Source organism: Arachis stenosperma, chromosome 2 (assembly GCF_014773155.1).
Source record: "Arachis stenosperma cultivar V10309 chromosome 2, arast.V10309.gnm1.PFL2, whole genome shotgun sequence".
Lineage (NCBI taxonomy): Eukaryota > Viridiplantae > Streptophyta > Magnoliopsida > Fabales > Fabaceae > Arachis > Arachis stenosperma.
The window spans coordinates 31,292,581-31,347,534 of NC_080378.1; the positions used below are offsets into that span (position 1 = coordinate 31,292,581).

Genomic DNA, 54,954 nt, shown 5'->3' on the forward strand with positions numbered 1-54,954 from the left:
GAGGGACATTTTTCTGATTAATTGTTTGTATCTTTCCCAGCTTCATAGAGGGATTCTCCATCCTTCTGTCTGAAGGTTGGACTTCCACTCTAAGCTTACTCCATTTTTGAGGTGGAAAGAACTTTGCCAAGAAGGCATTGACTAGCTTTTCCCAAGAGTCCAGGCTATCTTTAGGTTGTGAGTCCAACCATATTCGAGCTCTGTCTCTTACAGCAAAAGGGAACAGCATAAGTCTATAGACCTCAGGGTCTACCCCATTAGTCTTGACAGTGTCACAGATTTGCAAGAACTCAGCTAAAACTGATGAGGATCTTCCATTGGAAGTCCATGGAACTTGCAATTCTGTTGCATTAGAGAAACTAATTGAGGCTTAGCTCAATGTTGTTTGCTCCAATGCAGGGATAGAGATGCTTCTCCCATAGAAGTCGGGAGTAGGTGCAGTAAAGTCACCCAGCACCTTCCTTGCATTGTTGGCATTGTTGTTGTTTTCGCTGCCATGTGTTTTCTCTTTGAAGAATTCGGTAGGTCCTCTAAAGAGAGTGTGCTTTGGCTTCTCTTAGCTTTCTCTTCAAGGTCCTTTCAGTTTAGGATCAGCTCAACAAGAATGCTTTTGTCTTTTGCTCCTGCTCATAAGAAAGAAGGAACAAGAAATGTGGAATCCTCTATGTCACAGTATAGAGATTCCTTGAGGTGTCAGAGGAACAGAAGAGTAGAAGACAGAAGTAGAAAAATTCAAACTTATCAAAGAGATGATTTCGAATTTTGCATTAAGGGATAGTGTTAGTCCATAAATAGAAGGATGTGAGGAGAAGGGAAGTAATTTTCGAAAATTAAGTGAGAGATTTTGAAAATAATTTTGAAAAACATTACTTAATTTTCGAAAATGAGAGTGGGAAAGAAATAAGATGATTTTTGAAAAAGATTTTGAAATTAGAAATCAAAGAGATTTGATTGAAAACTATTTTGAAAAAGATGAGGTTAAGGAGATATGATTGATTTTAAAAATATGTGATTGAAAAGATATGATTTGAAAACAATTTTAAAAAGATTTGATTTTTTTTTTTTAAAAAAAATTAGTAACTTGGCTATCAAGAAAAGATATGATTCAAACATTAAACCTTTCTCAACAGAAAAGGCAACATACTTGAAATGTTCAATCAAATCATTAATTGATAGTAAGTATCTTTGAAAAAAGGAAAGAAATTGATTTTGAAAACATTTGATTGAAAAGATATGATTTGCAAAAGATTTGATTTTGAAAAACTTTGAAAACTTGAAAAAAAAATTGATTTGAAAACAAAATCTTCCCCCTTTGCCATCCTGGCGTTAAACGCCCAAAATGGTATCCATTCTGGCGTTTAACGCCCAAAATGCACCTTTTTTGGGCGTTAAACGCCCAACCAGGTACCCTGGCTGGCGTTTAAACGCCAGTCTGTCCTTCTTCACTGGGCGTTTTGAACGCCCAGCTTTTTCTGTATAATTCCTCTGCAGCATGTTCTGAATCTTCAATTCTTTGTATTTATTGACTTGAAAAGACACAAATTAAAAATATTTTTGGATTTTTAATGATAAAGAAGAATCAAAATGCAACTAAAATCAAATAACAATGCATGCAAGACACCAAACTTAGCAGTTTGTATACCACTGACACTAACAATATGAGAATGCATATGAGACACACAAAATACTTCAAGTCAATAGAATTCAAAGATTAGAGCAAGTAAATCATCAAGAACATCTTGAATATCACTAAGACACATGAATGAATGCATGCAATTGACACCAAACTTAAGATAAGACTAGACTCAAACAAGAAAAAGAAGAAAATTGAAAAATATTTTATGTTTCTTGTTTCTTGAAAAAATTTTTTTTTTGGTTTTTATGATTTTGTAAATTTTTTTTTTGTGCTTTTTCGAAAATTAAGTGGAAAAAGGTATCAAAATTCTTAATGAGAATTTCAGGAATCAGTGCAATGCTAGTCTAAGACTCCGGTCCAGGAATTAGACATGGCTTCACAGCCAGCCAAGCTTTCAAAGAAAGCTTCGGTCCAAAACACTAGACATGGCCAAAGGCCAGCCAAGCCTTAGCAGATCACTGCTCCAAAAGCACGATTGAAAAAAAAATCAACAAGCTTCTGTGATGATAAGTTGAAACCTCGGTCCAATGAGATTAGACATGGCTTCTCAGCCAGCCAGATTTCAACAAATCATCATGAAACTCTAGAACTCATCTTCAAGAATTTCGAAAAAAATAAATACCTAATCTAAGCAACAAGATGAACCGTCAGTTGTCCATACACAAAACAATCCCCGGCAACGGCGCCAAAAACTTGGTGCTGTTGCCGGATTTTGGCACTGATGTTACCGGACCAAAAGCTTGCTCAAAACTCGAACAATCCCCGGCAACGGCGCCAAAAACTTGGTGCGCGAAATTGTGAACAATACTTTTCACAACTCTCATAATCCCCGGTCATGAACTCCAAAAACTTGGTAGCTCAATCCCACGGCATTACACAACTTCGCACAACTAACCAGCAAGTGCACTGGGTCGTCCAAGTAATACCTTACGTGAGTAAGGGTCGATCCCACGGAGATTGTTGGTATGAAGCAAGCTATGGTCATCTTGTAAATCTCAGTCAGGCAGACTCAAATGTATAATGGTGATGAACGAAAATAACATCAAAGATAAAGATAGAGATACTTATGTAATTCATTGGTAGGAACTTCAGATAAGCGCATGAAGATGCCTTCCCTTCCGTCTCTCTGCTTTCTACTGTCTTCATCCAATCCTTCTTACTCCTTTCCATGGCAAGCTTATGCAAGGGTTTCACCGTTGTCAGTGGCTACCTCCCATCCTCTCATTGGAATGTTCAACGCACCTGTCACGGCACGGCTATCCATCTGTCGGTTCTCAATCAGGCCGGAATAGAATCCAGTGATTCTTTTGCGTCTGTCACTAACGCCCCGCCCTCAGGAGTTTGAAGCACGTCACAGTCACTCAATCATTGAATCCTACTCAGAATACCACAGACAAGGTTAGACCTTCCGGATTCTCTTGAATGCCGCCATCAGTTCTCGCCTATACCACGAAGACTCTGATCTCACGGAATGGCTGGCTCGTTTGTCAGGCGAGCACTCGGTTGTCAGGCGATCAACCATGCATCGTGTTATCAGGAATCCAAGAGATATTCACTAGAGCCTTGGTTGCTTGTAGAACAAGAGTGGTTGTCAGTCACCTTGTTCATGAGTGAGAATGATGATGAGTGTCACGGATCATCACATTCATCAAGTTGAAGAACAAGTGATATCTTGGACAAAGAACAAGCGGAATTGAATAGGAGAACAATAGTAATTGCATTATTACTCGAGGTACAGCAGAGCTCCACACCTTAATCTATGGTGTGTAGAAACTCCACCGTTGAAAATACATAAGAACAAGGTCTAGGCATGGCCGAATGGCCAGCCTCCCAAATTGAGTTCAATCATAAAACATGATCAAAAGCTCTCTAATACAATAATAAAAGGTCCTATATATAGAGAACTAGTAGCCTAGGGTGTACAGAGATGAGTAAATGACATAAAAATCACTTCCGGCCCACTTGGTGTGTGCTTGGGCTGAGCAATGAAGCAATTTCGTGTAGAGACCCTTCTTGGAGTTAAACGCCAGCTTTTATGCCAGTTTGGGCGTTTAACTCCCATTTAGGTGCCAGTTCCGGCGTTTAACGCTGGAATTTCTTGAGGTGACTTTGAACGCCGGTTTGGGCCATCAAATCTTGGGCAAAGTATGGACTATCATATATTGCTGGAAAGCCCAGGATGTCTACTTTCCAACGCCGTTGAGAGCGCCCCAATTGGGCTTCTGTAGCTTCAGAAAATCCACTTCGAGTGCAGGAAGGTCAGAATCCAACAGCATCTGCAGTCCTTTTGAGTCTCTGGATCAGATTTTTGCTCAGATCCCTCAATTTCAGCCAGAAAATACCTGAAATCACAGAAAAACACACAAACTCATAGTAAAGTCCAGAAAAGTGATTTTTAACTAAAAACTAATAAAAATATACTAGAAACTAACTAGATCATACCAAAAACATACTAAAAACAATGCCAAAAAGTGTATAAATTATCCGCTCATCACCTCCCAACACCAAACTTAGAGTTTGAATGTGGGGGTTCAACACCAAACTTAGAATTTGATTGTGGCCTCCCAACACCAAACTTAGAGTTTGGCTGTGGGGGCTCTGTTTGACACTGTTTTGAGAGAAGCTCTTCATGCTTCCTCTCCATGGTTACAGAGGGATATCCTTGAGCCTTAAACACAAAGGATTCTTCATTCACTTGAATGATCAATTCTCCTCTGTCAACATCAATCACAGCCTTTGCTGTGGCTAGGAAGGGTCTGCCAAGGATGATGGATTCATCCATGCACTTCCCAATCTCTAGGACTATGAAATCAGCAGGGATGTAATGGTCTTCAATTTTTACCAGAACATCCTCTACAAGTCCATAAGCTTGTTTTCTTGAATTGTCTACCATCTCTAGTGAGATTTTTGTAGCTTGCACCTCAAAGATCCCTAGCTTCTCCATTACAGAGAGAGGCATGAGGTTTACACTTGACCCTAGGTCACACAAGACCTTCTTGAAGGTCATGGTGCCTATGGCGCAAGGTATTGAGAACTTTCCAGGATCTTGTCTCTTTTGAGGTAATTTCTGCCTAGATAAGTCATCCAGTTCTTTGGTGAGCAAAGGAGGTTCGTTCTCCCAAGTCTCATTACCAAATAACTTGTCATGTAGCTTCATGATTGCTCCAAGGTACTTGGCAACTTGCTCTTCAGTGACATACTCATCCTCTTCAGAGGAAGAATACTCATCAGAGCTCATGAAAGGCAGAAGTAAATCCAATGAAATCTCTATGGTCTCAGTGTGAGCCTCAGATTCCCATGGTTCCTCATTAGGGAACTCATTGGAGGCCAATGGACGTCCATTGAGGTCTTCCTCAGTAGCATTCACTGCCTCTTCCTCCTCTCCAAATTCGGTCATGTTGATGGCCTTACACTCTCCTTTTGGATTTTTTTCTGTATTGCTTGGAAGAGTACTAGGAGGGAGTTCAGTAATTTTCTTGCTCAGCTGTCCTACTTGTGCCTCCAAGTTTCTAATGGAGGACCTTGTTTCAGTCATGAAACTTTGAGTGGTTTTGATTAGATCAAAGACCATGGTTGCTAAGTCAGAGTGGCTCTGCTTAGAATTCTCTGTCTGTTGCTGAGAAGATGATGGAAAAGGCTTGCCATTGCTAAACCTGTTTCTTCCACCATTATTGTTGTTGAAACCTTATTGAGGTCTCTGTTGATCCTTCCATGAGAGATTTGGATGATTTCTCCATGAAGAATTATAGGTGTTTCCATAGGGTTCTCCCATGTAATTTACTTCTTCCATTGAAGGGTTCTCAGGATCATAAGCTTCTTCTTCAGATGAAGCATCCTTAGTACTGCCTGGTGCAGCTTGCATTCCAGACAGACTTTGAGAAATTATATTGACTTGTTGAGTCAATATTTTGTTCTGAGCCAATATGGCATTCAGAGTATCAATCTCAAGAACTTCTTTCTTCTGATTCGTCCCATTGTTCACAGGATTCCTTTCAGAAGTGTACATGAATTGGTTATTTGCAACCATTTCAATTAGTTCTTGAGCTTCTGTAGGCGTCTTCTTCAGATGAAGAGATCCTCCAGCAGAGCTATCCAATGACATCTTGGACAGTTCAAACAGACCATCATAGAAAATACCTATGATGCTCCATTCAGAAAGCATGTCAGAGGGACACTTTCTAATCAATTGTTTGTATCTTGGACAGTTCAGGCTTTCTTTAGGTTGTGAGTCCAACCATATCCTAGCTCTGTCTTTTACAGCAAAAGGGAATAGCATAAGTCTGTAGACCTCAGGGTTAACCCCATTAGTCTTGACAGTGTCACGGATTTGCAAGAATTCAACTAAAAACTGATGAGGATCTTCCAATGGAAGTCCATGGAACTTGCAATTCTGTTGCATTAGAGAAACTAATTGAGGCTTAAGCTCAAAGTTGTTTGCTCCAATGGCAGGGATAGAGATGCTTCTCCCATAGAAGTCGGGAGTAGGTGCAGTAAAGTCACCCAGCACCTTCCTTGCATTATTGGCATTGTTGTTATTTTCGGCTGCCATGGGTTCTTCTTCTTTGAAGATTTCTGTTAGGTCCTCTACAGAGAGTTGTGCCTTAGCTTCTCTTAGCTTTCGCTTCAAGGTCCTTTCAGGTTCATGGTCAGCCTCAACAAGAATGCTTTTTTCTTTGCTCCTGCTCATATGAAAGAGAAGAGAACAAGAAAATATGGAATCCTCTATGTCACAGTATAGAGATTCCTTGAGGTGTCAGAGGAAAAGAAAAATAGAAGGAAGAGGTAGAAGAATTCTAACTTATCAAGAAAGATGGAGTTTGAATTGTGCATTGAAGAGGAGTGTTAGTCCATACATAGAAGGATGTGAGAAGAGGGGAAGAATTTGTCAAAAATAAATTAAAAAGATTTTAAAAACATTTTGAAAAATACTAATTGATTTTCGAAAACTAAGAGTGGAAAAGAAATCAAGTGATTTTTGAAAAAGATTTTGAAATTAGAAATCAAAAAGATATGATTGAAAAATTTTGAAAAAGATGTGAGAAAAAGATATGATTGAAAAGATATAGTTTTAAAAAGATATGATTGAGAAGATATGATTTGAAAAACAATTTTAAAAAAAAAGATTTGATTTTAAAAATTAATGACTTGGCTAACAAGAAAAGATATGATTCAGACATTAAACCTTTCTCAACAGAAAAGGTAACATACTTGAATTGTTGAATCAAATCATTAATTGATAGCAAGTATTTTTGAAAATGGAAAGAAATTGATTTTGAAAAAGATTTGATTGAAAAGATTTAATTTTGAAAAGATTTTGAAAACTTGAAAAAAATTTGAATTGAAAACAGAATCTTCCCTCTTGTGCCATCCTGGCGTTAAACGCCCAGAATGGTGCACATTCTGGCGTTTAACGCCCAAATCTCTACCCTTTTGGGCGTTAAACGCCTAACCAGGCACCCTGGCTGGCGTTTAAACGCCAGTTTTCCTTCTTCACTGGGCGTTTTGAACGTCCAGCTTTTTCTGTATGTTCTAAATCTTCAATGCTCTGTATTATTGACTTGAAAAGACACAGATTAAAAATATTTTTGGATTTTTAATAATGAGGAATAATAAATGTAACTAAAATCAAATAACAATGCATGCAAGACACCAAACTGAGCAGTTTGTATACTACTGACACTAACAAAATGAGAATGCATATAACAAAACACTCAAGTCAAGAGAATTCAAAGATCAGAGCAAGGAAATCATCAAGAACATCTTGAAGATCACTTAAGACACATGAATGAATGCAAGAAGAACAAAAACATGCAATTGACACCGAACTTAACATGAGACACTAGACTTAACAAGAAACATAAAATATTTTTGGTTTTTATGATTTTGTAATTTTTTTTTTGGACTTTTTTCGAAAATTAAGTGGAAAAGAAAATAAAAGTATCAAAATTCTTAATGAGAATTCCAGGAATCATGCAATGTTAGTCTAAAGCTTTAGTCTAAAGAAATTAGACATGGCTAGCCAAGCTTTAGCAGGACATTACATTCAAGAGCTAAATTGATGATAATCAATCAGCTTTGGTGATGATAAGAACATCACCTTAAAACACTAGAATTCATTCTTAAGAACTCTGAAGAAAAATACCTAATCTAAGCAACAAGATGAACCGTCAGTTGTCCAAACTCAACAATACCCGGCAACGGCGCCAAAAACTTGGTGCACGAAATTGTGATTCATTCTTTTCACAGCTCAAACAGTCCCCGGTAATGGCTCCAAAAACTTGGTGCTCAATACCATGGTCTAAACATAATTTCACAACTTCGCACAACTAACCAGCAAGTGTGATGAGCGGATAATTTGTACGCTTTTTGGCATTGTTTTTAGTATGTTTTTAGTATATTTGGTTGAGTTTTTAGTATATTTTTATTAGTTTTTAGTTAAAATTCACTTTTTTGGACTTTACTATGAGTTTGTGTGTTTTTCTGTGATTTCAGGTATTTTCTGGCTGAAATTGAGGGACCTGAGCAAAAATCTGATTCAGAGACTGAAAAGGACTGCAGATGCTGTTGGATTCTGACCTCCCTGCACTCGAAGTGAATTTTCTGGAGCTACAGAAGCCCAATTGGCGCGCTCTCAACGGCATTGGAAAGTAGACATCCTGGGCTTTCCAGCAATTTATGATAGTCCATACTTTGCCCAAGATTTGATGGCCCAAACCGGCGTTCAAAGTCACCGTCAGAATTCCCAGCGTTAAACGCCGGAACTGGCACCTAAGTGGGAGTTAAACGCCCAAACTGGCACAAAGGCTGGCGTTTAACTCCAAGAAGAGTCTCTACACGAAAATGCTTCAATGCTCAGCCCAAGCACACACCAAGTGGGCCCGGAAGTGGATTTTTATGTCATTTACTCATCTCTGTACACCCTAGGCTACTAGTTCTCTATATATAGGACCTTTTACTATTGTATTTTCATCTTCTGATCTTTGGAATCGTTTGATCTTTAGATCTTTTGATCACTTTGGGAGGCTGGCCATTCGGCCATGCCTAGACCTTGTTCTTATGTATTTTTAACGGTGGAGTTTCTACACACCATAGATTAAGGTGTGGAGCTCTGCTGTACCTCGAGTATTAATGCAATTACTATTGTTCTTCTATTCAATTCCGCTTGTTCTTGTTCCAAGATATCACTTGTTCTTCAACTTGATGAATGTGATGATCCGTGACACTCATCATCATTCTCACCTATGAACGTGTGACTGACAACCACCTCCGTTCTACCTTAGATTGGGTGAATATCTCTTGGATTCCTGATACACGATGCATGGTTGATCGCCTGACAACCGAGCGCTCGCCTGACAAACGAGCCAGCCATTCCGTGAGATCAGAGTCTTCGTGGTAAAGGCAAGAACTGATGGCGGCATTCAAGAGAATCCGGAAGGTCTAACCTTGTCGGTGGTATTCTGAGTAGGATTCAATGATTGAATGACTGTGACGTGCTTCAAACTCCTGAGGGCGGGGCGTTAGTGACAGACGCAAAAGAATCACTGGATTCTATTCCGGCCTGATTGAGAATCGACAGATGGATAGCCGTGCCGTGATAGGGTACGTTGAACATTTCCACTGAGAGGATGGGAGGTAGCCACTGACAACGGTGAAACCCTTGCATAAGCTTGCCATGGAAAGGAGTAAGAAGGATTGGATGAAGACAGTAGGAAAGCAGAGAGACGGAAGGGACAAAGCATCTTCATACGCTTATCTGAAGCTCTCACCAATGATATACATAAGTATCTCTATCTTTATCTTTATGTTTCATTCATCATCTATACCCATTTGAGTCTGCCTGACTAAGATTTACAAGGTGACCATAGCTTGCTTCATACCAACAATCTCTATGGGATCGACCCTTACTCGCGTAAGGTTTATTACTTGGATGACCCAGTACACTTGCTGGTTAGTTGTGCGAAGTTGTAGTGATCACAATTTCGTGCACCAAGTTTTTGGCGCCGTTGCCGGGGATTGTTTCGTGTATGGACAACTGACGGTTCATCTTGTTGCTTAGATTAGGTATTTTTCTTCAGAGTTCTTAAGAATGAATTCTAGTGTTTCATGATGATCTGTTGAAGTCTGGCTGGCTGTAAAGCCATGTCTAATTTTATTGGACCGAGGTTTCAACTTATCATCACAAGAGCTTGTTGATTTCTATCAATCTTGCTGTTGGAGCAGTGATCTGCTAAGGCTTGGCTGGCCATTGGCCATGTCTAGTGTTTTGGACCGAAGCTTTCTTTGAAAGCTTGGCTGGCTGTGAAGCCATGTCTAATTCCTGGACCGGAGTCTTAGACTAGCATTGCAATGATTCCTGGAATCCAAATTAAGAATTCTGAAACCTTTATTTTCTATTTCCATATAATTTTCGAAAAATCCAAAAAAATTTCAAAATCATAAAAACCAAAAATATTTTATGTTTCTTGTTTGAGTCTAGTGTCTAATTTTAAGTTTGGTGTCTTGCATGCATTGTTTATTTGATCTTGGTCCTATTTTCAAGTCAATAGTACAGGGAACTGAAGATTCAGAGCATGCAGCAGAGGAATTACACAGAAAAAGCTGGGCGTTCAAAACGCCCAGTGAAGAAGGACAGACTGGCGTTTAAACGCCAGTCAGGGTGCCTGGTTGGGCGTTTAACGCCCAAAAAGGTAGTGCATTGGGCGTTAAACGCTAGAATGTGCACCATTCTGGGCGTTTAACGCCAGGATGGCACAAGAGGGAAGATTTTGTTTTCAAATCAATTTTTTTTCAAGTTTTCAAAGTTTTTCAAAATCAAATCTTTTTCAAATCATATCTTCTCAATCAAATCTTTTTCAAAATCAATTTCTTTTCTTTTTCAAAGATACTTGCTAACAATTAATGATTTGATTGAACATTTCAAGTATGTTGCCTTTTCTGTTGAGAAAGGTTTAATGTTTGAATCATATCTTTTCTTGTTAGGCAAGTCATTAATTTTTAAAAATCAAATCTTTTTAAATTGTTTTCAAATCATATCTTTTCAATCATATCTTTTTTAAAAGCATAATTTTTCAAACATATCTTTTTAATCACATCTTTTTCAAAAATAGTTTTCAATCATATTTTTTTTCAAAATCTTTTTCAAAAATCACTTGATTTCTTTCCCACTTTTAGTTTTCGAAAATTATCAATCAATTTTTCAAAATGTTTTTAAAATCTTTTTAACTTAATTTTCGAAAAAAATCTCTTCCTCTCTTCTCACATCCTTCTATTTATGGAGTACCACTCCTTCTCAATGCACAATTCGAACTCTATCTGATTAAGTTCGAATTCTTCTACCTCTTCCTTCTAATTTTCTTCTTCTCTGACACCTCAAGGAATCTCTATACTGTGACATAGAGGATTCCATACTTTCTTGTTCTCTTCTCTTTCATATGAGCAGGAACAAAGACAAAGGCATTCTTGTTAAAGCTGACCCTGAACCTGAAAGGACCTTAAAGCGAAAGCTAAGAGAAGCTAAGGCACAACTCTCTGTAGAGGACCTAACAGAAATCTTCAAAGAAGAAGACATGGCAGCCGAAAACAACAACAATGCAAACAATGCAAGGAAGGTGCTGGGTGACTTTACTGCACCTACTCCCGACTTCTATGGGAGAAGCATCTCTATCCCTGCCATTGGAGCAAACAACTTTGAGCTTAAGCCTCAATTAGTTTCTCTAATGCAACAGAATTGCAAGTTCCATGGACTTCCATTGGAAGATCCTCATCAGTTCTTAGCTGAATTCTTGCAAATCTGTGACACTGTCAAGACTAATGGGGTTGACCCTGAGGTCTACAGACTTATGCTATTCCCTTTTGCTGTAAGAGACAGAGCTAGGACATGGTTGGACTCACAACCTAAAGAAAGCCTGGACTCATGGGAAAAGCTAGTCAATGCCTTCTTGGCAAAGTTCTTTCCACCTCAAAAATTGAGTAAGCTTAGAGTGGAAGTCCAAACCTTCAGACAGAAGGATGGAGAATCCCTCTATGAAGCTTGGGAAAGATACAAACAATTGATCAGAAAATGTCCTTCTGACATGCTTTCTGAATGGAGCATCATAGGTATTTTCTATGATGGTCTCTCTGAACTATCCAAGATGTCTTTGGATAGCTCTGCTGGAGGATCTCTTCATTTGAAGAAGACGCCTACAGAAGCTCAAGAACTAATTGAAATGGTTGCAAATAACCAATTCATGTACACTTCTGAAAGGAATCCTTTGAACAATGGGACAAGTCAGAAGAAAGGAGTTCTTGAGATTGATACTCTGAATGCCATTCTGGCTCAGAACAAGATATTGACTCAACAAGTCAATTTGATTTCTCAAAGTCTGTCTGGAATGCAAAATGCACCAAGCAGTACTAAGGATGCTTCATCTGAAGAAGAAGCTTATGATCCTGAGAACACTTCAATGGAAGAGGTGAATTACATGGGAGAACCCTATGGAAACACCTATAATTCTTCATAGAGAAATCATCCAAATCTCTCATGGAAGGATCAAGAGAGACCTCAACAAGGTTTCAATAACAATAATGATGGAAGAAACAGGTTTAGCAATGGCAAGCCTTTTCCATCATCTTCTCAGCAACAGACAGAGAATTCTAAGCAGAACCACTCTGACTTAGCAACCATGGTCTCTGATCTAATCAAAACCACTCAAAGTTTCATGACTGAAACAAGGTCCTCCATTAGGAATTTGGAGGCACAAGTGGGACAGCTGAGCAAGAAAGTTACTGAACTCCCTCCTAGTACTCTTCCAAGCAATACAGAAGAAAATCCAAAGGAGAGTGCAAGGCCATCAACATGGCCGAATCTGGAGAGGAAGGAGAGGCAGTGAACGCCACTGAGGAAGACCTCAATGGACGTCCACTAGCCTCCACTGAGTTTCCCAATGAGGAACCATGGGAATCTGAGGCTCAAAATGAGACCATAGAGATTCCACTGGACTTACTTCTGCCTTTCATGAGCTCTGATGAGTATTCCTCCTCTGAAGAGGATGAGTATGTCACTGAAGAGCAAGTTGCTAAATACCTTGGAGCAATCATGAAGCTAAATGACAAGTTATTTGGAAATGAGACTTGGGAGGATGAACCCCCTTTGCTCACCAAAGAACTGGATGACTTGTCTAGGCAGAAATTACCTCAAAAGAGACAAGATCCTGGGAAGTTTTCAATACCTTGTACCATAGGCACCATGACCTTCAAGAAGGCCTTGTGTGACCTGGGGTCAAGTGTAAACCTCATGCCTCTCTCTGTAATGGAGAAGCTAGGGATCTTTGAGGTACAAGCTGCAAGAATCTCACTAGAGATGGCAGACAACTCAAGAAAACAAGCTTATGGACTTGTAGAGGATGTTCTGGTAAAAGTTGAAGACCATTACATCCCTGCTGATTTCATAGTCCTAGAGACTGGGAAGTGCATGGATGAATCCATCATCCTTGGCAGACCCTTCCTAGCCACAGCAAAAGCTGTGATTGATGTGGACAGAGGTGAATTGATCATTCAAGTGAATGAAGAATCCTTTGTGTTTAAGACTCAAGGATATCCCTCTGTCACCATGGAGAGGAAGCATGAAGAGCTTCTCTCAAAGCAGAGTCAAACAGAGCCCCCACAGTCAAACTCTAAGTTTGGTGTTGAACCCCCACATTCAAACTCTAAGTTTGGTGTTGGGAGGTTCCAACATTGCTCTGAGCATTTGTGAGGCTCCATGAGAGCCCTCTGTCAAGCTACTGACATTAAAGAAGCGCTTGTTGGGAGGCAACCCAATGTTATATTTTATCTATTTTCCTTTGTTATTTTATGTTTTCTGTAGGTTGATGATCATGAGAAGTCACAAAAACAATTGAAAAAGCAAAAACAGAATGAAAAACAGGAAGAAAAACAGCACACCCTGGAGGAAGAACCTACTGGCGTTTAAACGCCAGTAAGGCTAGCAGATGGGCGTTTAACGCCCAGTCTGGCACCATTCTGGGCGTTTAACGCCAGAAAGGTGCACCAGACTGGCGTTAAACGCCAGGAAAGGGCAAGAACCTGGCGTTAAACGCCAGAAATGGGCACCAGTCCGGCGTTAAACGCCAGAAATGGGCACCAGCCCGGCGTTTAACGCCAGAATTGGCTCAAAACGCATTTTTGCATGCCATTTGGTGCAGGGATGACTTTTCCTTGACACCTCAGGATCTGTGGACCCCACAGGATCCCCACCAACCCCACCACCCTCTTTCTTCTTCACCCATTCACCAATCACCTCAATACCTCTTTCCCAAAAACCCTTCACCTATCAAATCCCATCTTTCTCTTCACCACTCACATCCATCCTTCATAAAACCCGACCTACCTCACCCTTCAAATTCAAACCACTTTCCCTCCCAAACCCACCCATACATGACCGAACCATGAGCCCCCCTCTCCTATATAAACCCTTCTTCACTCCTTCATTTTCACACAACCTAAACACCACTTCTCCCCCTCTTTGGCCGAACACAAAGCCATTCCCTTCTTCCTCATTTCTTCTTCTTCTACTCTCTTCTTTCTTCTTTTGCTCGAGGACGAGCAAACCTTTTAAGTTTGGTGTGGTAAAAGCATTGCTTTTTGTTTTTCCATAACCATTTATGGCATCCAAGGCCGGAGAAACCTCTAGAAAGAGGAAAGGGAAGGCAAAAGCTTCCACCTCTGAGTCATGGGAGATGGAGAGATTCATCTCAAGGGTGCATCAAGACCACTTCTATGAAGTTGTGGCCTTGAAGAAGGTGATCCCCGAGGTCCCTTTTTCACTCAAAAAGAGTGAATATCCAGAGATCCGACATGAGATTCGAAGAAGAGGTTGGGAAGTTCTCACCAACCCCATTCAACAAGTCGGAATCTTGATGGTTCAAGAGTTCTATGCCAATGCATGGATCACCAAGAGCCATGATCAAAGTGTGAACCCGAACCCAAAGAATTGGCTTACAATGGTTCGGGGGAAATACTTAGATTTTAGTCCGGAAAATGTGAGGTTGGCATTCAACTTGCCCATGATGCAAGGAGATGAACATCCTTACACAAGAAGGGTCAACTTTGATCAAAGGTTGGACCAAGTCCTCACTGACATTTGTGAAGAGGGCGCCCAATGGAAGAGAGATTCAAGAGGAAAGCTGGTTCAACTAAGAAGGCATGACCTCAAGCCCGTGGCTAGAGGATGGTTGGAGTTTATCCAACGCTCAATCATTCCCACTAGCAACCGGTCCGAAGTTACTCTAGACCGGGCCATCATGATTCATAGCATCATGATTGGAGAAGAAGTAGAAGTTCATGAGGTTATAGCCCAAGAACTCTATAAGGTGGCGGACAAGTCCTCTACCTTGGCAAGGTTAGCCTTTCCTCATCTCATTTGTCACCTCTGTTATTCAGTAGGAGTTGACATAGAGGGAGACATCCTCATTGATGAGGACAAGCCCATCACTAAGAAAAGGATGGAGCAAACAAGAGACCCCTCTCATCATGAGATCCCTGAGATGCCTCAAGGGATGCACTTTCCTCCACAAGACTATTGGGAGCAAATTAACACCTCCCTAGGAGAATTGAGTTCCAACATGGGACAACTAAGGGTGGAGCACCAAGAACATTCCATCCTCCTCCATGAAATTAGAGAAGATCAAAGAATCATGAGAGAGGAGCAACAAAGACAAGGAAGAGACATTGAGGAGCTCAAGCACTCCATGAGACCTTCAAGAGGAAGAACAAGCCGCCATCACTAAGGTGGACCCGTTCTTTAATCTCCTTGTTCTCTATTTTCCTGTTTTTCGAATTTTAGTGCTTATGTTTATCTATGTTTGTGTCTTGTGATCATTAGTGTCTATGCCTAAAAGTTATGAATATCCTATGAATCCATCACCTCTCTTAAATGAAAAATGTTCTTAATTGAAAAAGATAGGAATTGCATGAATTTTGAATTTTATAACAGTTTAATTATATTGATGTGGTGGCAATACTTTTGTTTTCTGAATGTATGCTTAAACAGTGCATATGTATTTTGAATTTGTGGTTCATGAATGTTGGCTCTTGAAAGAATGATGAAAAAGGAGACATGTTACTGAGGATCTGAAAAATCATTAAAATGATTCTTGAAGCAAGAAAAAGTAGTGATTCAAAAAAAAAACGAAAAAAAAAGAAAGGAAAAAAGAAAGAAAAAGAAAGGAATAAAGTTGTGATCCAAGGAAAAAAGAGTGTGCTTAAGAACCCTGGACACCTCTAGTTGGGGACTCTAGCAAAGTTGAGTCACAATCTAAAAAGGTTCACCCAATTATGTGTCTGTGGCATGTATGTATCCGGTGGTAATACTGGAAGACAGAGTGCTTTGGGCCACAGCCAAGACTCAATAAGTAGCTGTGTTCAAGAATCATCATACTTAGCTAGGAGAATCAATAACACTATCTGGATTCTGAGTTCCTAAAGAAGCCAATCATTCTGAATTTCAAAGGATAGAGTGAGATGCCAAAACTATTCAGAGGCAAAAAGCTAAAAACCCCGCTCATCTAATTAATACTGATCTTCATAGATGTTTTTGGAATTCATTGCATATTCTCTTCTTTTTTATCTTATTTGATTTTCAGTTGCTTGAGGACAAGCAACAATTTAAGTTTGGTGTTGTGATGAGCGGATAATTTGTACGCTTTTTGGCATTGTTTTTAGTATGTTTTTAGTATATTTGGTTGAGTTTTTAGTATATTTTTATTAGTTTTTAGTTAAAATTCACTTTTTTGGACTTTACTATGAGTTTGTGTTTTTTTCTGTGATTTCAGGTATTTTCTGGCTGAAATTGAGGGACCTGAGCAAAAATCTGATTCAGAGACTGAAAAGGACTGCAGATGCTGTTGGATTCTGACCTCCCTGCACTCGAAGTGGATTTTCTGGAGCTACAGAAGCCCAATTGGCGCGCTCTCAACGGCGTTGGAAAGTAGACATCCTGGGCTTTCCAGCAATATATGATAGTCCATACTTTGCCCAAGATTTGATGGCCCAAACCGGCGTTCAAAGTCACCCTCAGAATTCCCAGCGTTAAACGCCGGAACTGGCACCTAAGTGGGAGTTAAACGCCCAAACTGGCACAAAAGCTGGCGTTTAACTCCAAGAAGAGTCTCTACACGAAAATGCTTCAATGCTCAGCCCAAGCACACACCAAGTGGGCCCGGAAGTGGATTTTTATGTCATTTACTCATCTCTGTACACCCTAGGCTACTAGTTCTCTATATATAGGACCTTTTACTATTGTATTTTCATCTTCTGATCTTTGGAATCGTTTGATCTTTAGATCTTTTGATCACTTTGGGAGGCTGGCCATTCGGCCATGCCTAGACCTTGTTCTTATGTATTTTTAACGGTGGAGTTTCTACACACCATAGATTAAGGTGTGGAGCTCTGCTGTACCTCGAGTATTAATGCAATTACTATTGTTCTTCTATTCAATTCCGCTTGTTCTCGTTCCAAGATATCACTTGTTCTTCAACTTGATGAATGTGATGATCCGTGACACTCATCATCATTCTCACCTATGAACGTGTGACTGACAACCACCTCCGTTCTACCTTAGATTGGGTGAATATCTCTTGGATTCCTGATACACGATGCATGGTTGATCGCCTGACAACCGAGCGCTCGCCTGACAAACGAGCCAGCCATTCCGTGAGATCAGAGTCTTCGTGGTATAGGCAAGAACTGATGGCGGCATTCAAGAGAATCCGGAAGGTCTAACCTTGTCTGTGGTATTCTGAGTAGGATTCAATGATTGAATGACTGTGACGTGCTTCAAACTCCTGAGGGCGGGGCGTTAGTGACAGACGCAAAAGAATCACTGGATTCTATTCCGGCCTAATTGAGAACCGACAGATGGATAGTCGTGCCGTGACAGGGTGCGTTGAACATTTCCACTGAGAGGATGGGAGGTAGCCACTGACAACGGTGAAACCCTTGCATAAGCTTGCCATGGAAAGGAGTAAGAAGGATTGGATGAAGACAGTAGGAAAGCAGAGAGACGGAAGGGACAAAGCATCTTCATACGCTTATCTGAAGCTCTCACCAATGATATACATAAGTATCTCTATCTTTATCTTTATGTTTCATTCATCATCTATACCCATTTGAGTCTGCCTGACTAAGATTTACAAGGTGACCATAGCTTGCTTCATACCAACAATCTCTGTGGGATCGACCCTTACTCGCGTAAGGTTTATTACTTGGACGACCCAGTACACTTTCTGGTTAGTTGCGCGAAGTTGTAGTGATCACAATTTCGTGCACCAAAGTGCATTGGGTCGTCCAAGTAATAAACCTTACGCGAGTAAGGGTCGATCCCATGGAGATTGTTGGTATGAAGCAAGCTATGGTCACCTTGTAAATCTCAGTCAGGAAAATTCAAATGGTCATGAATGATATATGAATAAAGCATAAAGATAGAGATACTTATGTAATTCATTGGTGAGAACTTCAGATAAGCGTATGGAGATGCTTTGTCCCTTCCGTCTCTTTGCTTTCCTACTGTCTTCATCCAATCTTTCTTACTCCTTTCCATGGCAAGCTGTATGTTGGGCATCACCGTTGTCAGTGGCTACAGTCCCGTCCTCTCAGTGAAAATGTTCAACGCACCCTGTCACGGCACGGCTAATCATCTGTCGGTTCTCAATCAGGTTGGAATAGAATCCATTGATTCTTTTGCGTCTGTCACTAACGCCCAGCCTTCAGGAGTTTGAAGCTCGTCACAATCATTCAATCATTGAATCCTACTCAGAATACCACAGACAAGGTTTAGACCTTTCGGATTCTCTTGAATGCCGCCATCAATTCTAGCTTATACCACGAAGATCCCGATTAAAGAATCCAAGAGATATCCACTCAATCTAAGGTAGAACGGAGGTGGTTGTCAGGCACACGTTCATAGGTGAGAATGATGATGAGTGTCACAGATCATCACATTCATCAAGTTGAGTAACAAGTGATATCTTAGAACAAGAACAAGCTGAATTGAATAGAAGAACAATAGTAATTGCATTAATACTCGAGGTACAGCAGAGCTCCACACCTTAATCTATGGTGTGTAGAAACTCCACCGTTGAAAATACATAAGAACAAGGTCTAGGCATGGCCATGAGGCCAGCCTCCCAATGATTTAAGAACTAGACGTCCAAAGATGAAAATACAATAGCAAAAGGTTCTATTTGTAGATAACTAGTAGCCTAGGGTTTACAGAAATGAGTAAATGACATAAAAATCTACTTCCGGGCCCACTTGGTGTGTGCTTGGGTTGAGAATTGAAGCATTTTCATGTAGAGACTTCTCTTGGAGTTAAACGCCAACTTTTGTGCCAGTTTGGGCGTTTAACTCCCATTCTTGTGCCAGTTCCGGCGTTTAACGCCGGGCATTCTTGAGCTGATTTGGAACGCCGGTTTGGGCCATCAAATCTCGGGCAAAGTATGGACTATTATACATTGCTGGAAAGCCCAGAATGTCTACTTTCCAACGCCGTTGAGAGCACGTCAATTGGGCTTCTGTAGCTCCAGAAAATCCACTTTGAGTGCAGGGAGGTCAGAATCCAACAGCATCTGCAGTCCTTTTCAGTCTCTGAATAAGATTTTTGCTCAGGTCCTTCAATTTCAGCCAGAAAATACCTGAAATCACAGAAAAACACACAAACTCATAGTAAAGTCCAGAAAAGTGAATTTTAACTAAAAACTAATAAAAATATACTAAAAACTAACTAAAACATACTAAAAACATACTAAAAATAATGTCAAAAAGCGTATAAATTATCCACTCATCAGAGCTCGTCGCAGAAAAAAAGAGACTAGTGCCAGCACTATTTTTCCTGGTAAGAACTCGCAACTACTGCTGCTCTTGCTCTGTGCTGCTCTCTTTTGCTCTCTGTTTTGTGGCTATTTATGGTGACTTTCTGTCCTCTAAAGCTGCTGTCGTTGAAGTCTAAGCCAACCTCTCCCTGCCCGCAATCCGTTCTACCTAGCATCCACGACCATTGTTTTCACTTTGTCAGGAGTCCAATTCCTACTAATTACGTCAAAAGTAAGGTAATGAATTTATTTTAAAAAATTACAGTTTCTAATATATGAATGTTCAAAAAGTGCATGAGTTGGTTGTGGCTGTGGTTTTGCAACGTTATTTGACATAGGGTCAAGTATCGATGCTTGTATGTTGTGTTTGAGGTCATTGTTGTTGCCTCAGAAATGGTGCGAAGCTGTGGTTGTAGTGAGCCGTGAGGAAAAAGGGGCGTTGACGCGTTTAGTTATGGGTTCGACTATTCGAGGTAGGAGAGTTTTTTTAAATTCATTTTACTTTCAAAAGTTGTTACAAGTCGATACTAATGCAAAAAGTATATTTTTGTGATTGAAAAAAATTTCATGCCCTAAGCTGTTCAAGCTGTGATGTTGATGGTTTGATGAACCAAAAGGGATTAAGAGAGGAAGAAAAATAAGTTCTTCTCATTTTAAAAAGAATGAAAAATTCTTTAAAAAATATTTGTTGAGTTATTACACTTTATATACTATGTACTCCCACTAAAGAAACACAAGAAGTAAGCCTACATCTACTATTGATAAAAAAATAATCTAGGTAATTCCGTCACACAAGCTAGAATTGTATAAATCTTACAATCCTAGCTTGGAAACATTAGTAAGAAAAGGACTCGATGGCAGAGCTTTAGTAAGAAAATTAGCAAGTTGGTCTTTAGAACGAACTGACATAAGATGAATGAGATTAGACAAATACTTTTTACGAATAATGTGACAGTCCACTTCAATGTGTTTAGTTCTTTCATGAAAGATGGGATTATTGGCAATGTGAATGGCTGACTGGTTGTCACAGAATAAAGTGATAGACTTTTGAAGCGGCAAACTAATAAAATTCATTAAGAAAGATAACCAACTAGCTTCACAAGTGGCAATAGCAAAAGACCTATAGTAAGCTTCTACAAAGGACTTAGCAACGGTGGTTTCCTTCTTACTCTTCCAGCTAATGAGAGAGTTCCCTAGCACGAAGAAATAATCGGAAATGGAATGACGAGTATCGGCACAGGTAGCCCAATCAGCATCGGCAAATCCGGTGAGATACAAATTAGAAGGAAAGGACAAGAATAGACTAGTTGCAGGCCTGCCTTTTAAATATCGGAGTATGCAGAAAGCAGCCTGTAGGTGAGAATTTGTCATCCAAAAATTGCTTGATGGAATTGATTTTGCCAATGTCATTCCTAGTTAAAATCAAGTAATCAACATATATTAGAATGACAGTGAAGTTTTTGGATTGTTTCTTGATGAAGAGGGAATGATTATAAAAAAACTGCTTATAACCAGCATCAACAAGAGTCTGAGTGAGCTTAATGTTCCATTGTCTGCTTGTTTGCTTAAGCCCATATAGAGACTTTTGCAATTTACAAACCAAACCTGGTTGTGACACAGCCAAACCGGGTAGTATCTTCATATAAACTTCCTTGTCCCAATTTCCATGAAGGAAGGTAGTATTGACATCTAGCTGTTTCAAATGCCATTTCTTTGCAGCTGCTGTTACTTATTATAAATTAATTTGCATCATTAGAATCTTCATGAAGAGTGTCAAAGTTAAAATGGTCAAAGAGTTAAAAAAGCAAAGTTTGAGTTGAATACAATAATCATCAATTTGCTAGATTTTGCTAGAAGCCAACATATTGGAAGTTTGAAGTTTTTTCAAGAATATTCAAGAGAATAGCACAACTACAACATGCTACAACATTGAAAAAATTCAAAATAAAATTGAATTGAAATAAGAAACCAAGCAACCTAAATTAGAAGATTATGGAAACTATATGAATGCAAGTTGTGTTTTTAACACAAGTTGAAGGAAGATTCATGAAGCCAACTCATGAAATGATAGTCATTACAAAATTGATTTGTGGTTCATAAATTATTATTTTAGTAGGAAGTATTGTCTATATAAAGGCACATATGCCTTGTGTATTGTGTGTATTCCATAAATGAAATGAATATATTTCTTTGAAATATTAGAAATTCTCTCTTTTTTTATGAGTGTTGGTGAGTTTGATAGATTGAAAATATGATAGTGTTAGTTATGAGAATGAGTGATCTTGGGACCAATTAAGTGTGTGTATTATACTTATATTTAGTATCAGAGCTGGTTAATCCAGCACCTGGTGTTTAAAAGTTTGTGAAGTGTGGAAGAGTTATCACATAGCTGTTGATTCATAGAGTCGGTATGACAAACACTTTTAATATTGTGTGGTCCGGCCCAAGTAAGATGGGAAACTTGATTATATTTATTGGGAGACTTTGATGTCTACCCATTTGAAGGTGCAGAACCTGTGAAATTTCATTGAACTGGGTTTGCAAGAAGGAGTGATGCTACCCAACAGAGGAGAGATCAATTGGCGCTATCTCAAATTCATCAAGATGTAGATTATACTGTGTTTGAAAAAATAGCAAATGCCAAAAGTGCAAAAGAAACATGGAACACATTGAAGCTGTCATATAAAGGCGTAGACAAATCTCAGAAAGCAAAGTTACAGTCTTTGGGAAGAGAATATGAAAGGTACGAGATGTCTAGCTCAGAAACTGTTGAGCAATATTTTACTCGTGTTACAGATCTTGTCAATAAGATGAGAGTCTGTGGAGAAGATATGACCGATAGCAAAGTGGTGGAGAAAATTCCTCGCACCATACCGATGAAGTATGACCATGTGGTGACTACGATACTAGAGTCCCACGATATGGACACCATGACGATTGCAGAGTTGCAGGGAACCATGGAAAGCCACATCAGCAGAATACTAGAGAAGTAAAAAAAATCAACCGAGGAAGCCCTGAAAAGTCGAGTGAATTTAAACAATGTTGTAGAATCAAGCCGTACACAAGAAAAACGAGGTCGTGGTTTTAATTTTCAAAGTAGAGGCAGAGAAAGTTTCATAGGAAGAGGTCGTGGCAATTACTACTAAGGAAGTTACAATAATTTTATACCACCTAATCAAGAAAGAGGTGGAACGAATTTCAGGCCTGTCAACCGAGGAAGAGGTCACGGCAATTTTTATCAAGAAAGAACCAATTTCAAATGCTTTGATTATGGAAAGTATAGACACAAAGCAGCAGATTGTAGATTCAAAATGGTGAATAACAATCAAGCACACGTTGTAGAAAATCAGCATCAAAATACTAATGATAATTCAGATACTTAAACTTTATTTTTTACAAGTAATTCATGTGCTGAAGATGAAAATATATGGTACTTGGATAATGCTTGTAGTAATCATATGTCTGGTAGAAAGGAGTTATTTTCTTCATTAAATAATTCAGTCAAACTATTATTGAAGTTTGGTAATAGTGCAAAGATCCCTATTGAAGAAAAATGGCACATACCAATTAGAATGAAGGATGGTTCTATGAGTTATATTTCTGATGTTTTCTATGCTCCTGAACATGATTACAATTTACTACGTATGAGGCAATTATCTGAGAAGGGATATAAGATAATAACTTATCGTTGATATTGCACTGTATTTGACAACAATGGAAAGTTCATAGATAAATCAAAGATGACTTCAAACAGAATGTTTCCATTAAAAATTCAATATGTTGTTAATCCCTCTTGCATGAGTTTTGTGATACTTGATGAAAACTGGCTGTGTGATAAATCCATATTTGATGATATATTTTGATTTGATTTGAGTGGATTTCATCACTTAAACCCACAGTTATTCATGTAAATAGCATACTTTTGTGTTCTCTCCCTTAATTGAGCTTAATTGTGAAAACATGCTATTTTGTGCTTATTTTAATCACTTTTATCCCAGTTTTATCCCATTCGATACCTTGATGGTTTGATGAGTGATTTCAGGTGTAATAGATTGGAATGGCTTGATAAGAGTGGAAAGAAAAGCATGAAATTGGGAGAAAATATGAAGAAAACAAAGGAGAAGCACACATTGGAGTGTGCGTGCGCACAACCTGCTATGCGTACGCACTAGAACCACAAAGCCATGTGTGTGTACGCACGACCTCCTGTGCGTGCACATAAGAAGAAAATTAGCAAGCGTTCATACGCACACGTCTGTGCGTACGCACAAGTCCCAACATGTGACTCACTTATTAGAAATCGCTGGGGGAAATTTCTGGGCCTCCAGAGCCCAGTTTTGGGACCTTCTGAAGCTGATTCTTGCTATATCAAAGAAGGCCTCACTTCATGTGAAGGGGGAGAGAGAAATTAGGGTTAGTTTAGCATTATGTAGGTTATTTTCTAGAGAGAGAAGCTTCCCATTCTCTCTAGAAATTAGGGTTCTTAGTTTACTTTCTTTGTAATTTTCCTTTTTAATTCTTGTTTTAATCTAGTTTTTTTTTCTACCTTTCTTTGTTCTCTTATCTTAATTTCTTTGTTAATATGTTAATTTCTCATTTCAGTTGTCTTTTATGTTTATACATACTCTTGTCATTTTAATTTACATTTAATGCAATTTATGTTTTATGTCTCTTTATTGTCTAATTGAGTTGTTATCTTACTTTACTTGTGATGAGCGGATAATTTATACGCTTTTTGGCATTGTTTTTAGGTAGTTTTTAATAAGTTTAAGCTACTTTTAGGGATGTTTTCCTTAGTTTTTATGTTAAATTCACATTTCTGGACTTTACTATGAGTTTGTGTGTTTTTCTGTGATTTCAGGTAAATTCTGACTGAAATTGAGGGATTTGAGCAAAACTCTGAAAAAGGCTGACAAAAGGACTGCTGATGCTGTTGGATTCTGACCTCCCTGCACTCGAAATGGATTTTCTGGAGCTACAGAACTCCAAATGGCGCGCTCTCAACAGCGTTGGAAAGTAGACATCCAGGGCTTTCCAGCAATATATAATAGTCCATGCTTTATTCGAAAAATGACGACGTAACTTGGCGTTAAACGCCAAGTTCATGCTGCTGTCTGGAGTTAAACGCCAAAAAAACGTCATGATCCGGAGTTGAACGCCCAAAACACGTCATAACTCAAAGTTCAACGCCAAGAAATGCCTCAGCTCGTGGATTGATCAAGCTCAGCCCAAGCACACACCAAGTGGGCCCCGGAAGTGGATTTATGCATCAATTACTTACTCATGTAAACCCTAGTAGCTAGTCTAGTATATATAGGACATTTATCTATTGTATTAGACATCTTTGGTCTCAGTTTTGTTTTATTCTTCATCTTAGGAGATCATTGATCACGGTTTAGGGGGCTGGCCATTCGGCCATGCCTGACCCTCTTTTACTTATGTATTTTCAACGGTGGAGTTTCTGCACACCATAGATTAAGGGTGTGGAGCTCTGCTGTACCTCAAGTATTAATGAAGTTCTATTTTCTTTTATTCGGTCTCTATCTTATTCTTATTCCAAGATATTCATTCGTACCCAAGAACATGATGAATGTGATGAGTTAGATAACCCTCATTATCATTCTCACTTATGAACGCGCGTGATTGACAACCACTTCCGTTCTACATGCAACACAAGCTTGAATGTATATCTCTTAGATTCCCCAACAGAATCTTCGTGGTATAAGCTAGATGGATGGCGGCATTTATGAGGATCCGGAAAGTCCAACCTTGTCTGTGGTGTTCCGAGTAGGATCCTGGGAATCCGGAAAGTCTACCTTGTCTGTGGTGTCCGAGTAGGATTCCGGTAATGAATGACTGTGACGTGCTTCAAACTTGTAACCTGCTGGGCGTAGTGACAACGCAAAAGAATCAATGGATTCTATTCCAGTAGGGGAGGGAACCAACCGGTGATTGGCCGTACTGTGACAGAGTGCGTGAGCATTAGCTTTCACTGCGAGGATGGGATGTAGCCATCAACCATGGGTGATGCCTCCAGACTGGTTAGCTGTGCGAGTGACATCCGCATAGGATATTTCTCCGAGAGGATTGAAAGTAGCCACAGTTGATGGTGAACCCCTATACAAAGCTTGCCATGGAAAGGAGTAAGAAGGATTGAGTAGAAGGAATAGGAGAGCAGGCGTCCGAGAGCTCTACAGCATCTCCATTCCGCTTATCTGAAATTCCTACCAATGAATCTACATAAGTATTTCTATCCCTTTTATTATGTATTTTCTTTTTATTTTATACTTTCAAACCCATAAACCTTTAATCCTCCTGACTGAGATCTACAAGGTGACCATAGCTTGCTTCATACCAACAATCTCTGTGGATTCGACCCTTACTCACGTAAGGTTATTACTTGGACGACCCAGTACACTTGCTGGTTAGTTGAACGGAGTTGTGAAGAAAATAAACAGTGCCATAAGAGTATACATCCTTTATAAACAAATAACAAGTGATCACAATTTCGTCCACCAAGTTTTTGGCGCCGTTGCCGGGGATTGTTCGAGTATGGACAACTGACGGTTCATCTTGTTGCTCAGATTAGGTAATTTTCTTTTCAAAAATCTTTTTCAAAATTTTTCTTTTTATTTTTCGTGTTTTTAAACTTTATTTTCGAAAAATAATAATAAAAATCCAAAAAAAATTAGAAAATCATAAAAACCAGAAATATTTTGTGTTCTTGTTTGAGTCTTGAGTTAATTTTTAAGTTTGGTGTCAATTGCATGCTTTTAAAGTTTTTCTTGCATTTTTTCGAAAATTCATGCATTCATAGTGTTCTTCATGATCTTCAAGTTGTTCTTGATAAGTCCTCTTGTTTGATCTTGATGATTTCTTGTTTTGTGTTGTTTGTTGTTTTTCATGTGCATTTTTGCATTCATATTTTCCATGCATTAAAAATTTCTAAGTTTGGTGTCTTGCATGATTTCTTTGCATTAAAAATTTTTCAAAATTATGTTCTTGATGTTCATCATGATCTTCAAAGTGTTCTTGGTGTTCATCTTGACATTCATAGCATTCTTGCATGCATCTTGTGTCTTGATCTAAAATTTTCATGTTTTGGGTCATTTTTGTGTTTTTCTTTAAAAATTTAAAAATCAAAAATATCTTTTCCTTATTTCCCTCCAAAAATTTCGAAATTTTGGGTTGACTTGGTCAAATATTTTCAAAATTAGTTGTTTCTTACAAGTCAAGTCAAAATTTCAATTTTAAAAATCTTATCTTTTCAAAATCTTTTTCAAAAATCATATCTTTTTCATTTTTTTTTCCTATTTTTCGAAAATTTCAAAGATCTTTTTCAAATTATTTTCAAAATCTTTTTCTTATCTTTATATGTAATTTTCGAAAATTCACTAATAATTAATGTGATTGGTTCAAAAATTTGAAGTTTGTTACTTTCTTGTTAAGAAAGGTTTAATTTTTAAATTCTAGAATCTTATCTTGTAGTTTCTTGTTAGTGAAGTAAATAATTTCAGAAATTTTTAAATTAAATCTTTTTTATATTTTATTTTATCTTTTTCAAAAATTTTTTATCATTTTTCAAAATTTTGATTTTAAAATATCTTATCTAACTTCCTATCTTCTTATCTTTTTCAAAATTCGATTTCAAATCTTTTTCAATCAACTAACTAACTTTTTGTTTGCTTCTTATCTTTTTCAAAACCACCTAACTACTTCTCTCTCTTCTATTTTCGAAAATATCTCCCTCCTTTTTCAAAAATTCTTTTTAATTAATTAATTGTTTCATGTTTTAATTTTAATTACATTTTGTCTTTGATTTTCGAAAATTACTAACCATCTTTTCAAATTTATTTTCGAATTCTTCCTTCTCTTCTCCTCTTCTATTTAATTAATTAATTACTAACACTTCTCTTCACCTCTCTTCCTCCATAAATCCGAAACCTTCCATCCCCATTCTTCTACCCCTTTCTTCTTCTACTAACATAAGGGAATCTCTATACTGTGACATAGAGGATTCCTCTTTCTATTCTTGTTCTCTTCTCTTTTTATATGAGCAGGAACAGGGATAAAGGCACTCTTGTTGAAATTGATCCAGAACCTGAAAGGACTCTGAAGAGAAAATTAAAAGAAGCCAAATTACAACAATCCAAAAACATCTTTAAGAGAAACAACCTTTCAGAAATTTTCGAACAAGAGAAGGACATGGCAGAAGAAAATAATAATAATAATGCAAGGAGAATGCTTGGTGACTTCACCAAGCCAACATCCAAGTTTGATGGAAGAAGCATCTCCATTCCTGCCATTGGAGCCAATAATTTTGAGCTTAAGCCTCAACTAGTTGCTTTAATGCAACAAAACTGCAAGTTTTATGGACTTCCATCTGAAGATCCCTATCAGTTTTTAACTGAGTTCTTGCAGATCTGTGACACTGTAAAGACAAATGGAGTTAATCCTGAAGTCTACAGACTCTTGCTTTTCCCTTTTGCTGTAAGAGACAGAGCTAGAGTATGGTTGGATTCACAACCCAAGGATAGCCTGGACTCATGGGATAAGCTTGTCACTGCATTCTTAGATAAGTTCTTTCCTCCTCAAAAGCTGAGCAAGCTGAGAGTGGATGTTCAAACCTTCAAACAAAAAGATGGTGAATCCCTCTATGAAGCTTGGGAAAGATACAAGCAGTTGACCAAGAGATGTCCATCTGACATGTTCTCAGAATGGACCATATTAGATATATTCTATTATGGTCTCTCTGAATTTTCGAAAATGTCATTGGACCATTCTGCAGGTGGATCTATTCACCTGAAGAAAACGCCTGAAGAGGCTCAAGAACTCATTGACATGGTTGCAAACAACCAGTTCATGTACACTTCTGAGAGGAATTCCGTGAATAATGGGGTACCTCAGAAGAAAGGAGTTCTTGAAATTGATGCTCTGAATGCCATATTGGCTCAGAACAAAGTGTTGACTCAACAGGTCAACATGATCTCTCAAAATCTGAATGGATTGCAACACGCATCCAACAGTACTAGAGAGGCAGCTTCTGAAGAAGCTTATGATCCTGAGAACCCTGCCATGGCAGAGGTTAATTACATGGGTGAACCTTATGGAAACACCTATAACTCATCATGGAGAAATCATCCAAATTTCTCATGGAAGGATCAACAAAAACCTCAATAAGGTTTTAACAATGGTGGACGCAACAGGCTGAATAATAGTAAGCCATATCCATCATCTTCTCAGCAACAGACAGAGAATTCTGAACAAAACACTTCTAATTTAGCCAATATAGTCTCTGATCTGTCAAAAGCCACTTTCAGTTTCATGAATGAAACCAGATCCTCCATTAGAAATTTAGAGGCACAAGTGGGCCAGCTGAGTAAGAAAGTCATTGACACTCCTCCCAGTACTCTCCCAAGTAATACAGAAGAAAATCCAAAAGGAGAGTGCAAGGCCATTGATTTAATCAAAGTGGCCGAATGCACCAAGGAGGAAGAGGACGAAAATCCCAGTGAGGAAGACCTCCTGGGACGTTCCTCAAGCAAGAAGGAGTTTCCTATTAAGGATCCTGAGGAATATGAGGCTCATCTAGGGACCATAGAGATTCCTTTAAATCTCCTTCTGCCATTCATGAGCTCTGAAGAATATTCATCCTCTGAAGAGGATGAAGATGTGACTGGAGAGCAAGCTGCTCTATATTTAGGAGCTATCATGAAGCTGAATGCCAAGCTGTTTGGTAATGAGACCTGGGAAAGTGAACCTCCCTTGCTCCTTAGTGAACTAGATACTTGGATTCAGAGAACTCTACCTCAAAAGAAACAAGATCCTGGCAAGTTTCTAATACCTTGTACCATTGGCACCATGAGCTTTGAAAAAGCTCTATGTGATCTTGGGTCAGGAATAAATCTAATGCCACTCTCTGTCATGGAGAAGCTGGGAATCATTGAGGTACAACCTGCCTTGTTCTCATTACAATTGGCAGATAAGTCCATAAGACAAGCCTATGGAATAGTGGAGGACGTGCTAGTAAAGGTTGAAGGCCTTTACATCCCTACTGATTTCATAATCCTAGACACTAGGAAGGAAGATGATGAATGCATCATCCTAGGAAGACCTTTCCTAGCCACAGCAGGAGCTGTGATAGATGTCAACAGAGGTGAGTTAGTCCTTCAATTGAATGGGGACTACCTTGTGTTTCAGGCACATGGCCATCCCTCTGTGACAAAAGAGAGTAAGCATGAAGAGCTTCTCTCAGTTCAGAGTCAAGAAGAGCCCACACAGTCAAACTCTAAGTTTGGTGTTGTGAGGCCACAACCAAACTATAAGTTTGGTGTTCAAACCCCATATCCAAACTCTAAGTTTGGTGTTGGGAATACCACACTTAAGTTGACCTGATCACCTTGTGGCTCCAAGAGAGCCACTGTCAAGCTATTGACATTAAAGAAGCGCTTGTTAGGAGGTAACCCAATTTTATTTATCTAATTTTATTTTATTTTGTTATTTTTATGTTTAATTAGGTACATGATCATGAGAAGTCACGAAAAAATCAAAAAAATTAAAAACAGAGTCAAAAACAGAAGAAAAAAATTTTCACCCTGGAGGCAGCACGGGCTGGCGTTCAACGCCCAGAAGGTGCATCTGGCCGGCGTTCAACGCCAGAACAGAGCACCATTCTGGCGCTGAACGCCCAAAACAAGCTACATCCTGGCGTTTAACGCCAGAATGCGCACACAGAGGACAATCTGGCGCTGAACGCCAGAAACAAGCTTGAAACTGGCGTTCAACGCCAGAAACAAGCATTACATGGGCGTTTAACGCCCAGAACATGCACCAATGGGCGTTTGAACGCCAGAATGATGCATGAAGGCATTTTACATGCCTATTTGGTGCAATGATGGAATTCCTTGACACCTCAGGATCTGTGGACCCCCACAGGATCACCTCAAGGATCTGTGAACCTCACAGGATCCCCACATACCTCGCCCTATCTCTCTATATTCATGGTCATCCCTTCTGTTTTTCATTCACCACTCACCCTTTCCCATAAACCCCACTCTTCAAAATTCTTTCCCACCCAATCCCACCCATATAGCCAAATCCATCTCCCCTCACTCTCCTCCATTTTCTTCTTCTTCTACTTTTCTTTTCTTTCTTGCTCGAGGGCGAGCAATATTTTAAGTTTGGTGTGGTAAAAGCATAGCTTTTTTTTTTGCTTTTCCATTACCATTAATGGCACCTAAAGCCAGAGAAACCTCAAAGGGAAGACAAAAAGCTTCCACCTCTGAGTCTTGGGAGATGGAATAACTCATGTAAGCTGGAATAGCTCAGTTGGTTAGAACATGTGGCTGCAAATCAAGAGATCCCTGAGATACCTCAGGGGATAAGTTGTCCTCCACACAATTATTGGAAGCAACTAAGGGTGGAACATCATGAGCACTCCATCATTCTCCAAGAAATAAGAGAAGATCAAAGAGCAATGAGGGAGGAGCAACAAAGGCAAGGAAGAGATATAGAGGAGCTCAAAGAGCACCATTGGACCTTCAAGAAGGCACCACCCTCACTCAGGTGGATTCATTCCTTGTTCTTTATTTCCTTCCGTTTTTCGATTTTTAGTATTGTGTTTATCTATGTTTTGTGTCTTTCTTTCATGATCATTAGTGTGTAACCATGCCTTAAAGCTATGAAATAAAATCCATTAGTCCTTCACCTCTCTTAAAAGAAAAATGTTTTAATTCAAAAGAACAAGAAGTACATAATTTTCGAAATTATTATTGAATTTAATTTAATTATATTGATGTGGTGACATTAATTTTTGTTTTCTGAATGAATGATTGAACAGTGCATATGTCTTTTGATATTGTTGTTTATGAGTGTTAAAATTGTTGGCTCTTGAAAGAATGATGAACAAAGAGAAATGTTATTGATGATCTGAAAAACATCATGAAATTGATTCTTGAAGCAAGAAAAAGCAGTGAAAAAAAAAAAAGTGGCGAAAATTTTAAGAAGCAAGGATCCAAGGCTTTGAGCATTAATGGATAGGAGGGCCCAAGGAAATTAAAATCCAGGCCTAAGCGGCTAACCCAAGCTGTCCCTAACCATGTGCTTGTGTCATGAAGGTCCAAGTGAAAAGCTTGAGACTGAGTGGTTAAAGTCGTGATCCAAAGCAAAAGAGTGTGCTTAAGAGCTCTGGACACCACTAACTGGGGACTTTAGCAAAGCTGAGTCACAATCTGAAAAGGTTCACCCAGTTATGTGTCTGTGGCATTTGTGTATCCGGTGGTAATACTGGAAGACAAAGTGCTTAGGGCCACAGCCAAGACTCATAAGTAGCTGTGTTCAAGAATCAACATGCTTAACTAGGAAAGTCAATAACACTATCTGAAATTCTAAGTTCCTAAAGAAGCCAACCACTCTGAACTTCAAAGGAAAAAGTGAGATGCCAAAACTGTTCAGAAGCAAAAAGCTACAAGTCCCGCTCATGTAATTAAATTAATATTCATTGATATTTTGGACTTTATAGTATATTCTCTTCTTTTTATCCTATTTGATTTTCAGTTGCTTGGGGACAAGCAACAATTTAAGTTTGGTGTTGTGATGAGCGGATAATTTATACGCTTTTTGGCATTGTTTTTAGGTAGTTTTTAATAAGTTTAAGCTACTTTTAGGGATGTTTTCCTTAGTTTTTATGTTAAATTCACATTTCTGGACTTTACTATGAGTTTGTGTGTTTTTCTGTGATTTCAGGTAAATTCTGACTGAAATTGAGGGATTTGAGCAAAACTCTGAAAAAGGCTGACAAAAGGACTGCTGATGCTGTTGGATTCTGACCTCCCTGCACTCGAAATGGATTTTCTGGAGCTACAGAACTCCAAATGGCGCGCTCTCAACGGCGTTAGAAAGTAGACATCCAGGGCTTTCCAGCAATATATAATAGTCCATGCTTTATTCGAAAAATGACGACGTAACTTGGCGTTAAACGCCAAGTTCATGCTGCTGTCTGGAGTTAAACGCCAAAAAAACGTCATGATCCGGAGTTGAACGCCCAAAACACGTCATAACTCAAAGTTCAACGCCAAGAAATGCCTCAGCTCGTGGATTGATCAAGCTCAGCCCAAGCACACACCAAGTGGGCCCCGGAAGTGGATTTATGCATCAATTACTTACTCATGTAAACCCTAGTAGCTAGTCTAGTATATATAGGACATTTATCTATTGTATTAGACATCTTTGGTCTCAGTTTTGTTTTATTCTTCATCTTAGGAGATCATTGATCACGGTTTAGGGGGCTGGCCATTCGGCCATGCCTGACCCTCTTTTACTTATGTATTTTCAACGGTGGAGTTTCTGCACACCATAGATTAAGGGTGTGGAGCTCTGCTGTACCTCAAGTATTAATGAAGTTCTATTTTCTTTTATTCGGTCTCTATCTTATTCTTATTCCAAGATATTCATTCGTACCCAAGAACATGATGAATGTGATGAGTTAGATAACCCTCATTATCATTCTCACTTATGAACGCGCGTGATTGACAACCACTTCCGTTCTACATGCAACACAAGCTTGAATGTATATCTCTTAGATTCCTCAACAGAATCTTCGTGGTATAAGCTAGATGGATGGCGGCATTTATGAGGATCCGGAAAGTCCAACCTTGTCTGTGGTGTTCCGAGTAGGATCCTGGGAATCCGGAAAGTCTACCTTGTCTGTGGTGTCCGAGTAGGATTCCGGTAATGAATGACTGTGACGTGCTTCAAACTTGTAACCTGCTGGGCGTAGTGACAACGCAAAAGAATCAATGGATTCTATTCCAGTAGGGGAGGGAACCAACCGGTGATTGGCCGTACTGTGACAGAGTGCGTGAGCATTAGCTTTCACTGCGAGGATGGGATGTAGCCATCAACCATGGGTGATGCCTCCAGACTGGTTAGCTGTGCGAGTGACATCCGCATAGGATATTTCCCCGAGAGGATTGAAAGTAGCCACAGTTGATGGTGAACCCCTATACAAAGCTTGCTATGGAAAGGAGTAAGAAGGATTGAGTAGAAGGAATAGGAGAGCAGGCGTCCGAGAGCTCTACAGCATCTCCATTCCGCTTATCTGAAATTCCTACCAATGAATCTACATAAGTATTTCTATCCCTTTTATTATGTATTTTCTTTTTATTTTATACTTTCAAACCCATAAACCTTTAATCCTCCTGACTGAGATCTACAAGGTGACCATAGCTTGCTTCATACCAACAATCTCTGTGGATTCGACCCTTACTCACGTAAGGTTATTACTTGGACGACCCAGTACACTTGCTGGTTAGTTGAACGGAGTTGTGAAGAAAATAAACAGTGCCATAAGAGTATACATCCTTTATAAACAAATAACAAGTGATCACAATTTCGTCCACCAACTTGCTTTTGGTAGTTGTAGTTTTTATTATTCCTTGTTATTTTATCATGCTTTATTTTCATGCCTCCCAAGTGTTTGATAAAATGCTTAAATTGGTTTTAGCCTAGTTTTTTTCTCGCTCTTGGTTGAGAGATTGTGTGGTTTAGGTGAACTTGAGTGGTGGATGTCCATTTCACATTGTGTGAGGATTGTTAATTAATTTGGTTTCCCTTGACTCTAAGTGACCAATAAATAGTGTTGACTTAGGACTTAAGGATTGAGATTAATTATGCCTAGTTGACTTATCCTCGATGTAGGGTTGACTAATTAGGATTAATCCACACACAATTACCATGTTTGTGGTCCACAACTATGATAACAAGCCTTAACTACCCAATTCTCACCAAGAGCCCTTTTTACAATCTAATTTCCATTTTCATTGCTTTAATTGCTTTCTCATTTGATTACTTGCATGCCTATTTACTTTCTTGCCTTTTTATTCTCTTGCCATTTACACTTCTTGCCTCTCTTGCCAATCGATCTCCCTTGTTCCCTCATAGCCAATGATGACACTTAATTGCAACTCCTAGGGAAGACGACCCGAGGTTTGATTACTTTCGATTATTTTAATTTGAATTTAACATTTGATCAAGAGAATTCATTGTTGGTTTGGACTATGCTACTAACGAATTGATTCTTGTTTTAATTGATTCCAAACTATACAATAAAACTCTCTTATCACTGTGGCATATGCGGTTTAGACATTTTGATTTTTCTGGCTTGAACTACCTGTCAAGAAAAGAACTTGTTTCTGGTCTACCACGGGTTTATATTCCCAATTTTTTTTATGAGATTTGTCAACTAGAAAAGAAGCACATAGATCCATTCCCTACAAGAAATTCATGGAGATTTAGAAGATTACTTGAAATTATACGTTCAGATCTCTGTTCTGTAGAAATTTCAAGTAACGGTGGTAGTAGGTACTTTATCATTTTATTGATGATTTTAGTAGATATTTATGGGTATACTTTCTGAAGAAAAAATCAGAAGCATGTGATGTCTTTAAGATATTCAAGGCATTTGTCGAAAAACAAAGTGGTTGTAAAATCGAAATTCTCAGAACAGATAGAGGAACAGAATATCTTGCGTGTTCAGATTACTTTAAGCAACACAGAATTCAACACCAACTAACAACTAGATATACTTCTCAACAAAATGGAGTTGTAGAAAGAAAGAATAGAACCATTATGGATATGGTCAGATGCATGCTCAAGTAAAAACAAATGCCTAAATAATTTTGGGCAAAAGCAGTCGAAACATCAGTTCATATTTTAAACAGGTGTCCAACAAAGAGTGTTTAAGATAAAACTCCAGAGGAAGCTTGGAGTAGAAAACGGCCTTCCATCCATCATTTCAGAGTCTTTGGGTGTATAGCTTATGCCTACGTACCAGATCAATAAAGGAAGAAGTTAGTTGACAAAGGCAAGAAGTGTATCTTTATGGGCTATAGCACAGACTGAAAAGCATACAAGCTATATAATCCAGAAACAAAGAAAGTAATCATCAGTAGAGATGTGATGTTTGACGAGAAAGGCATGTGGGACTGGGATACAAAGATAGAAAACAGCTAATTATAATTTCAAATACATGTGATGATGAAGAAGAAAGATAACTGGACACAACTGAACAACCAGAATCATCTAGAAGACCTCAAAGAGAATGGAGACTACCTGATAGATTAGCAGATTATGAAGTTGGCAATGACAACGATCTATTTTCAAATTGTGATCCGTTGAACTTTGAAGAAGCCTCTGAAGACAACAAATTGGAAGCAAGCAATGGATGATGAGATTCATGCTATTGAGAAGAATGACACATGGGAGCTGACAGATTTGCTAGCAAATAAGAAGCCGATTGGAGTAAAGTGGGTTTACAAAACTAAGTACAAATCCAACGGTGAAGTTGATTGTTTCAAAGCAAGATTAGTTGCTAAGGGATACAAACAAAAGCCAAGCATCAATTATTTTGAAGTATTTACTTCTGTTGCTAGATTAGATAGTATTCGTATGATTATTTCACTATCGGCTCAAAATAAGTGAAAGATACATCAAATGGATATTAAGTCTGCATTTCTAAATGGCACTTTAGAAGAAGAAGTGTATGTTGAGCAACCTACAGGATATAAAGTTCTTGGAGAAGAAGATAAAGTTTAAATGTTGAAGAAAGCTTTGTACAGGTTAAAGCAAGCACCAAGATCATGGTACAAGAAGATTGCTTCTTATTTCACTCAGAATGGTTTCAAAAGATGTCCATTTAAGCATACGCTTTATATCAAGTTCGTTGAACCTGGAGATATCTTGATCGTGTGTCTTTATGTTGATGATTTAATCTTTACTAAAAACAATTTGAAGATAATTGTAGAATTTAGGGAGGCTATGATAAAGCACTATGAAATGATGGATATGAACTTGATGTCTTATTTTCTTGGCATCGAAGTTCTTCTAAAAGATGATAGAATTTTCATTTCTCAAAGAAAATATGCAAATGATATTTTGAAGAAATTTCAGATAGAACATTCAAAGCCAGTTTCTACTCCAGTCAAAGAGAAGTTCAAGTTGTTGAGAAAAGATAAAGGAAGAACAACAAATTCTACATATTACAAAAGCTTGATTGGAAGTTTGAGGTACTTAACTACAACCAGATTAGATATTATGTTTGGAGTTGGTTTGCTTAGCAAATTTATAGAGGAACCTTGTACCAACCATTTGCAAGCAGCAAAACGGATTCTTCGATATATCAAAGGTACTTTAAATGATGGTATTTATTATGAAAATACTAATGAAGTGAATCTTGTTGATTACACTAACAGTGATTGGGCTGGAGATATAGAAACAAGAAAAAGTACTTCAAAATTTGCATTTCATCTTGGTTCTAGTGCAATTTCATGGTCATCAAAGAAACAACCAGTAGTAGCTCTTTCTACAGCAGAAGTAGAATATATAGACGTAGCAAGTTGTGCAACACAAGCAGTTTGGCTAAGAAGAATTCTTGAGGAATTGAATGAGAAACAAAGTACTCCAACAACAATATTTTGCGATAACAAGTTTGCTATTGCACTTTACAAAAATCCAGTATTCCATGGAAGATCAAAGCATATTGATATTCAGGTTCATATAATCAGAGAGTTGGTAAATGAAAAAAAGTTGAGATCGACTATTGTCCTACAGAGGACTAAGTTGCAGCTATCTATACAAAACCGTTAAAGACAGAGTTATTTACAAGTTGAAAAAGATGCTTGGAATAATTAATTCTGTAAGCTTGATTTAAGAGAGGCAATGTTATTCATTATAAATCAATTTACATCATTAGAATCGTCGTGAAGAGTGTTGAAGTCAAAATGGTCAAAGAGTTAAAGAAGCAAAGTTTAAGTTGAATACAATAATCATTAATTTGTTAGATTTTGGTAGAAGCTAACATGTTGAAAGTTTGAAGATTTTTCAAGAATATTCAAGAGAGTAGTACAACTACAACATGCTACAACATTGAAGAAATTCAAAATCAAATTGAATTGAAATTGGAAACCAAGCAACCTAAATTAGAAGATTATGAAAACTACGTGAATGCAAGTTGTGTTTCTAGCACAAGTTGAAGGAATATTCATGAAGCCAACTCATGAAATGGTGGTCATTAAAAAATTGATTTGTGATTCATAAATTATTATTTTAGTAGGAAGCGTTGCCTATATAAAGGCACATATGCCTTGTGTATTGTGTGTGTTCTATAAATGAAATGAATAAGTTTCTTTGAAATATTAGAAATTCTCTCCTTATTATTATGAGTGTTGGTGAGTTTGAGAGATTGAAAATATGATAGTGTTACTTATGAGAATGAGCGATCTTGGGACCAATTAAGTGTGGGTATTATACTTACAGCTGCTAATGCTAACATTACTCGTAGAGTAGTCATTTTGACAACTGGACTAAAAGTACCACCGTAATCCACTCCTTGCACTTGAGTGAATCCTTTTACAACTAGCCTTGTTTTGTGCCTTTTTATGGTGCCATCGAGATTGAATTTTACCCGAAAAATCCATTTACAACCCACAGCCTTCTTGCCTTTTGGGAGTTTAGTGAGACACCAAGTTCTGTTCTGATCTAGAGCTATCAATTTAACTTGTATTTCTTTTCTCCAACATTCATGTGCAGCCACTTTCTCATAAGTGCTAGGTTCTTATTTGAGGTGATGGCTACAGAAAGGGACTTATATTTTGGGGTTAGTTTATCACATGACAAGTGTTGTGAGATAGGATATAAAGAGTTAGAGTTGACAAAGTTGCTAGAGTGAGCTGCGTGGGTTATCATACAATGGTAGTCCTTCAAATAAGCAGGTGATTTCTTGAATCTTTCATATTTTCTAGTGATGCAGTCATGTGTGATGTCGTAGTTTTGTGATGCAGGTGCATTGTTAGTGTGTGGTAATTGGTGCAATGGTGTATGAAGAATTTGGTGAGTGCATTGAACTTGAGAAATGTTCATTTAAATCTGTGAGTGTAGTATGTATGGGTGATTGCAAATGATGTGTGAATGGTGTATCATATTGAAAAAGATCAATGTATTGTGGAGTAAGGGTGGGTACTGCAAGAATGTCAGTGCTAGTGGAATGTGAAAATGGAACATGAGTTTCATAGAAAGTTACATTTCTAGATATAAAAATTTCTTTTAATTTTAAATCAATAAGTTGAAAATCCTTTGTTCCTAATTTAAAACCAAGAAAAGTTGTTTTCCTGGTTCCTGGGTCTAATTTTATTCTTGAATTTGTTAATGTGAAGGCATATGCAAGAGAGCCAAATACTCTTAAATATAAAAGGTTAGGTAAGTTACCATACAAAACCTTATATAGACTAGCATTATCCAATTTAGTGCTGGGCAGCGTATTAATTTGGTGAATAGCGTGAGTAACTACGTATTACCAAAAATAATTTGGAATTCCTTATTGAAATAACAGTGCTCTAACAACACCTAAAATGTGCTGGTGTGTTCACTCTACAATCTCATTTTGCTCTGGTATTTCTACACAAGGAGTTTGGTGTAAAATGCCAGTTGATGCAAAAACAAAAGATTTTAGAGTGAATTCTAGCCCATTGTCAGTCCTTATTCTGGCTGATATTGAGGAGCTTTGGCAAAGTCTGATTTAGAAGCAAGGAAAGCGTAGTAGATGCTGTCAGATTCTGACCTTCATGCACTCAAACGAACATTTCTGGAGCTACAAAAGTCCAAATAACGTTTTCTCAATGGAATTGGAAAGATAACTTCTAGAGCTTTCCAGAAATATATAATGGTATATACTTTTTCTTGAAGGCGCCTGCCCATATTAGGCATTGAACGCCAAGGAACTACCCCGTGGCTGGCGTTCAACGCCCCAAGGAGACAAGCCAGCATTGAACGCCCAAGAACCACCCCCTTTGGGGTGTTCAACGACCACCAAGAAGAAAGGCAGCGCCAATCACAACTTAATGGGCGTTCAATGCCCATTCCTCAAAGTTGGACGCCAAGCTCAGTCCAAGTACTCAACCAAAGTGGTTCCAAGGATGGATTTTCGCACCTCTAGTCTAGTCTGTCTTACTTTTTGTACTTCTTAGTTATTAGATTAGTATTTAAAGGGGAAGATCACTGGTGCACGAATTTGCAATCCGTACAACTAACCAGCAAGTGCACTGGGTCGTCCAAGTAATACCTTACGTGAGTAAGGGTCGATCCCACGGAGATTATTGGTTTGAAGCAAGCTATGTTTATTTTATTAATCTTAGTCAGGATACCAATAGAGTTCTTTAGCCTCGTATAAAGTAAAAAGGGCATAAAATAAATAGTTGTTACTTGTTATGCAGTAATGGGGAATATGTTGGAGTTTTGGAGATGCTTTGTCCTCTGAATTTCTGCAATGTAATATTCAACTCAATTGTTTGTAAAGCCCATCTACGGCAAGCTGTATGTAGGGTGTCACCATTGTCAGTGGCTACATCCCATCCTCTCAGTGAAAACGGTCCAGATGCTCTGTCACAGCACGGCTAATCAGCTGTTGGTTCTCGATCATGTTGGAATAGGACTCATTGATCCTTTTGCGTTTGTCATCACGCCCAGCAATCGCGAGTTTGAAGCTCGTTACAGCCATTCGATCCTTGAATCCTACTTGGAATACCACAGACAAGGTTTAGACCTTCCGGATTCTCAAGAGTGGCCGCCATCAATTCTAGCTTATACCGCGGAGATTCTGATTAAGGAATCTAAGAGAAGCTCATTCAGTCTGATGTAGAACGGAGGTGTTTGTCAGGCATACGTTCATAGATTGAGGGAGGTGATGAGTATCACGGATCATCACCTCCTTCATAATTAAGCGCGAATAAACATCTTAGATCGGAACACACACACGTTTGAGTGAAATAGAAACAATTGCATTAATTCATCGAGACGCTGCAGAGCTCCTCACCCCCAACAATGGAGTTTACAGACTCATGCCGTCAAATTGTATAAAGTTCAGATCTAAAAATGTCATGAGGTCCAAAATCAGTCTCTAAAAGTTGTTTAAATAGTAAACTAGTAACCTAGGTTTACAGAAAATGAGTAAACAAAGATAATTGGTGCAGAAATCCACTTCTGGGGCCCACTTGGTGTGTGCTGGGGCTGAGACTAAAGCTATCCACGAGCTGAGGCTTTTCTTGGAGTTGAACTCCAAGTTATAACGTGTTTTGGGCGTTCAACTCCGGATCATGACGTGTTTCTAGCGTTTAACTCCAGACAGCAGCATATACTTGGCGTTCAACGCCAAGTTACGTCGTCTATCTTCGCGCAAAGTATGGACTATTATATATTGCTAGAAAGCCCTGGATGTCTACTTTCCAACGCTGTTAAGAGCGCGCCAATTGGACTCCTATAGCTCCAGAAAATCCATTTCGAGTGCAGGGAGGTCAAAATCCAACAGCATCAGCAGTCCTTTTTCAGCCTAACTCAGATTTTTGCTCAGCTCCCTCAATTTCAGTCAGAAAATACCTGAAATCACAAAAAAACACACAAACTCATAGTAAAGTCCAGAAATATGATTTTTGCCTAAAAACCAATAATATTCTACTAAAAACTAATTAAAACATGCTAAAATCTACATGAAATTACCCCTAAAAAGCGTATAAAATATCCGTTCATCACAACACCAAACTTAAACTGTTGCTTGCCCCCAAGCAACTAGATGAATAAAAGAGGATAAAAAGAAATCAAGAAGCAATAATATCTCAGAGTTTTAAGTGAAGCTCAGATTCTAATTAGATGAGCGGGGCTAGTAGCTTTTTACTTCCAAACAATTTTGGCATCTCACTTTATCCTTTGAAATTCAGAATAATTGGCATCCATAGGAACTCAAAATTCAGATAATATTATTGATTTTCCTAGTTAAGTATGTTGATTCTTGAACACAGCTACTTTTATGAGTCTTGGCCGTGGCCCTAAGCACTTTGTTTTCCAGTATTACCACCGGATACATAAATGCCACAGACACATGACTGGGTGAACCTTTTCAGATTGTGACTCAGCTTTGCTAGAGTCCCCAGTGAGAGGTGTCCAGAGCTCTTAAGCACACTCCTTTGCTTTGGATCACGACTTTAACCACTCAGTCTCAAGCTTTTCACTTGGACCTGCATGCCACAAGCACATGGTTAGGGACAGCTTGATTTAGCCGCTTAGGCCTAGAACTACTTCCTTGGGCCCTCCTATCCACTGATGCTCAAAGCCTTGGATCCTCTTCTTAATCCAATGATCTCTTGTAAAAAATTTTTTTTCATTGCTTTTTCTTGCTTCAAGAATCAAATTCATAATTTTTCAGATCATCAATAGTATTTTTCGTGTTCCTCATTCTTTCAGGAGCCAATATTCATAAAATTCAAGATAAAAATTGTGCACTGTTCAAGCATTCATTCAGAGAACAAAAAGTATTTCCACCACATATAGTTAATTATGATTTTTATTATTAAAAACTCGAAAAAATAAATTGCTTCTTTATTCTAATTATCTACTATTTTATTCATGCCTGATGATGATGAGAAAAATAAATTATAACTTAATTAGAAATAAAATCAGAATAGATATACTAATTACTACTACTACAACTATATATATATATATATATATATATATCTCCTAAGGTAAATTTCTATAATAACACTATCACAGAGTTAAAGCTAAAATTAGAACTCAACAACCTGTGTTTTGAGAAGTAGATGTTCCTCTAATCTGTGGGGTGCTTTTCAAGGATTAATTTCTGGCGCTTCAGCTCCCTTAGATCACGCCCTTGCTCTTCTTGTTCCTTAAACAGTTTGCAAAGCATGCTACTTTGATGGTTCTGTTCTTCCTTTATTTGGTCCATAGCTTCTTGCAATTTGGAGATAGATGCTTCAATATGTTCCCAATATTCGAATTGAGGAAGTTCTGGGAGGACTTCCTGTGCTCTCCTCTTGATTGGATCATCCTGCAGCTGTTGTCTATCCATTGATATTCTAGTGATTGGCCTTTCAATTGAGATATACTCTGTTATTCCCATCTTCACTCCGGCATCTCTGCAGAGCATAGAAATTAGGCTTGGATAGGCCAATCTGGCATCCTTGGAATTCCTGTTTGCTATTTTGTATAGTTCACACGAGATCAGTTGATGGACTTCTACTTCTTTTCCCAACATGATGCAGTGAATCATCACTGCTCTTTTAATGGTAACTTCAGAACGGTTGCTGGTGGGCAATATGGAACGCCCAATGAAATCCAGCCAGCCTCTGGCTACTAGTTTGAGATCTTCTCTTTTGAGTTGATTTGGAATGCCAGTCGTGCTGGTGGTCCACCTGACTTCAGGGATATATATATCCTCTAGAATCTTGTCCAAGCCTTTATTTACCCTCATCATTCTCCTATTAAAGGAGTCTGGGTCATCTTTCAGTTGAGGAAGCTTAAAGATTTCCCTGATTTTGTCAGGATGGGTATGAACAATCTTTCCTCTGACTAAGGTCCGATGGTCATAGAGAGCAGCTCCAATTATTCTTTGCCTGTCTGTCTGCCATAGATTAGCATAGAACTCCTGAACCATGTTCCTTCCCACTTTCGTTTCAGGATTGGCTAGGATTTACCAGTTCCTGTTTCGAATTTACTCTTGGATCTCCGGATATTCATCTTCCTTCAGATCAAATTTGACTTCCGGGATCACTGATATGTGACTCATTATTTTGTAGTAATGGTCTGAATGTTCTTTAGTTAAGAACTTCCCTTGATTCCAAAGTGGCTTTGAAGTATTCTCTTTCTTGCCTCTTGGGGTGGGTTGTTTTCCTTTAGGAGCCATGATCTTAATGAGTATGTTTTTGTGATCACGGATAAACACACCAAACTTAGAGCTTTGCTTGTCCTCAAGCAAAAGAAAAAAAATGAGAGGGATAGGAGGAGAGCAAGTGTGGAATGGTGATGATGAGAGGGGCGCCGAATTCAATATATAGGGAGGGGGTGGGAAATTTCGAAAATAAGAAAAAAGATAAGATAGAATATATGATTTATAAAAGATAAATATGATAAGAAAAAGATGTAGTTTAAAAAGAGAAAGATATGAATGATATTTAAAAAGATAAACCTGAATTTTTAATTTTGAAAAAGATTTTAAAAAGATAATTGAGTTTTGAAAACAAACTTAAAAGAGTTGGATTGGATTGGAAAACAATTTGTCTTTATGGATTAAGATATATTTGATATTTTTGAAAAAGGGATTTTAGAAATTAGGGTTCTTAGAAAACTAATTTGATTTGAAGGATGACATTTTGAAACATGTTTATGCAAGAGATCATGGATTGAAACATAAAAATTTAGAAAAAATGTAAGGAAAAACGAATTTTACCTCCTCCCCACCATCCTGGCGTTAAACGCCCAAATGCTGCATGTTTTGGGCGTTTAACGCCCAAATGCTGCTTCTCCTGGGCGTTCAACGCCCAGATGTTGCTTCTTTCTGGCGTTGAACGCCAGGAAGTCCTTTGTCACTGGGCGTTTTTCTGAACGCCCAGGATGCTAACAATCTGGCGTTAAACGCCTAGAAGGTGCTTCTTTCTGGCGTTCAACGCCCAGAAGATGCTCCTTTCTGGCGTTTAACGCCCAGATGGCTACCCTTACTGGCGTTGAACGCCCAGTGGGTGCTTCTTTTGGGCGTTCAACGCCCAAAACTTTTCTTACTGGCTTTTTCATGCCAGTGAGCTTCCAAATTTCCGTGTAACTCTGCGAATTCAATCAATTGCTATTTTACCTTTTGGAGATACTTTGACATATGCCTGTAAAAATCAATTAATTAAAAACAAATAAAATTAAATTTTGTGAATGGCTGGGTTGCCTCCCAGCAAGCGCTTCTTTAATGTCGTTAGCTGGACTATTACTGAGCTTTTAATCAAGTCTCAGTTTTGAGCATTCTTGCTCAAAATTGCCTTCAAGATAATGTTTGACTCTCTGTCCATTAACAATGAACTTTTTGTTGGATTCATTATCCTGAAGCTCTACGAATCCATATGGTGATACGCTTGTAATCACATATGGACCTCTCCACCGGGATTTTAATTTCCCGGGGAATAATTTGAGCCTAGAATTAAATAGCAGAACTTTCTGCCCCGGCTCAAAGACTCTGGATGACAATTTCTTATCATGCCATCTTTTTGCTTTTTCTTTGTAAATTTTTGAATTCTCGAAAGCATTGAGTCTAAATTCCTCTAGCTCATTTAACTGAAGCAATCGTTTTTCTCCAGCTAACTTGGCATCAAGGTTTAGGAATCTGGTTGCCCAGTAGGCCTTATGTTCCAGTTCCACTGGCAAGTGACATGCCTTTCCATACACAAGCTGGTATGGAGAGGTTCCTATAGGGGTCTTGAATGCTGTTCTGTATGCCCACAGAGCATCATCCAAGCTTCTTGCCCAATCCCTTCTACGGTTAATTACAGTCCGTTCCAGGATTCTTTTGAGTTCTCTATTTGAGACTTCAGCTTGCCCATTAGTCTGTGGATGATATGGAGTGGCCACCCTGTGGCTAACTCCATAACGAACCAAAGCAGAGTAAAGCTGTTTATTACAGAAATGAGTGCCCCCATCACTGATTAATACTCTAGGGGTACCAAATCTGCTGAAGATGTGTTTCTGGAGGAATTTTAACACTGTTTTAGTGTCATTAGTGGGGGTTGCAATAGCTTCCACCCATTTGGATACATAATCCACTGCCACCAGAATATAAGTGTTTGAGTATGATGGTGGGAAAGGTCCCATGAAGTCAATTCCCCATACATCAAACAACTCAATCTCCAAGATCCCTTGTTGAGGCATGGCATAACTGTGAGGCAGATTGCCAGATCTTTGGCAGCTGTCACAATTAAGTACAAACACTCGAGAATCTTTATAGAGAGTAGGCCAGTAGAAGCCACTTTGGAGGACTCTTGTGGCTGTTCGCTCACTTCCAAAATGTCCTCCATACTGTGATCCATGGCAGTGCCATAGGATCTTCTGCGCTTCTTCCTTAGGCACACATCTACGGATTACTCCGTCTGCACATCTCTTGAAGAGATATGGTTCATCCCAAAGATAGTACTTTGCATCTGTGATCAATTTCTTTGATTGCTGCCTACTGTACTCTTTAGGTATGAACCTCACTGCCTTGTAATTTGCAATGTCTGCAAACCATGGCACTTCCTGGATGGCAAATAGTTGCACATCCAGAAAGTTTTCAGAGATCTCAGTAAGAGGGAGGGACGCCCCTTCTACTAGTTCTATTCGGGACAGGTGATCTGCTACCTGATTCTCTGTCCCTTTTCTGTCTCTTATTTCTATATCAAACTCTTGCAGAAGCAACACCCATCTTATAAGTCTGGGTTTTGAATCCTGCTTTGTGAGTAGATATTTAAGAGCAGCATGATCAGTGTACACGATCACTTTTGATCCTACTAAATAGGATCTGAATTTGTCAATGGCGTAAACTACTGCAAGTAGCTCTTTTTCTGTGGTTGTGTAGTTCTTCTGTGTGTCATTTAGAACACGACTGGCATAGTAAATGACGTGCAGAAGCTTGTCATGCCTTTGTCCCAACACTGCACCAATGGCATGGTCACTGGCATCACACATTAGCTCAAATGGCAATGCCCAGTTTGGTGCAGAGATGATTGGTGCTGAGACCAATTTAGCTTTCAGGGTCTCAAATGCCTGCAGACACTCTTTATCAAAGATAAATGGCGTGTCAGCAGCTAGCAGGTTGCTTAGAGGTTTGGCGATTTTTGAAAAATCCTTTATAAACCTCCTATAGAATCCTACATGCCCCAGAAAACTTCTGATTGCCTTAACATTGGCGGGTGGTGGTAATTTTTCAATTACTTCAACTTTAGCTTGATCCACCTCTATTCCCTTGTTCGAGATTTGTGCCCAAGGACAATTCCTTCTGTCACCATAAAGTGACACTTCTCCCAGTTTAAAACCAGGTTAGTCTCTTGGCATCTCTTTAGAACAAGTGCTAAATGGTTAAGGCAGGAGCTGAATGAGTCTCCAAACACTAAAAAGTCATCCATGAAGACTTCCAGAAATTTTTCCACCATATCAGAGAAAATTGAGAGCATGCACCTCTGAAAGGTTGCAGGTGCATTGCACAGGCCAAATGGCATCCTTCTGTATGCAAATACTCCAGATGGGCATGTGAATGCCATTTTCTCCTGATCCTGGGGATCTACTGCAATTTGATTATAACCTGAATATCCATCCAGGAAGCAGTAGTATTCATGACCTGCTAGTCTTTCTAGCATCTGATCTATGAATGGTAAAGGAAAGTGATCCTTTCTGGTGGCTGTATTGAGCCTTCTGTAATCAATACACATACGCCACCCTGTAACTGTTCTTGTAGGAACCAGTTCATTTTTTTCATTGTGAACCACTGTCATGCCACCTTTCTTAGGGACAACCTGGACAGGGCTTACCCAGGGGCTATCAGAAATAGGATAAATAATCCCAGCCTCTAGTAACTTAGTGACCTCTTTCTGCACCACCTCCTTCATGGCTGGGTTCAACCGCCTTTGTGGTTGAACCACTGGCTTGGCGTCACCCTCTAGTAGGATCTTGTGCATGCATCTGGCTGGGCTAATGCCCTTGAGATCACTGATGGACCACCCAAGAGCTGTCTTGTGTGTCCTTAGCACTTGAATTAGTGCTTCCTCTTCCTGTGGCTCTAAGGTAGAGCTTATGATTACAGGAAAGGTATCACCTTCTCCCAGAAATGCATATTTCAGGGATGGTGGTAATGGTTTGAGCTCGGGTTTAGGAGGTTTCTCCTCTTCCTGAGGGATTTTCAGAGGTTCTACTATTCTCTCTGATTCCTCCAGATCAGGCTGAACATCTTTAAAGATGTCCTCTAGCTCTGATTCGAGACTCTCAGCCATATTGACCTCTCTTACTAGGGAGTCAATAATATCAACACTCATGCAGTCATTTGGGGTGTCTGGATGTTGCATGGCTTTAACAACATTCAACTTGAACTCCTCCTCATTGACTCTCAGGGTTACTTCCCCTTTGTGGACGTCAATGAGGGTTCGACCAGTTGCTAGGAAAGGTCTTCCTAGAATGAGAGTTGCACTCTTGTGCTCCTCCATTTCCAGCACCACAAAGTCAGTAGGAAAGGCGAATGGCCCAACCTTGACAATCATGTCTTCAATCACGCCTGATGGGTATTTAATGGAGCCATCAGCAAGTTGAAGACATATCCTGGTTGGTTTGATTTCTTCAGTTAAACCAAGCTTTCTGATAGTAGATGCAGGTATTAGGTTGATACTGGCCCCAAGATCACATAAAGCTTGCTTGGTACAAGTACCCTCTAATGTGCATGGTATCATAAAGCTCCCAGGATCTTTAAGCTTCTCAGGTAAACTTTTCAGAATGACTGCACTGCATTCTTCAGTGAGGTAAACTTTTTCAGTTTCCCTCCAATCCTTCTTATGACTTAAGATCTCTTTCATGAACTTAGCATAAGAAGGTATTTGCTCAAGTGCTTCTGCAAACGGAATCTTTATTTCAAGAGTCCTGAGATAGTCTGCAAAGTGGGCAAATTGCTTATCCTGTTCTGCTTGGCGGAGTTTTTGAGGATAAGGCATTTTGGCTTTGTATTCCTCAACCTTAGTTGCTGCAGGTTTATTACCTACAGAAGTGGGTTGGGAAGCCTTTTTAGAAGGGTTGTTATCAGCACTTGTATGTGACTGATTCCCCACTGGCGTTTGAATGTCAGGGGTGGAAGCTGGAGTGGTGTTAGACGCCACCTCCTTATTTGTTACTGGCGTCTGAACGCCAGAACTATGCTCCCTTTGGGTGTTCAACGCCGGATTCATGCTTGTTTCTGGCGTTGAACGCCAGGAATGAGCATGGTCTGGGCGTTTAGCGCCAACATTATTCCTCTCTGGGCTCTGACTGTCCTCAGAGGGATTTTGAGTAGCCATTTGTTCATTTCTTGGCTTCCTGCTGCTTTGAAGTGAGGTATTTAATGTTTTCCCACTTCTTAATTGAACTGCTTGGCATTCTTCTGCTATTTATTTTGATAGTTGCTTTTCTATTTGCTTTAACTGTACTTCCATATTCCTGTTAGCCATTCTTGTTTCCTGTAGTATTTCCTTGAATTCGGCTAGTTGCTGGGTTAGAAAGTCTAATTGCTGATTGAATTCATTAGCCTGATCCACAGGACTGAGTTCAGCAGTTACTGTTTTAGCTTCTTCTTTCATGGAAGATTCACTGCTTAGGTACAAATGCTGATTTCTGGCAACTGTATCAATAAGCTCTTGAGCTTCTTCAATTGTTTTTCTCATATGTATAGATGATGAGCGGATAATTTGTACGCTTTTTGGCATTGTTTTTAGTATGTTTTTGGTAGTTTTAGTTGAGTTTTTATTATATTTTTATTAGTTTTTAGTTAAAATTCACTTTTCTGGACTTTACTATGGGTTTGTGTGTTTTTCTGTGATTTCAGGTATTTTCTGGCTGAAATTGAAGGTTCTGAGCAAAAATCTGATTCCGAGACTGAAAAGGACTGCAGATGCTGTTGGATTCTGACCTCCCTGCACTCGAAGTGGATTTTCTGGAGCTACAGAAGCCCAATTGGCGCGCTCTCAACGGCGTTGGAAAGTAGACATCCTGGGCTTTCCAGCAATATATGATAGTCCATACTTTGCCCAAGATTTGATGGCCCAAACCGGCGTTCAAAGTCACCTCAAGAAATTCCAGCGTTAAACGCCGGAACTGGCACCTAAATGGGAGTTAAACGCCCAACCAAGCATAAAAGCTGGCGTTTAACTCCAAGAAGAGTCTCTACACGAAAATGCTTCATTGCTCAGCCCAAGCACACACCAAGTGGGCCCGGAAGTGGATTTTTATGTCATTTACTCATTTCTGTAAAACTTAGGCTACTAGTTTTCTATAAGTAGGACCTTTTGCTATTGTATTTTCATCTTTGGATCTTTGGATCTTTGGATCTTTGGATCTTTGGATCTTTGATTGTTTTTGATCCTTTGATCATCTTGGGACATCTAGTCCTTAGATCATTGGGAGGCTGGCCATTCGGCCATGCCTAGACCTTATGCTTATGTATTTTCAACGGTGGAGTTTCTACACACCATAGATTAAGGTGTGGAGCTCTGCTGTACCTCGAGTATTAATGCAATTACTATTGTTCTTCTATTCAATTCCGCTTGTTCTTTGTCCAAGATATCACTTGTTCTTCAACTTGACGAAGGTGATGATTGACGCCCATCATCATTCTCACCCATGAACAAAGTGACTGACAACCACTCTTGTTCTACAAGCATCTGAGGCTTAGTGAATATCTCTTGGATTTCTGATTGCACGATGCATGGTTGATCGCCTGACAACCGAGTGCTCGCCTGACAAAAGAGCCAGCCATTCCGTGAGATCAGAGTCTTCGTGGTATAGGCAAGAACTGATGGCGGCATTCAAGAGAATCCGGAAGGTCTAACCTTGTCTGTGGTATTCTGAGTAGGATTCAATGATTGAATGACTGTGACGTGCTTCAAACTCCTAGCAGGCTAGGGCGTTAGTGATAGACGCAAAAGTATCAATGGATATTATTCCGGCCTGAACGAGAACCGACAGATGATTAGCCTATGCTGTGACAGAGCATCAGGGACGTATTTTCACTGAGAGTATGGGAGGTAGCTGCTGACAACAGTGAAACCCTACACGAGCTTGCCATGGAAAGGAGTAAGAAGGATTGGATGAAGGCAGTAGGAAAGCAGAGAGACGGAAGGGAAGGCATCTTCATACGCTTGTCTGAAGCTCTTACACCAATGATATACATAAGTATCTCTATCTTTATCTTTATGCTTTATTCGTTCATCACTATACCCATTTGAGTCTGCCTGACTGAGATCTACAAGATGACCATAGCTTTCTTCATACCACCAATCTCCGTGGGATCGACCCTTACTCGCGTAAGGTTTATTACTTGGACGACCCAGTGCACTTGCTGGTTAGTTGTGCGAAGTTGTGTTTATGCCATGGTATTGAGCACCAAGTCTTTGGAGCCATTACTAGGGATTGTTTATGTTTTGAAAAGTGTTGATCACAATTTCGTGCACCAATATATCCACCAGCTGAGTGGTCTAGAGAAATCTGAGCTTTTTCTGTAAGCCCATAGTAGAAGATGTCTAATTGCACCCATTCTGAAAACATTTCAGAGGGGCATTTTCTTAGCATCTCTCTGTATCTTTCCCAGGCATCATAAAGGGATTCATTATCTCCTTGTTTGAAGTCTTGGATGCTTAGCCTTAGCTGTGTCATCCGTTTTGGAGGGAAATAGTGATTCAGGAATTTTTCTGACAGCTGTTTCCATGTTTTTATGCTGTTCTTAGGTTGGTTATTGATGAGCGGATAATTTATACGCTTTTTGGCATTATTTTTAGTGTGTTTTTAGTATGATATAGTTAGTTTTTAGTATATTTTTATTAGTTTTTAGTTAAAATTCACCTTTCTGGAATTTACTATGAGTTTGTGTGTTTTTCTGTGATTTCAGGTATTTTCTGGCTGAAATTGAGGGTCCTGAGCAAAAATCTGATTCAGAGACTGAAAAGGACTGCAGATGCTGTTGGATTCTGACCTCCTTGCACTCGAAGTGGATTTTCTAGAGCTACAGAAGCCCAATTGGCGCGCTCTCAACGGCGTTGGAAAGTAGACATCCTGGGCTTTCCAGCAATGTATAATAGTCCATACTTTGCCCGAGATTTGATGGCCCAAACCGGCGTTGCAAATCAGCCTCAGAATTTCCAGCGTTTAACGCTGGAACTGGCATAAAAATTGGAGTTAAACGCCCAAACTGGCATGAAAGCTGGCGTTTAACTCCAGAAAAGGTCTCTACACATGAAAGCTTCAATGCTCAGCCCAAGCACACACTAAGTGGACCCAGAAGTGGATTTTTACGTCATTTACTCATTTCTGTATACCCTAGGTTACTAGTTCACTATTAATAGGATCTTTTGACATTGTATCTGTACCTCATGACACTTTACACGTTTCTTTGTGTACTTCTTACAGCATGAGTCTCTAAACCCCATGGTTGGGGTGAGGAGCTCTGCTGTGTCTTGATGGATTAATGCAATTACTACTGTTTCTTATTCAATCATGCTTGCTTCCGTTCTAAGATATCACTTGTTCTTAACCCGGATGAATGTGATGACCCGTGACACTCATCATATTCTCAACTATGAACGCGTGCCTGACAACCACCTCCGTTCTACTTTAGATTGAGTAGATATCTCTTGGATTTTTTAATCAGAATCTTCGTGGTATAAGCTAGAATTGATGGCGGCATTCAAGAGAATCCGGAAGGTCTAAACCTTGTCTGTGGTATTCTGAGTAGGATTCAATGATTGAATGACTGTGACGAGCTTCAAACTCCTGAGGGCGGGGCGTTAGTGACAGACGCAAAAGAATCATTGGATTCTATTCCGGCCTGATTGAGAACCGACAGATGGATAGCCGTGCCGTGACAGGGTGCGTTGAACATTTCCACTGAGAGGATGGGAGGTAGCCATTGACAACGGTGAAACCCTACATACAGCTTGCCATGGAAGGAGCCTTGCGTGTTTGATGAAGAAGACAGTAGAAAAGCAGAGATTCAGAAGATGGAGCATCTCCAAAACCTCAACCTGTTCCCCATTACTGCAAAACAAGTACTTATTTCATGTTCTTTTACTTTTCACAATCAACCCTGATAATCTTTGATATCCTGACTAAGATTTACAAGATAACCATAGCTTGCTTCAAGCCGACAATCTCCGTGGGATCGACCCTTACTCACGTAAGGTATTACTTGGACGACCCAGTGCACTTGCTGGTTAGTTGTGTGGGATTGCAAAAGTGTGATGGCAATTTCGTGCACCAAGTTTTTGGCGCCGTTGCCGGGGATTGTTCGAGTTTGGACAACTGACGGCTTATCTTGTTGCTTAGATTAGGACTGTTTTATTTTTGTTGGTTTAGAGTCTTTTAGTTGAGTCTAGTTTCATATTTTAAGTTTGGTGTCAATTGCATGCTTTTGCTTTTCTTTTAATTTTCGAATTTGCATGTCCCTAGTCCCTTTTTGATCCTTAAAAATTCTAAGTTTGGTGTCCTCTTTGTGTTTTTCCCTTAAAAATTTTCGAAAATTAGTGTCTGATTTCCTAAAAATTTTAAGTTTGGTGTCATTTTGTTGTTTTTCTCTCTCCTCATTTCAAAAATCAAATCTTTTTCAAAATCTTTTTAATTGACTAATTGATTCAGTTTTCAATTTGCTTTGATCTTATTTTCTTTTAATTTTCGAAATTTGACTTTATTTTCCATTTATTTTATTTTATTATTTTCGGTCAAAAAATATATATATTTATCTACTTGCAATCCATATCATTTCCCTTTATCCATCATGGACCTAAGTGGAATTGAACAGTCCAGAAGGACTCTGGGGTCATACGCTAACCCCATTACAGCTGCATATGGGAGTAGCATCTGTACACCTCCCATCAAAGCAAGCAGCTTTGAGCTAAATCCTCAACTCATTATCATAGTGCAGCAAAACTGCCAGTAATCCGGTCTTCCACAAGAAGAACCTACTGAGTTTCTGGCACAGTTCTTACAAATTGCTGACATAGTACATGATAAAGAGGTGGATCAGGATGTCTACAGACTATTACTGTTTCCATTTGCTGTAAAAGATCAAGCTAAAAGGTGGTTAAATAACCAACCTACAGCAAGCATAAAGACATGGAAACAGTTATCAGACAAATTCCTGAATCATTTTTACCCTCCAAAGAGGATGACACAGCTAAGGCTGGACATCCAAGGCTTTAAACAAGAGGATAATGAATCCCTTTATAATGCCTGGGAGAGGTATAGAGGTATGCTAAGAAAATGCCCCTCTGAAATATTTTCAGAGTGGGTACAGTTAGACATCTTCTACTATGGACTTATAGAAAAAGCTCAGATGTCTCTAGACCACTCAGCTGGTGGATCTATACACATGAGGAAGACAATTGAAGAAGCTCAAGAGCTTATAGACACTGTTGCTAGAAACCAATATTTGTACTCTAGCAATGAGTTCTCTCCAAAAGAGGAAGTCATGGCAGTAGTCACTGATCCTAATCCTCAAGAACAGATGATTGATCTTAATCAACAATTGCTCCTGATGACAGAACAGTTAGCAGAATTTAAAGAGATGCTCCATGAAACTAAAGTTGCTAACAAGAACATAGAACTGCAGTTGAATCGAGCAAAACAGCAGATATCTAAACAGATAACAGAAGAGTGTCAAGCAGTTCAACTGAGGAGTGGGAAGACACTGAACAACACCACTCAAAAGAGCAAAAAGTCAATAAGGAACAATTGACAGAGGATAACCAAGCCACTGCCCAAAATCCCTTTGAGGACAGTAAGAGACCAGAGAGGAATACTTTTGGCGTTCAAACGCCAGAAAGGGAAGGAAAGCTGGCGTTAAACGCCCATTCCTTGCCCAGTTCTAGTGTTCAAACGCCAGAAAAGGGGGAGAAGTTGGCGTTAAACGCCCAATCTTCACCCATTCCTGGCGTTCAGACGCCAAGGGAGGATCAGACACCTGAGAGTGCTGACAGTAATCCCTCTAAAAAGGATTCTTCAACCACTTCTGTAAGGAATAAGCCTGCAGCAACTAAGGTTGAAGAATATAAAGCCAAGATGCCTTATCCTCAGAAACTCCGCCAAGCGGAGCAGGATAAGCAATTTGCCCGCTTTGCAGATTATCTAAGGACTCTTGAAATAAAGATTCCATTTGCAGAGGCACTTGAGCAAATACCTTCTTATGCTAAGTTCATGAAAGAGATCTTAAGTCATAAGAAGGATTGGAGAGAAACTGAAAAAGTATTTCTCACTGAAGAATGCAGTGCAGTCATTCTGAAAAGCTTACCAGAAAAGCTTCAAGATCCAGGAAGCTTTATGATACCATGCACATTAGAAGGTGCTTGCACCAAGACAGTCCTATGTGATCTTGGAGCAAGCATCAATCTAATACCTGCATCCACTATCAGAAAGCTTGGGTTGACTGGAGAAGTCAAACCAACCCGGATATGCCTCCAACTTACTGATGGCTCCATTAAACATCCATCAGGCATAATAGAGGATATGATTGTCAAGGTTGGGCCATTCGCCTTTCCAACTGACTTTGTGGTGCTGGAAATGGAGGAGCACAAGAGCAACTCTCATTCTAGGAAGACCTTTCCTAGCAACTGGACGAACTCTCATTGATGTACAAAAAGGGGAAGTAACCCTGAGAGTCAATGAGGATGAGTTCAAGTTGAATGCTGTGAAAGCTATGCAGCATCCAGACACACCAAATGACTGCATGGCGCTGACATTATTGACTCTTTGTGGAAGAGATCAATATGACTGAAAGCCTAGAATCAGAGCTTGAGGACATCTTCAAGATGCTCAACCTGATCAGAAGAACCAGAGGAAACAAAGGAATTTTTGAAAATTCTTCAAGAGGAGGATAAGCCTCCCAAACCTGAACTCAAACCACTACCA

The 54,954-nt window shown here is 39.1% G+C and overlaps 1 protein-coding gene and 2 non-coding genes across 3 annotated transcripts; 1 reads left to right on the top strand and 2 right to left on the bottom strand.

Annotated features, from left to right (window-relative positions):
- Window positions 1-11,607: 11,607 nt before the first annotated feature.
- LOC130964821 (small nucleolar RNA R71) lies at window positions 11,608-11,715 on the bottom strand. The gene has a single exon (XR_009080892.1). It is a non-coding gene; the product is annotated as a small nucleolar RNA R71 (small nucleolar RNA).
- A 10,177-nt stretch (window positions 11,716-21,892) lies between these two features.
- On the top strand, window positions 21,893-22,475 carry LOC130962766 (uncharacterized). The gene is made up of 2 exons (XM_057888933.1): window positions 21,893-21,929; window positions 22,117-22,475. The coding sequence occupies exons 1-2, from the start codon at window positions 21,893-21,895 to the stop codon at window positions 22,473-22,475; spliced, it is 396 nt and encodes a 131-aa protein (XP_057744916.1).
- A 5,611-nt stretch (window positions 22,476-28,086) lies between these two features.
- Window positions 28,087-28,190, bottom strand: LOC130964220 (small nucleolar RNA R71). The gene has a single exon (XR_009080322.1). It is a non-coding gene; the product is annotated as a small nucleolar RNA R71 (small nucleolar RNA).
- Window positions 28,191-54,954: the final 26,764 nt, after the last annotated feature.

Bases quoted from the DNA above. Each gene is read 5' to 3' on its own strand.
- LOC130962766 (XM_057888933.1), top strand. From the start codon at position 21,893: ATGACAAACACTTTTAATATTGTGTGGTCCGGCCCAA. The intron at 21,930-22,116 runs GTAAGATGGGAA...TTGAAAAAATAG, and splicing joins TATTGTGTGGTCCGGCCCAA to CAAATGCCAAAAGTGCAAAA.